The sequence below is a fragment of the Blennius ocellaris genome, assembly GCF_963422515.1.
Source record: "Blennius ocellaris genome assembly, chromosome: 17".
Taxonomy (NCBI): Eukaryota; Metazoa; Chordata; class Actinopteri; order Blenniiformes; family Blenniidae; genus Blennius; species Blennius ocellaris.
The window spans coordinates 16,285,253-16,357,341 of NC_137666.1; the positions used below are offsets into that span (position 1 = coordinate 16,285,253).

General features: G+C 42.0%; 3 protein-coding genes across 4 annotated transcripts; 1 reads left to right on the plus strand and 2 right to left on the minus strand.

Annotated features, from left to right (window-relative positions):
• Window positions 1-1,935: 1,935 nt before the first annotated feature.
• dnajc17 (DnaJ (Hsp40) homolog, subfamily C, member 17) lies at window positions 1,936-38,417 on the plus strand. Its single transcript, XM_080513064.1, has 11 exons — window positions 1,936-2,076; window positions 10,669-10,738; window positions 12,559-12,617; window positions 12,859-12,946; window positions 13,993-14,069; window positions 14,683-14,800; window positions 15,589-15,638; window positions 18,201-18,278; window positions 20,609-20,689; window positions 21,264-21,383; window positions 38,194-38,417. Exons 1-11 carry the CDS (start codon window positions 1,996-1,998, stop codon window positions 38,320-38,322), a joined length of 951 nt encoding a protein of 316 aa, XP_080369190.1. The 5' UTR covers window positions 1,936-1,995; the 3' UTR covers window positions 38,323-38,417.
• LOC308142576 (cdc42 effector protein 3) lies at window positions 24,120-29,518 on the minus strand. 2 transcript variants are annotated; one of them, XM_080513065.1, is made up of 3 exons: window positions 29,302-29,518; window positions 29,037-29,181; window positions 24,120-27,709 (listed from the first exon to the last, which is right to left on the minus strand). In XM_080513065.1, exon 3 carries the CDS (start codon window positions 27,608-27,610, stop codon window positions 26,996-26,998), a length of 615 nt encoding a protein of 204 aa, XP_080369191.1. In that variant the 5' UTR covers window positions 27,611-27,709; window positions 29,037-29,181; window positions 29,302-29,518; the 3' UTR covers window positions 24,120-26,995. The 2 variants fall into 2 exon arrangements, with proteins under 2 accessions (XP_080369191.1, XP_080369192.1); XM_080513066.1 differs by lacking the exon at window positions 29,037-29,181.
• Window positions 38,418-42,482: 4,065 nt separating the features above from the next.
• On the minus strand, window positions 42,483-45,109 carry gchfr (GTP cyclohydrolase I feedback regulator). The gene is made up of 3 exons (XM_080512317.1): window positions 44,969-45,109; window positions 44,380-44,474; window positions 42,483-43,175 (listed from the first exon to the last, which is right to left on the minus strand). The coding sequence occupies exons 1-3, from the start codon at window positions 45,002-45,004 to the stop codon at window positions 43,046-43,048; spliced, it is 261 nt and encodes an 86-aa protein (XP_080368443.1). The 5' UTR covers window positions 45,005-45,109; the 3' UTR covers window positions 42,483-43,045.
• Between the last annotated feature and the right edge of the window lie 26,980 nt (window positions 45,110-72,089).

Sequence of the window (72,089 nt, forward strand, 5' to 3'; positions counted from 1 at the left end):
CCATTCACAGCACAACAACACATGCACATTGAGCACTGTATCATACTACCATCATACAATTGTATGTAAATTGGACACCAGCAGCCCAACTTCATCTTGAGTGTGCCACACTGCTAAAATAGTGATGTAATGACCTTTAAATCTAAACTTTAAAGTTTTTCTTTGTTGTGGCAGAGTATACATGATGGGAATGTTTGTAATTTTCAAACAACTACTACTGAAAATGACTCCAATCTCAACATTAAGTCAATTTTAACAAAACCTTTTGGCGTTAAATGCACTGAAATGTGACAAAAACTTTTCTCGAACTTACTGCTTTGTGCATGTTCGTACAAACTCAGCCTGACAGCATGGCTTTGAGGCGAGGTTGTTGTGAGCTTTCTTGGCAGCATCATTGCTATTTCAGCTGGGCCATGTTTGACATCTGTGATCGATTAAAAGTTTGAGAAAAAGGAGAGCTTGTCATGGACGTGGCTGGGCATGATCCTGATGCTGCACCAATAGGAAACCCTGTTTCCTGCCTACAGGAACTGCTGCAGTAATAAGTTATCTGGTCAAAAAAAAAGAAAGAAACTATCTTCAGGCAGCAGAAAAATCCATATTTGGAAAGCAAAACTGCCTGTTTATTTTTATTCTATACAGTTTATCACAATTGCTACCCATTGTTCCAAAAACTGTTGAGACCAAATGCATTGATCCAAATAATTTTCTCTAAGTGGCTGATAGATGCCAGGATCAAGATGTGCCAAAAGTACAGTCACCACCACAAAGCACTGCAGAAATGGCACAAGGTTAAAACTTCTATAGACAAAATACACTCATTCTATTTTTGGTGTTGCACTGGCACAAGGTGTCTATTATTTTAGGATTTGAAGCCGCATGAAATGTCAACAAAGGTGGAACCAGGATGACCAAAGTATAAACAAAAGAGGAAAAATGGTTGCAAACAAATTCTTTGGCAGGCTTCGTCTGGCTCTGGCTTGTTTCTGTGTCAGAGGCATAAAAACTGAAACAATTTCAGGACTGTCCTTTATGACAGACATGACGGCCACTGGGAGCCTTCAAAACAGTTTCGAAACATGAATAAAGCATTGTTTTCACAGGTAGTTAAAGGATGATGTTCATTTTAAGGTTAAAAAGAAATAACAACAACAACAACAATAATAATAATAATAATAATAATAATAATAATAATAACACATTTGCTCAACAGTAATGTCTCCACTTTACCTGTTGCAATTTTATGGTTGAAAATATTTTATAGTTTAATCTTCAGACAGTGTCACAAAAAGAAGGGAACTTTTCTCAAGTAGGATATTATTGCGCACACTTATCTGCATTAGGTTTATAACCAAATATATTTTATTTGGAGCCCTCGCCATAACATCTGTGACAAAACCTTTAATTGTGTCCCAACCCACACAATAATACTTCCTGTCCAAAAATGTATATTTTGAGGCTTCAAAATTAATATGAACATAAAAACAAACTTGTGGCCTCAAATGAATATTTTCTGACAACAAAAGAATTGTACATGGGCACAATTTTGTATTTGATGGCCACAAATGAATATTTCATGGCCACAAATTCGTTTTTATATTCACATTAATTCTTGCTAGTCACTGTCAGTATATTTGATCATGTCTCTGTCTTTAACTAAGATTTTTGAGGTAGGCTGTTTTTTTAAATGTTATTATTATTGTAAAAATTAAGTATTCATAAATAATTTGTGGATTTCGGAGCTTTGTTTGCGCTAAAATAATTCAGTTAAAATAATAAGATCTCAAAAATAGATATAGCACCGGAGGAAAAACAACTCGGAGACGGAGACGATAGTTAAAAAACTACAATTCCCAGAATACAATGTAGTTCCGGGTTCAAATAATATCTTCCGGCGTTTTGTAGCAACAGCAAGCTAACACTGAAGGGAATCTCTTGGAAAACACTCCTTGATTTGTTTTTTACTGGTTAGATTTGAGTGTCTCATTGAACGAGATGTCCGGAAAGGCGAAAGAAATCCTCCAGATGGATCTTTATGGTCTGCTCGGGATTGAAAGCACCGCTACAACGAAAGAGGTGTGTTTGTAGTGGCTTGCCGCTACAGCTAACTGCTGCTCATTTGAAGTAAATAATAAGATAAACATGGGTTGTTTTTGTTTACAGCTGCGAGTGCAACGTGGTGGTAAATTTATCAGGCTAAATTGTAAATTACTGATATTGTTGAGCATGAAGGACTAAAATAGAATGCTGTGAGATGCCAACTGTAATCTATTTCTGTTTCGTTTGTGTGTAAAATAACACATTGCAATTTGACTAACTTATTGTTTAGATATATATTAACGATTGACTTTAATACATTCATGTGTAGTAACTATATTGATGACAATAACACAAATAAAAGCCAAATTGTTAAATTCTTCAGCTGGCATATATTCAAATAGCCACTAGGTGGCGACATTGCACCACTCGATTCTTGTTCACGGTAACTACACAGTAGTGAGACGCAACCCGAGTCTGTGGCTGAGCAGCTGAATGCATCATTTAATGTAAAACCAAGTTACCGAGAAGGTGTAAGTGTCATAATTATATCAAATGCAGAACAGAAATAATTCATTCATGGCTCAAGAATCCAGTAATACTATAATATTACTGTGATGCGTGATATTTAATATAGTGGACATAGTGGACAGACTTTTCTCCAATGTTACATCTGCTCTGCTTACTTCTGCGTGCCACAGGCAGATTTTTGTGTCAACAGATGTTAGTTTCAACGTGGACTTTCACTCGTCTCCGAGCAGGACTCCGTATTTCCCAGCTCTGAGTACTGCACCTTGAATCCAGCCTGTTCTCTGGAACCGTTTCTCCATGCAGTTTTCCACCGTCCACAATCCACAGGCCCAACGGGAAATCACAGTCGCTGCCAAAATGAGGGAACAAGTTAATTTCTTAATTGGATTTCAAAGTTTTTTTTGTGTGTCCTGCCCAGAGGATTATCCTGGAGGAAGTTAGTGGTTGTGGCTTGGGCAGAATCGAGACTCCAAAAAAAAAAGGAAGCGAGGCTGGTCCTGTGAGGTCTGTTGATGGTCGAGAGAGATAGGCGGTTTTCTGTGGAAGTGCATCAAGTGTGGGTGGTGAAGGCCCCGAAATGAATCAAGCTTGTAAAGACAGATGTCATCAAATGGGGCTACTTATTCCAGCACCGCGATTGGGCCTGTTGTTTATCACGGAGAAAAGGGAAGATGCCTGTTTATGTGGGCTCTGCCACTGCTTGTAAACCATTGCCGGGGCATAGAAAAACACGCATTCTTTATATCCTTTATTTAGCATCTTGCGCTCTCTCTCTCTCTCTCTCTCTCTCTCTCTCTCTCTCTATTATCATTGCTGTCTACCTGCCTCTGTGCTTGGGTGGCGAATAAATGCTGGGTAAACAAGCACGCCTGAGCTTTGCCTTGTTTGTAATGCGAAGGGAGACGTTTACAGAAGGGCTGGCCACCAGTTAAAGAGCTGTACCTACCACAGATTGCTTTGGCGAAACAATGTCTACAGTCAAGACCACACAGAATTTCTTGTGGTTTATTCAGCTCCTTAAATTTTAATGCGCCTATTACCCAAAGTGTTGTAGTGTATGCAGTAACTACATGCCTTGATGATTTACTTTCTGTCAGAGATTAAAAAGATTGGGTGGTGGTGGGGAGTTGATTGCAAACCAATGAGCTACTTTTTCCTTAAGTGTTTGGTTGATTAAAGAAACGTAGCTTAGGAATATCATTGGAACAATCGGCAAAACAAAACCTGGCAATAATGAAAATCAGACAGCTTAGTGTAGTCATAAAATGATAAAATAACAGGAATAAACCGAGTAAATAAGTGAAGAACAGAGTATCAAATGGAAAATACTGAATTAACAGAGTAGCGTAGGATCAACTTATTGAGATCAAATAACACAATCCCGAGAATGATGTCATGTTTGTTAAAATCAACGCGAGGCCAAGCTGTTTACAATCTGGTTGGATGGTCTGAAAGAAATGCGTGTCTGTGTTATTCATCCAGGCCAGATTGAGTAACCACTGCACCTTAAGTCCTCTCAGTGAATGGATTTTACAAACGTATCACCTTATATTTAGTAAAACCTATACAGCTATAATTTTTCTTTTTCTTTATCTACCAGACATAAATAGACACAGATGGTCAATTACTGTTTTCCACTGATTCTCCTCACCACGTTCCTTTTTTTTTTTTTTTTTTTTGGCTACGACCTCTTCTTCTCTCTGTGTTCACATCCTCCTCTCCTGTTAATGTTGTCCTCCAGCTGATAACGTCCCGTAAATAACACTGCGTTGCAATTAAGGAGGATGGGCCCATGGCAGGTCAGGCAGTTAATCAGCAGCACAGGCTATAGGGGCCCCTGCCATGCCGTGCCGTGGTTACACCAGGACCAGGTTGTCAGCTATAATTGGCACCGAGGACCGTTGTAATGAAGACAAGATGTGGGCATGTAGTTTAAGACTGTGGGCAAGCAGGGATCAGGGGAGCACAGTCTGTTTTTCACCAGGCACTAACCATGAGGCTACTGTTGGCCTGCTGCCACAAGACTCTCTTTGCGAAAGTGTTGAAGATATTAAGGAGTTCATTTTTGAAGCGAATAGCATGCTTGACTTTTCAGACACAAAGAAAAGAAGAAGCAAATACTCGACCGTTGCTTCTTTGGGAGTTTTGCGTTTCTGGGATCAACGCGCATGGCTTCACGTGTCACGGCCTTGACGACGGCAGTCGTCACTTATTCAACCAAAACGGCGCCGACGGTCCAGTGGAGACCATGTGAAAAGATGTCGGAATAAAGGAGAACGAATGGGAAGCAGGACGAGAGCGGCACGTGTCAACTGGGCCGAAAAGTTAACCCGATGAGACGACGATGATGAAATCCAATATGGCTGCTCCCCAGGACAATCCCAGCGATGGCTGTTTGCCAAACCTCCATCCCGACCACTGCAAACGTCTGCGGATGTGAAGACGTGTTTATCTTGTCCGCTGCTTGCAGGTGACGGAGGACACGAGAAGCAGACTGATTTAGTGCCGCGTTCCACGAGGTTTAGCAACGTTTTTTTGGGGGCGTTTCATCTCACTGTGCAGTCGCATTATTCCAGTTGATCACAGCATCGGAGGCAGGGTCATAAAATTCAGGAATTTTCATAATTGGAAACCTTTGATGAGAATTTATTGGAATAAACCAGGACTTTACTGATTTGAAGTTTGGCCCTCAATAGGGAAGTTAAATATAATCGGGGGAAAATATAGTTCAGCATAATCCTCTACAACCAAAAAAAACCCCAGATTTTTTACAAGTACATGGGGTTTTTACCTCAACAATCATGTTTTTGTTGTTCAATGCAATAATTAACACTTCATAAAATTCTACTTACAAATAAATTGGTTTAATTGTGTTATTTTGGATAGATGTCTGCTTATAACAAAACACACATTTATGCTTGGGTATGATGCCTTACCATTAAATGACCTTAAATCCCCCTTAAAATTTTGAATATTTCCCAAACTCCTCTACTTATCTTCCCATTTAATCTGGAAACTTTCTGGAAATTTCCTCAGTAGAGTAAAGCAGTTTTTTTTTTGTTTTTTTTTACCTGCACCTTTAGCTCATATAGAAAAATGGAACGGCTGTGTGAGTGTGTTTTTAAAAATATATATTTTATTGGTCTCTTTTAAAATGTCTGTCTTTATATATTCATACTCTGGCACATGTAGGGTCTAATGTAGGGTTTTGATTCTGACAATAAAACACTGTTATTGTCCGCATGCCACAACGCAGGCAGCCGTGTTGAAAGCAAAAGCAAAGCAACATTTGGCAGGTCTTAAAGTGTATTTTTAATTTGTCTATGATTCAGTAATGATACGTCTCTGACCTTTGTCATACGTGATAGACCTGAACAAATACAATTTTGTTGTTCGGTCAAGCAAAACGGGCATCTTTGCAAAGCAGGTGAAGGAAACATAAAAACAGCACCTAAAAGCTGCTCATCCCACAAATGCATGTTCCTTACCAATGTGGCTGCAGTTTCAGAGATGAATAGGCTTTGTTTAAGATTTATTGAGAGGTAATGCTACAATAAAGGAATAATATTAACGCCAATTTCTTTAGTGTTGAGAAAATACACAGATCCACCATATATCAATCCCAATAATTCAGAAGCAATTGTATGCATTTTACTCAGCTATGTGCCCCATTTGAACTCTGACCATGTTTTCTCCAGCAATAGCAATAACAACTTCATTTATATGGCTTCAACTTCATTTATATTTCAAGTGCTTCGCATAAAAAAATTATATTTAAAACCGTACATTTATTTCAAGGATGAATAAAACAGAATATTATTAAGCGCATTTTAAAAGAAGTGATTTAATGAAGACAAAGGATGAAGCTTCAGCATGATTGGTTGTCTGGAGCCATGAGGTTCTTCCAGACCTGGTCTTTAGCATCATTAAGGGAGATCTTCCCGAGGACCTCGCGCTTCATTTAAGTGATGGAATTAAACATTTAATATAAGTGATGCAGTAATCCAAACAGGATGGAATAATTGCAGGGGTGACAGTCTCCAGGTTTCCTTGTGACGTTAGAGTGTGGAGCTTCGAAGATCTATGTGTAGCAGATATCAAAACAGGCTTGATGAAGAAGTCCCTTCATGAGCAGCATCTTTGCCCAACTCAGTCATTCATGTCTGAAGAGGCGGTCGTAGCGATTCCTTCAATTTCCTGAGGATTATTTGTCTTGCAGTCATAATAGAAGACCCAGTCCAAGATTTCAGAGGCTGAGGGAATGCAGACAACATTTTGGAGTCGCCAAGTATATACAGCTTAGGACGGAGAACAAATGTCCTTTTCCAAACATTGATAAGGCAACAGAAGACCTCCATCCAATATTGGTTCAGATTGAAGGACTTCATTTCTTCTGTTCAGATAGTTCTCTGTACAGTGAAGTAGTATAACATACAGTATATAGTATAAGTATAATATTCAGTGATTGTCCCTGGGCAGGCCTTGTCTACAAAAAAACCTGTGCAAAGTGCAAACTTTGAACAATGCACAATGCCAGATACAAACTGCAAAGCATAATTTGCAATATGTACTAAGAAGCAATTTCTTAAGATTCCACGATAGAGAATTCTGCATTTTAATCGACACACATAAGCAGGAGGATTTTCAAAGTGCGATTCCGTATAAAAGCTCCACTTGTTACTCAGCCTGAAGGTCAATGTGGAACAAAGGGTCACAAAGGTTATAGCATTATTTGCTTGGTGTGGAGCCTACCAATACAATCAAATGAGCTTAAACTGGACAACTCTGACTCTCAGATCCCTCAGCATCAACAGGGATTCAGAACAAACCTTTAACTTGTTATGTGGACTGGAATATGTGGACCTTGGCACAATTGAAATTATTTTGGCTCTGTACAACCCTCCATTAAGAAATCCATGGAAAACACCTCTCAATATGTACCGTTTTATATTTGTGTCTCATTTGTCATAAAAGTTATTACTGGGGTCGCCCCCTGCATGGCACTGCGTCACAAATGTGCTCCGACGTCAACCAATCAGGACTCGAAAAAGATCAACTCCTTGACCTATTGAATGCTCACGGCATCATGGAAGCCAGAAACTGGTAACATGCGCAGGGTGTGGAAAGATAGGCTGCCTTATTGCTGATTAAATAAGATATAAATCTGATTAAATGAGATTTAAAGACTTGGCTGTGTTGGTTTTGATCATAAATATGAACTCCAGAGTGTGAAAAGGCCATAATTCCTACACTCTTTACCTGATTTCAAAGAAAATACCCTCGAATTAAAGGTCAGACCCAATTTAGTTTCATGGGGGGAAAAAAATTATGCTTATTGTAACACTTAAATGTGGAACTTTTTGTTTAAATGATCAGTACATGAGAGTGGCCACATTTTGATCTGCTTGTAAAAAAAAAAAAGAAATGTCTGTTGATGATAATACATATGATCCCAACCTTGAGCTTTCACTTCTTTTTGACTTTGCAACAATTCCCAGTGATTTTGGACGACGTTGTGATGGGGGAAATCACGGGGAGAATAAAAGAGAAGGAGAAAATAAACAGAGGGAGGCTAAGAAGGGGATGTAGGTTTTGGCCACAGTGAGCATATGTGTTTGGCTCCGGTCCACGGCCCTGCGTGTCAGCCTCAATCTTTAGGAAGGCCTCTGTGTGCCAAGCTGCGAGACTGAATATCCCTTAATGATGTCTAGTCTCCCGGAGCCCTCTCAGTGAACCAGGCTCTCATTTGCTCTTTTAGCCCTAATGAAAGAAATCCAGTTGAGACCCGAAGAAAGGACTTGTGACATTTGGGAGCTGCCTGATCCACAGTAATCTCCAGGAGTGCACTGGATAGGCACGGTCGTGTGGAGATGCAGCTCTTTGTCCCTTAGACATTAGACACCTAGTCTAATGTGTCTTAAGTTGACCGCCATAGAGTCATAGAGTCGCTTGCGTCCCCCCCCCCCCCCCCCCCCCCCCCCCTCCTTTCTCCTGCGAAAAGTCAACGCAATAGGCCTTGGCGTGCATTCTAAAGATAAAATTGTGCAAAACAACTTACGGGGGAAACACTGCACATGGCCAAGAGACCAAAGCGTCCAACGCAAACGTTTCCCAGACACTGGGAAAAGGAGCTCCCAGCCTTTTGTGGCCCCGCATAACACACAGGCAAAGAGATTGATTTGCGCCGAGGGGGGGGGGGGGGGGGGGGGGGGGGGGGGTGCAGTGGGTGAAAACATGCAGAACGCTGGCATGGCTGATTGAGGCGGGGTGAGAAAGTGCATGTCACTGGATGTGTTTGGTCTCCGCACGTATGTAGAGGCTGCGTGTGCCAAATTCTTAGCATGCAATGTGTATACTGTGCAAGCATGTGTTTTTGAGGTTGTGTGCAAACGGCTGGAGCGCTGCGCTCCACAGCCCCCCTTTGGTCTCCATGGAAAGTTTTCGTGCTTCCTGTCTTTTGCCAAAGAAGCAGACGTCTAATGAAAACCACCTTGTCATTAACTTGTCCCGAGAAGGACAGATGAATGGTTGACATTCCACGTAGTGGCCCACTGTTCAGAAATCAGCTGTAACTAAAAGAGTGATGTGACATTATAGCACTACAAGGCATGCTTAGTGTGTCCGGTTGTGTGTTTCTGGCACATTTTTGTTTAAATCTTATCTCCCGACATTGAGTATAGATGAACCAATACGGTTCGTGCATTTTAGTTCGGTTCAGTAAATCGATGCCATGTAACTGTATTCTTTATTGATACGAACACATCTAAATCTGGACAGTTTTCTCTTGGTTTTGGTACAAAGACATATGATTCCATTGTACAAATACATTTAACGAAGTCTTCACGTCACAATTGCACATTTTCTGCGGCCTTTTCTTTTATATTTTCACAAACAAAAGATAATTATGTTCTTGTGGACTTCGTCCTACCATTACTTCACCAGTAATAAAGTAACTAGCTTTCACTGCATCACTACGGGTACTGATGCCTTCTGCTGTTCAGATCCGGGCGACATTGTTTCACTTCTACAGTTGCTCTTCTGTAGAGCTCATTCAGAGGGAGATTTTTATCAATCTTACACGATCGGTCATATTTACGGCTACACTATGTCAACCACTTCTGAATCAGAGATGACAGCATGCGTCACTGTGAACAGAAACGGGGCCTTGAGGCGATAAATTGATGGAGCTAATTAAGAATTAAGTCTCCTGAGTGGGAGGGGAGAATTTTTACCAGTGAACTACAATGGCTTCATATTTGATGAAGAAACTTAAAAGGCTTTTCGCGTTGTATATCATGAATGTAGTGACGTATTGACGTTTCATCTGGGACGTAAAGACGTGGCTCTCACTTGGCTCTATGTCGACGGTTCCTTAGGAGGTGACTTGAGCCAACCAAGCTTGGGCACCAGCACTGAACTAGCACCTGGTTCTCCTGGTGGGATATGATGTCAGGCCACAAAAAACAAACTATACTGTTAGACCTGCTTGTTTTTGGCCTGGGACAGACTATTAGGAAAAGCAGCTTTGTTTCTAAAAAGTACAGTTAATACCTCATTTGTATTCTTCTGCACTCTGAAAGGTCATTCTGTGAACCTTAATAAACCACCTGCGAGGCCAGTTTTGGCCCGTAGGCTCTTTGGTGGACATTATTGGAAAATCCCTGAGCTGCAGCATCGGCCACCCTCCTCTGGCAGACTGGCGTCCTGCCTGAGATCGTTTTGGATCCTTGTTGGAACAATTCACAGTGGCCCGTGTGCCACGGTGGTTGGCCACCATTACAGACTTGTCAGACGGACCCGAAGCAGAGTCCTTTCAGGTGCTGATTAGATCCAAACAAAACAACCTCAAACGTTGATTTAAATGCAGCCCACATGCCACCTCCAATGTTCCACTTTTCCTCGTATTGTCAGCAAGACCATCGGTTTGTATTCAGGCGAGGTTCTCCTGTCCAAAGATGGCAGGATAAAGATAATTGATATTGAAAGCAGGAATTATGCAAACACTGTCCTTAAGTGCATGATTTTTTTTTTTATCTCTTTTTCCTCCTCATCATTTTCAATTCTTGATTTGAATTTTTTTTTCTTTCTGCTCTTATCCAGATCAAGAAAGCTTATCGACAGAAAGCTTTGACGTGCCATCCAGACAAGAACCCAGACAACCCGAAAGCAGGTAAGCGAGCCAGTTGTCATTAATCATGTTATTTTTTGCACATTGTCCACAAGACTTTGGGGTTCTGGAGAGCTCTTTCAATCAACTATGAGATTGATCCTCAACCTGTGGTACAAGTACATCAGTCTGCAAACTTTTTCTGGCGTTACACAGATTAAGACGTGCCGCAGTTTGATAATATACATTTAACCGCTTGCTTTAATGCGACTGGTTGGTACAGAGTTCCCGAGGTGTGCAAAAATGATCGGGATCCTTCATATTAGGAGTAAAACTGTCTCTTTTGTGAACTGTCCATAGCTAATTGGGTGAATTTCCACGACCAGATGTTCAGGTTGCTCACAGTTGTGGTACTTGGAGAGCTGAGAAGTTTTCTCAGGTGTTGCTCAATGTAAACCGCTTGAGAATCGCTGAACTATGATGATCAGGCCTCCGCATCAAAACCGAATACTTTTGAGTCGCTCTCTACGGGGTAAAATGTCCCAGACAGCCAAGCCACAGTCCTCTCTCACAAGACTTTTCGTAACCAGACGAGACCAGCCAAACATCTCCGTGTACCGCTAACACCACCAGCGTTTCCACCCTCCGTCCTCCATGAGTTCATGAGTCCCCTTCGCAGTCTGCTGGGGGGGGGGGGGGGGGGGGAGCACCTCAGACAAAAGACTGGCCACGAGGTATGTTTCCAAGTGAGGTTTATGTGGTTGCTGGATGCTTCAGACAATTCTTGATTATGTCAAGAGAAAAAAAAACCTGGGAAGTTGGGAGGCTGAGAGGGATAATACAAAAGCAGGGGGTCGGTTTCCCAGAAATGGAAAAGACGTGGTTTGGAGGGCCTCAACACTTGAACCCGAACACGGACAGACTCGGCCTGTATCGCACGAGAGGCGAGCCAGTTCTGGGACGAGCCGCCCCGTAGGGGGAAGCTTGTATGCATGTAAGAGGGTGACTCAGGGGTCACGCTTCTTCACTGACTGGGGATATACCCCCCACCGTCCCTCATTTTCCTGATCCCCCCCCCCCCCACTATGTTGTGACACTCGGAGCTGCCTAGTGGCCATGGCAGGCCCAATCCCCCAGTTGGATCTCATTCCAGCCTATTATTTGCGTGTAGGTAACCTGAGCACCTCTGCTGGCAGCGCCATCTCCAGAGTCTTCTGTTGGTGTGCGCTGCCAGTCCCCACAGGGAGTAACAGTATCGCTCTGTTAGGCCTCCCATAAGTGAATGATTAAGCCTGGCCAGCATAGTGCAGCAGTGTGCCGGAGTAACAGTATCGCTCTGTTAGGCCTCCCATAAGTGAATGATTAAGCCTGGCCAGCATAGTGCAGCAGTGTGCCGTTTTGTAGGAGGAGCTGGAGGGGATTGTGGTCTCCCAGTGTGCATTTGTCCGTGTGCGTTTGGACGACAACTGGGGGGGAGTGATGATTGTGGCGGTGGCTCTTAATGGGAGATGGATGTCGGAGAGGCTGTGTCATTGGAGGAAACAGGTTTTTCGTGAGACCCGTGGCAAAAGTTAAAGCATGAAATGTCTCAGTTTTTCTCCCCCCCGCCCCCCCAAAGTCCCAGCGGCCGCTCGAAGAGTTCATGCACGTAATGCCCCGTTGGCCCAATTATTCTGGAGGTGTTCTTTTCGAGCTCCTCGTGTCAACATCGCCCTCTTATTTTTTTTTGTTTTTTTTTTAAACAAACTGAAGTGAGCTATTTCTATGTTTTAACACACATATATGACTCAAAATCTTAACGCAAAAGGAAATACTAGTTACAAACGTGTCTGTGTGTGCTCAAGCTGCCGAATCTTCATCCTCATCTCATTTGTTTTTCTTAGCGGAGGTTTTCCACCAGTTGTCGCAGGCTCTTGAGGTACTCACAGATGCTGCCGCGAAGGTAAGATACGCTGATTCCCCTCAATCTGCAATGAACATACAAGAGATTTTATTTATTTTTTTAATCATTATGATTTCTTCTTAAAAGTTAAAAGGAAAAGAAAAGGGTATTCCCCTGACCCCTTACATTTTCCCTTCTGCATACCCCTGCAGCTTTCTTGTGCTTTTCCAACCGTTTGAAAATGACTGAGGAAAAAGTGTTTGCCCTCGTTTGATGTCGTGATATTATTATGTTTTTTTAGGCTGCCTATGACAAGGTCCGTGCGGCCAAGAAACAAGCAGAGGAAAGAAACAGGAAGCTCGACGATAAAAGAAAGAAAATCAAGCTTGGTGAGTTTTTACTTTTGAAATTCTAGTTATTACTGAGCCAGACAACTGTGGACCATGATTCTTTTTTTTTTTTTTTTTTAAAGCTTTGCACCTGCATTACTAAAAATGGATGTCTTGTACTGTAATTTAAATCCATTTAAATCAGGACAACTATACTCGGCATTCAGTCTGAAAATTAATGCAGCACATCTGGAAAGTGTTCTACGACACTTAACTTTGATCACATTTTGTCACGATGCAGCTTTACTTCAAAATTAATTAAATACATTTACTTCCCTTAAAAGTCTTCACCCAGTACCCAACGATAACACAATGTGAGCCAAAACATTGTTCATGTATTTATAGCTCAATACTTCTTCAAAGCATTATCTGTAATTACAGCCTTTAATTGCTATGAGTATAAAGCTACTTGTTTTGAAGTACTTTGTCTTTGTAGTAGCTCTTAAGCGTCATCAGTTTGGATTAGGATCGTCAGTGCGCGGACATTTTCAGATCTCTTCAGAGATGTTCAAGTCTCTGGCCCCTGGCTGCGGCATTCAAACACATTCACAGTTGTTTTAAAGGCAATCATTTGCTGTGTTGTCTGAGTGTTTGGTGCTGTTGTCCTGCTGGAAGAAGAACTCTCATCTTTACGAGTGTTCTGGAGCAGGTCATCATCAATAATGTCTCAGTACATTAGTCTAGACTTTTTTTTTCTTTCCCCCCCTCGACCCTGATGAGTCCCTCAGTTCTTGCTGCCAGTAATCATCCCCTTTAGCAGGATGCTGACAAGTACGGTATTGAACAGGCGATGAGTGGTTCCTGATTCCCTATACAGTTTGGTCTTAGGCTTGTTGTTACTCTATTAAAATTTTTTTTACATGACTGATGCGTGTGTGTGTGTGTGTGTGTGTGTGTGTGTGTGTGTGTGTGTGTGTGTGTGTGTGTGTGTGTGTGTGTGTGTGTGTGTGTGTGTGTGTGTGTGTGTGTGTGTGTGTGTGTGTGTGTGTGTGTGTGTGTGTGTGTGTGTGTGTGTGTGTGTGTGTGTGTGTGTGTTATCGTCACAGACTTGGAGGCCAGAGAACGACAAGCGGAAGCACAGAGCCAGGAGGAGGTGCAAAGCACCAGAACACTTGAAGAACAGGTAGGACCCTTTTACAGAAACCATATGAGAGATGATGCACTTCCGCACCTTGCCGTCAGAGAATACAGGAGATTAAGAATATTGATTCCGCTACACGACAGCTGTGTATTGGGCACGTGGTATTCCAGAGCATCCAGGAAATGGGAAAGCACACCCAGGTGCTTTTCTTCTGTTTTTCGTCAAAGGCTTTCGTCCTGATTGTGTTGAAACCATCTAAAAACTTGGGCCAAGAACAAAGGCTGTGTCTGGGAGAACCTGCTCTCACAGACATGTCTTAATTATCAGTAAGCCCCATTAGGTGATATTGCATGCCTTGACGCACTTTGGTCAGTGCACCAGTGATAAATAAAAAACGCAGCGCATACTTCCGAGCTGAGTCACTGTATCTGCTGCGTGTGCGGAATGCACGTAAAGTCAGGGTGATAATAACCAATAGGTGGCACTGCTCCATTCTCTGTCCTCATTAAGGGTGTGATTATTGCCTCAAAACATGAGATCAGGTTTTTGCACACCCTCCTGCAAACAGATAACAGTACAGCCTATTGTTGTTTATGGTCAGATATTAAATGCGCATTTTGCTGTCACTCAGTGTATATAACTCTGTTTCTACAAGATCGCACGGCTAAGGGAGGAAGGATCCAGACAGCTTGAAGAGGAACAGAGGCTCATCCGAGAGCAGATCCAGAGGGAAAGGGAAGAACAGCAAGAAACAGGAAACTACAGTCAAACAAGTACGTCTGCATCCCAGCGTTCGCCCAGGCCCGTCTGCGTCCGTGCATCTGACTACACAACTCACTTTAACCCCAATATATTCAATGGAGGAGTCTTTTTTTTTTTTTTTTTTTTTATTCTACAATGAAACCTCAGCTGAGTGAACCCCCTTGTTTCCCAGCCTTCACACTGCCAACCCAACCACAGCAGCCACCAGGCACCCTGCGGTTCACCAAATATTATTACCATAATAGATAATAACAATAACTGAACTTATATTTGAAGAGGTCTATTTTAGTTCCCTGGCAGTAAAACGTCTGCCAAGGAACGTCTGGCAATATAGCAGAGGAATGCTGAATGTGCACACACACACACACACACACACACACACACACACACACACACACACACACACACACACACACACACACACACACACACACACACACATTTGTCTAACAAGCGTCCCCCCCGATGCTATTTTTTACATTGAAAAGGATGGAAGCGTGTGTTTTTAAGTGAAGCGCTGAGCCTTGGCTTTAAAGTCGACTCCTTTCTGCGGCCGGACAATTACTCATGCATAGTCAGCACGTCTTCCATTTGCACGCACTCAGCCCTCCCCTGGATCAGCTCGCTGTCTGCAAGCGCCATACATCCAACATGTGACAGCCATTTTAAAATTGCTGTCTATCTCCCCAAGTCCCCCGGCTGCCGTCTCCAATACCATATTTCAACAAAACAGTCGTTTCTTTGTCGTTTCACTTCTGTCTCATCTCTCCTCAATGATTTCATTTTTTTTTTTTTTCAGTCTCAGGAGTGAAGATATGTTCCAAGAGCAGCGTAACCCCCAAATTGAAGGTAAACTTTTCACATTTGAGGTTTTAATCAGCGGACGAGAGGTCAAAACCAGGGGGGGGGGCATTTGTTTGAGAATAATGTAGGAACATGGAAAACAGAAGGAGGGGAGGTCATCCAACTGTGTACAGAAAGAACTGCTTTGTCTGATCGAAAGTGCAGACACAGTCTCATTTTGGAATAATTTTTAAGCTATTTTTAATTCGGTGTTTGGAGAACACATGTTTTTTCATACCCCTCCTCCAGAGTTGGCATGATGTTGTCAGAAGACCAGCGTCTGTGCCAGGACAGGGCTTATTATATTTCCTCCTATGAACGGACACTGGGGATGATGTGTAATGCGTTTGGACTTTAAGTCTGCTTTTAGAATTTGATTGCCATCTTGTGCAGCAGTTATTCCCTCATGTTGGTTTGTCCATTAAAAGTCACAATCATGCACGTGGGAATGACACTGCGAAGGCGAGGTTCAACATTTTTAAATACCCGTTTTCCGATTTAACTTAATTGCAGATGTATATAGCGTGGCTTCACCTGCATTTTCAGGTTGTATCAAGTCTCTCTGACTAAATATCTTGTTGACACAGATGACACATACAAACATTACAGCAGTGACAAATTGAAATAAAAAAAAAAAGGTAAAAGGCTCAAACTGAGTTTGTAGAGGATTATAGAATAGCAACTTCACTGTGCGTCTTCTCACCATTTCAATAGGAAAATTGCAACTCTAGCAATTTTGATAACTGGAACATTGTAACAGTTTTGAAACAAGCATATATTTTATTTGGTTTCCATATCACCAGCCAAATGTTTTGATTTATTTTCTATGAGGCTTCGTTGTTTTTCCACTTTCTCTAATGACTCACTTGTCTTTCCTCTCTGAGAGGCTGCTGTCTGCAATCAGAAATGTTGAACAGAACATACAACAAACTTGGTGTGAATAAAAATGTCTGGCATGTACAAGGATGATGACATCTTTTTTTTTTTTTTACTTTTTTAACTTTAACAGGAATAAAAGGCAAAATTCTCTAGACAAATCACGCAAAAAGAAAAATTACCAATTGTTTTCCTGTACGTTTATTATTTTCTTGGTAACAAATCTCTGAGAAGAAATGAATCGCTTCCCAGTATAATGTCTTTAACTTTTACAATCCACACAGGGATCTTAAGAGATTTATTCCTTTGCCTTATTCATAGTTGTTGTTTTTTGGGGTTTTTAACAACCAGCTAGTTGTATTGACAATAAAGAGCCATCCTTCTGAGCTCTGTGCTGATTTTTGATCTGCATCTGTGTTTAATTCTTTCTAATAGAGTGAAATATTAATATGCAAAAATGTAAAAATGATGAGCAGACACTTCACTCACTAAACAATGTTCAGGATTGTTCCTTTGATTGTTTGAATCTTAGTTACGAAAGCCCAGTGTTTTCTCTCTCGTAATTGTTTTTTGTTTTTGTTTTTTGCAAACGTCGTGAGTGTTCTGATTATGACAGCTCCTTCATATTCATTGGGTCTCTAAACACTGAATGTACAAAGAGCATTTGGTTTCAATAATGTCTTTCATGTCTTTATTTATTCAGACAATGATCAAACAGAAATGTGTCAGTACTCTGGGCTGAAACCACAGACATCACATCATGCAAATTGCTTTTACACCATATCCCATGTTGAATGAGTGGGGAGGTTATCAGTAGGTGGAGGAGGCGGTTCTTGGAAGCAGACGCCACATTATTGAGTGTAATTGTTGGTAAGAGATGCTATTAGGACTTTCTCAGAAATGCTGTTTTCTTTGACAGTGAACAGAATGCTGGATCTGAATCAACACTTTGTGCTTGCCATTTGTACTACTACTTTAAATGTCTGTGGTGGTATTGGCATGCGTTCTGTTCTTTGTACATGAATATGAGAAGTTGCACAATATAAGAATACCGGAACGCACGTCAAGTTAAAAAAATAAAGTAATAAATTATGTTGTTTTTTTTTCAAAGCGGCTGTTGTGCAGAAAATACATGTGCGGTAATTTCGGTAACACTGGGTGAGTATTGGATTTTCAGGAAAGACACACATGAACACAAACAAATAAGCTAAGCTGCAGTTCAAAGACACAACAGGAGACAAGGACTACCTCAGATATTCTGCCCATGACAGGGCACCTGAGGCAGTGACCTGCCTGGGATAACTTCACAATTACTCTTAACTAATGCTCTTTAGTCTGGCGAGGTGAGTCACCATGTATTCTCCGGTTCAGGAGGTCCACGTGTTGAATCTCACCCGTTTGTCCGGCACCCTGGGCACGGATGGAAATTGACTGCAGGTCTCGCAGGTGGTGCCATGGTGATGTTCCAAAAGCTTAACGAACGTCTTTCTCGTGCAGCTCCAAACCGGCCCCGATGGTTTCCCACCAATCTGTTGCTCATCATAGCCGAGCCAGCCTGGCATGCTCGGCCTCCTCGTCAGCTGAATTTAATCAATTGTGCTCTAATGATTAGAGATTATCATGCACTTCTCGCATGCCTGATGTCGGCTTTTTCTTTCTTTCCGCTCTCCGTGTCTTTTTTTTTTTTCCCAGTTGAAGTGGAAGTCTAAGAAAGAGGATGAGATGAATGGAGGCTACTCTCAAGACGTTATTTTGAAACTTCTACAAAAGGTGGGCAAAAAACACACAAATATAGCAACAATGGTTTAGAAACTCACAGGAAAATATGTATTCTTTATAAAACAGTGGGTTTATTTTTACTTTCGATATGTAGGACCTATTTGATGTGTGTTTTGATGTCGACAAGCAAATATTACAAATGTGTGACGTGCTGGTGAATCTTCTGGTGGGATAATCTTACTGCAGATGTCCCGGGGTGACTTTCATGACTAGTATATATGTAAATGTAGAAAATGCACATTTTCTATGTATTTACTAGATCTTATACCTGGTCAAAGAGTTCTGGCTATGAGAAAAACGCACTGCAGATCCTGTCAGCTGCAATAATTCCTATAATTTAAGGCTTAACTCACTTTGTGTATGCACTGTTCATTAAGGAAAAATAGATCCTGGGGATTTTTGATTAGGTGTGATGGAATAGTTTCAATATACGATCTATTTATTTAATTGGGTTATTTAAAAAGCAAAACTTTTGTCAAATGTTCCTAAATTCAATTTCCAGGAAATTTGCTATACCTGTTGCCACAGATGTATTATCATACCAAGATAAAATCACATTTTTAACGAGAGATTTTATCTGCATCCCAGCAGACAGCAGTCAGCACTCCATGGTAAAAAAACAAAAAAACCTGCCTGCAGAGACCAGCCATACTTGAGGTCTGCATGACATCAGTGCAGTAGATTGTTTTATTCATCCCCTTAAACAAGGCCCATTAAGTTTTGTTGCAGTGAAAGTGCTGAGGGCAATGTTGTAGTGCCCTTTTAAAGCCATGCACGCCATTGTTTGTGCCCCTCTCACCAGGTGATTAAGCGGTGCCAAGGGAGGCATTAGGAAATGTGCTCTTCTCATGCAACCCAGTCAAACCTTGTGCCGCGATCCGTGGAGGGGGCTTCTAGAGGGGGCATGGGGTGAAATAAGAACAGGGCAAGTGTCGGTGACATCATGGAGGTCTCTTAGGCATGGAACCAATATGGTCCAAGGCGGTGGGAGTAAGAACTGGAAAGGAGTGTTGTTGTTTTTGAATAGTTGAGCAAAAGGGAATGCATCTCAGGAAAAAAAAAAAAACTGGCTTGTTTGAGATGGCAAGCTCAACTGAGTGACACTTAATGGTTTGGCCAAGTAGAAATAGCTGTGTGGGAAAAGCAGGACGGTTATGTGTGTACGAGCATGCATACGTGTGGGGAGTTGTGTACTTTGGCTGCTCAAAATAATACGTCTTGTTTGAGGGCGAAAAATATGCTACGATATTTATACTTTATGAAACAGAAGCCTTTTGAGACTCTCCTTTGTCACTGTTGGCTTGCTCCAGAGTGTCCTTAGTAAGCATTAGAATTCTTGGACTTTCCTATTCCCAGAGAGCTACATTTTTCCAGAATGAGATTCTTAAAGGCCGTGTCCTTTCGACTCTTTGCTCCCCAACCCAGCTTTAGCAGAAACGAGGGTAAAGACAGGAAATTCACGTCGTGATTGAAACACCTACTCTTGAGGGAATTAAAAATAATAAAAAAAATCCCCTTGCACCTCTGATTGCTGCCAACAATAGGGATCAAGTTGTGGCCCTCCTGTTCATGTGTATTTATAGTCTTTCTCTTCTCACCACGGTTCCTCGAAAAGATATGACCTTTCCGGTCACTTTGGATTTTCTGCAGCGAGTCAGTTATGACAAACCTGTCATTCGGCTCTTCATGCTAATAGCGATGGTTATTATATTTAGCCTCGCTACAAAGATGGGCTGAAATAGCACCTTTCAGCTTTGCTTATCTTAAACTGCTGTCATCCGTGTTCTACACCGCTCTATCCCGCTTCAGGCTGCGGCGGCTGGAGGCAGCTCCAGCAGGCTATTGGCCAAAATCAGTCAGACACAGAGAGACAAACAGTGAAACACTGTCATTTTCCCACCTATGGGCGAGTTAGAGTCACAAATTGTCTTTAAACACTCATCCACACAGGGAGAACATGCAAACTCCCTACAGAAAGCCCCCCCCCCCCCCCCCCCCCCCCAAAAGCTCAGACTCGAACCCTGGATACTCCTGCTATGACACACGAGTGATAACTTTGAAATATTGCCGGTTCAGACTCAAACACATGAATCATATCATCAGGTCTGATAACCAAACACAGACTGCATGCTCACTGGAATTGCTGCTTTATTCACCATTGTTTTAAACGTTTCAGTCTGCATGTGCTTTCTGTTTTCATGGTTCTTGGTTGTGCCGTGTAAGGAACTCCTAATTTGAATGTTCTGCATCTCTCCTCTTCTTCCACTTGGCATTTTCTTTTCTCAATTTTTTTTTCTCTTCTCCCCCTCTCTCGCTTCCAGTACGGAGATGTTTTGAATGTGATACTATCGAGCAAGAAGAGAGGAAGCGCTGTGGTCGAATTTGCAACTGTGAGAGCAGCTGTAAGTACCTAAGCTTCCCCAGCCACTGTCCTCACCATGTCTGTTCAATACTGACCTTTTTCTCCAACGGAGGCATTTGCATGAAACCACTTTTGTTTACTTCTCCCTTGCCTCAGTTTTTTTTTTTTCCCCCCCACCTGCCTAGTTTGATTATTACAGAAAGTGACACTTCTCATAGCCTTAAAACCTCTGGACAGTTTCAGTCATTCTGTCCTATTTTTGATGAGAACCACTGGACGGAAGGACTTGAGCCGCCTCATTGTTCTCCACTGTCTGGTTCCTCAGGCTCTTTTGTCAGGATGCTGAGCTGTTTTTTTTTTTTTTTTTTTTTTTTGTGGTTTCCTTTTCATGACATGTGGTTTCCCATCTAGAAAACATGTCTGCCAGTCCACGGGGCTTTGGGCACAGGTTGTGCGGTCTCTCCATACCCGTCTCATGGCCAAAGCCTTTCCCTTATACAGTTCACCTTGTGTTTTTCATAAGTGTTCTGCATTGCCTGCACGGATACCCAACCGTTAATGGAGACCTCAGTTTGTCTGACCTAAAGAAACAAAGATTACTTTTGTCTGTTTAGGAGCTGGCTGTTAAGAATGAAAGTGGCCTGAGTGGGAACCCCTTGAAGATTTCGTGGCTCGAAGGACAGCCTGAGGTTTTTCCCACAGCGTCTCAATCTGGCCCGTTCATGCCGACACAGGTACCGTATAACATAAAATGCATTGTTGTAATTCCTCTGCCGTCTTTCATAAAACTTGTCAGCTCTGCGCTCCCATTCATTCTGCCTCCCAACATAAATACTCTTGCCTAAACAGCACCCCACGACGAGAGGTATGTAACTGCTCTGAGCCTTTTTTTTTATAGTAGCAGTGGAGCAAATACTAACCCGGTGCTCACACTCTTTTCGTCTCGTCTCGAACAATGTGCTCGGTTAAATGGACCTCAATTTATTTGTTTTGGGGGGGCTGCGGTGCTGCCCTCACTCTGGCCCGTAGTCACTGGTTGGCCTCTCATTATTAAAAAGGACCCGGAGACCACAGAAATGCTCCACATCACGAATATCTAATACAGACTAAATGTAAGTTTATTTATCTTACATTTAGAGTTCATTTCTTCTATCTTTTCATTTTATACACACACATATATATATATATATATATATGTCTCTTTTTATTCTTCAATAACTTTTAAACATCACTAATCCAAACATAGTTTTTGCTTCAACCTCCCAATAATTATTTTAAATCTTCATACATTTTGACTGTTATGCAGATGTTGGATTCTTTTCCCTGATTTGACCATCTGCAGGCCGGTGTTCAATGGACAACACTTTAATGCTTTATTAAGAAGGGGAAAAAAACCCTGAATGTTAAGCTATTTTTCTTCTGGTGTGTTGCTTCCTGTGATTTTTGAACTCACAGTAGTCAGTTTTGCAATCTTTCCATCTTGAAAAACTGTTTCACATGCCTGAGGACCCCGATAGCCCATAACCTCCTTTCCTGTCCAAGGATAATCTCATTTAATCCTTTTCCACCAATGTCTTTTTAATTTGTTTTTCCATCTGCATTTTACATGTTTTACCTGTACTGTAAGAAGGCCATCAGTGGAGTGTCTCCTCGTTTCCAAAGCCGCCACTGAACTGGGTTTCACCCCACATCCCGGTGTGGGGTCTCAGACCCCCTACTCGGGGCGAGCATCTGTGACCTGCACACTGGGACTTGTCACACTAATCTCTGTAAATGTTATTATGATAACCCAGTTAGCATTACCGATATCCAGGGATCCATCTTCTTTTTTTTTTTTTTAGTTTTGCAGCTGAGAAAGAAAACATTGCGGCGGCCAGGTTATTTTCTAATTAGCCCTCAGTGAGAAAACCTCTTGCTTAAGAGCCTCGCATGACATAATAAGTGAACCAGTGGAGATATTAACTGTGTTAATCCACAGATGGCCTCGGGTCACCGGACATGGGCGTTATTTCTGATGAAGAGAGATGGAAGTAATGAGAAGCCATACGGGGGAGGGAGCGGGCCTCCTTCTCGGCCCGATGTAGAATCTAATAATCAGGTCTCTCCTGAGTCGTCGTGCCTCGACATCGGCCATCTGCAATCACAGACGAGCTGCTTCTTTAACCCCAACAATCCAAACACAGCCCTCAGTGTCAGAGTCTCACTATGGGCAGCTCGGGGACATGGATGACTTCAACCGCAGCGTCAGTTCCTGCACTGCTCAGCTTAATCAATTAATCTGGAGCAAATGACAGGGGACTACTAGAGTGAGGAGTAGTTTTTTTTTTTTTTTTTTTTAAATAAGACCTATTAAACTCTTAGCTTTGTTTGTGTTCTGACTGTACAGAAATCAAATACGTCATTATTTGTTACTCGCCGTACTGCATCTACCTGTTTTTTGTTGTTGTTGTCATGGCTGTATATTTTACTTTTGAATGGTTCAGACGCCATTTATGAGAAATGATTTAATCCCATCTCCAGATGGCTATTTGTTGTGTCTTCACTTCTAAGCACAATAAGCTCTCCCAGTGAGGGATTTTAGGAGTTGAGAGAATTGTGAGAGAAAGAAACTTTTAAGCTTTTCTCACAAGTGCAAACATTGTTAAATCTCTGTCAATCTTTAGAAAACGACTGCATGTTGTATATAAAGTAATAAACAGTTGTTTTATTATAATTGAGGCCTGTGTGGGAATGGATTTCACAGATATTGCACATGTCGGCTCCAGCCTTCCCTGATAGCTTTGATTGGTTGCTACGTCAAAAAGAAGCTTTCAGCGGCACGTACTCCACAAGGTCTGGCTAATAATTCATCTGATTTTACAGACCGTCTTAGATATAGACGCACCGTCTGCAGGCTGTGTCCCTTTGGAGACGTGATGCAATCATTAATCACCAAGTCTTCTTTCATGGTTTATTGGACATTTTAGCGTACCATATTTCTGAACGTAAGTTATTGTACAGGATTTAAACTTGAGCTTTTCATACTTGCCTCTTCTATCTGAAGCTGGAGAATCGTTGGAGAGGGGGGGTTGTCACGAGAAAAACCAGATGCAGCAGATCAGCTATTCTGGGATTGTTTTTGCAGCCTGATGGTGTGGTGGTGCTACAAGAGTAAACTCTCACCTATAATAGCCCTCGTGTTTGGAAGAGATGCACTCGTTGTGGGCATGCTGTTGGCACCCTGACACAAACCTTAATGGAGAGGAATCATTTCTTGAAAGAATATAAGAAACTTGTATTTTTGCAATTACACACCCAACAAGAGGATTTTTGTTAATATGCAATATCTTATTAATATGGATGCGTAGAAATAGAACGTTGGTGAAGTTGGACTCGCTGTCAAGACCGGGAAAAGAAAAGGATGAGAACAGTTCATAGTTTATTTTCAGAGATACTCTTGTTTACAAAAGTCTGAAATACATAGACATGTTTGCATTTTCTCTTCAGACACAGAGAGATTTGCCTGCTATGATTGTGGTGTGGTCATAATTTCAAATTTATTGTGTTATTCTGAAATACACCCAGTTCATCATGCATATCATGAGAAGGGACGCCTGTTGTGGATTTGCTCCAGCATAAACATTTACAGCTCGATAATATATTATGACATGATACATATATATGTTACAGACGACATAAACAATATCAATATCAGTTTCCCAAAATCCCCTTTTGTGTTTAAATCCTTGTAGAACCAGGCAGCATTTTCTTGACTGTGAGACAGTTTTTACGGTAGGACACAGCTTTTTTTTTTTTTTTTTTTTTTTTTTTAGCCAAAACAATATTTTATGTCTTTTAATTAGCAACTGACAGAGCATAGCTCACAAGAGCTTCTCTTCCGTGAGATGACAGGTTTTTTTGTTATTCTGTATGACAGCAAGTTTGGATTTTTGTTGAGAGAGAAGTGATACCAGATGTGACTGTGATACCTCACAGTTCGGCCAGTGTTCACAGTGCAGACAAGATAATTTGTCTTCAATTACTGGCTCTTTCTTCTCGCATCAGTCATGTGGCTGAACAGTTGTTGAGCCTCGGTTTATTTGATTCTTCACCGAGAGCTTTTGTGCGGATGAGTCAGCCGTAGAGGTCAAGGATTCTCATCTGCAGGAAAAAAAGTTTTGCACGAAAAAGCAGACGGCAGTTGATGGAGTGTCATTATATTTTGGACAGTTGGCGGCTTGATCAGTTCTAAATGGTAAATGTACTCCTAAAGTACATTTTTCCCGACTTCTGCAGTCTCCACACGCCTTACACGATCCGTCACGTTCACCCATTTCCACACAATCACATCCCACTGGTGACGGCTGCTAATGCAAGGCTATTGCACACCATTGGAAGAATCGTGGGATTCATCCGGCACATGCACAAGGTGAGACCTGGTAGTCGACATGCCAACCATGAGATTGGACGAGGAACTGAACCACATGCTTCTTGTGAACCAAGAGAACTGTGCTTGAGGGCTCCCATTTGTCAGTGCATTTTCAGTGACTCCGAGCACCGTTGTTATGTAAACGGAGGCCCAAAACACAACCAAAGTGTTGTGTTTTCACTTGAAAACATTGTGTAAACAGGGCCTTAGTCTCACCTCTTCAGGTGTGCTGCAGGACATACACCTATTAACCCAGCAAATGCCACTTTTCCATAGAAAAGGGAAGATTTATGTATTTATTATTACCCCTTTTATCTATAAAAGTTAGATTTATGACTCTACATGACTTCATGATGGCAGGCCTGTCTAATTTAGGCTGGTGCATGTCTTCCCACCTTGAAATAATGTTTGTGTTCTAGAGTCCAATGCTACAATTCCAATGGAAAAACTGATAGAAAAGACCCATTGCTTCCACATTGGAGCTTGACACTCCGACAGCCAAGTAAATGCCAGCACATCAGGAAGTGTAAACAGCCTTCTCCAAGTTCTTGTAAAATATTGACACGAACGCTTCTATCCACAAAACCACCAATCTTGGAATTTTAATAAAACATTTTTTTTTTTAAACTTAACCCAAAGTACATAACGCTCCTGTTTTGGAGTGTTTCTGTCATAACATATACAATAAACAGCAGCAGTGATATTTAGTTCAAAGTGGCTGATTCCAAAAACAGATATATCGCGCAGATGTAGCCACAAACATTGCTGTCAATGTTCGACGTGCATAGAATTTCCAAATCCAGTGCTTGAAGCAGGACATTTGTGGTTTGTGTATTTTTCAGCGTGACCCACTGGGCACTTAGGAATTCGACTGGGACTGGGTTTTGCCTACAGCTTAAGCTGGCAACCCTCACTAAAGCACAAACTGAAGCTCTGTCCTGGCTCTTCCTCCAACGGGGGTGGAAATTGGACCTCAGTTTGGCCTCGTATGCCGAGGGTCATACGCATTTTCTTTTCTTGTGTGCCAGTGTGTGTGAGATGCTGCATAACTGTTTCACGTGTGAGGGGTTTGTTTGGTCAGAAGGTTGTGATTAAACCCTCATCAGGACTTTTGCTGAAGTAATGGATGTCTCTGGTCCTCCTCCCTTGACACCCCCCGCGTATATGGAAGTATCATATTACCCTTTACCACTTTCCTTCTCGTGCGCCACTCACCAGAGCATCAGACTCTGATTTGCAGCTAAGAAAACAGCCTGCTCTGGGATTTTTTTTTTCTTCCCTCTTCTTTCTGAGGTCTTGGACCTGTGGCCTAGCTTGGTCTGCAGCCCAATCTGCCACCGCTGGCTGTCTTTTATTGGAAGCAGAGTTAAGTGTTTGTTTTCACTGCATTGTTGGGAATGGGAGATGGGGGGTACCTTGGACTACCTTTGACTGGGGCCTCTGGGATGCGTGCGGAGTAAAAATTGCCCTCTGCACACAATAGATTGGCGAGCATGCCAAGACATCACAGCTCGAGGACCTTGGATTCCAGCTGTGGCTTTTCTTTTCTTAAACACAACACTCTTAAGTCTTAACAGCCCTCTTCTGTGCTGTGCTGTGTGGTTTGAGGGAACGCAATAGCAAAGAAGAAATGCAAAAGACGGTGGAACTCTCTTGGACTTTAAAAACAGACAGAGGTCAATTATTAACTATAACATTCTTTCTATCCTTACAAGAGGTGAACAATAGGAAAACATTAACTTTTTCAATGATCTTTTCCTCTGTGCCACAGTGTGTCGTGAAAACAATATCACCCCGCACGTATACTTGAATCACGGAAAACATCGCCAGAGTCAGTTTTTGTCAGCATGATTTGGAGTGTATCCACAAGGGAAGTGATGACTTAGTACTTTCTCCATGTGCCAAACCTTCAGGAAAGTCACGTGACTGCCGTTGCACCTAATTGTGTTTGTCCATGACCTGGAGAACGTCGTCGAGAATCGAAGGGCCCAAGTCGAGGCTGAACGAAAAGCCACTGTCCTCGTCCTTTTTCTGCCCGGCTGTTTTCTCACAGGTCTCTGTAAAGTCTCCATCTCTGTCTGAGCTCACGCTGCCTCGTCCAGAACAGTGAACTTGGCTCGAAGTGACAATGTTGCCTCTTTGGTACTCGTCCATCATGTCGTCATCTCCGCCGGCGCTGTCGAGCAGTGGCATCGAGCTGCATTTCTTCCTCTTCTGGGAGTTTTGATGAGGGCGGTCCACGGGCCAGTCCGAGCTCTCCGTGACCTCCGTGTCCTCCAGGTTCAGGCGAGGGGGCTTCGGAGGCGGCGAGCAGGACAGGAAGATGTTCTGTTCACTTTGGGAACTTTGTAGAAGCAGATTGTGGCCCATCTTTAGAAAGGACAGATCTCCAAAACTGTCGTTGTGAGAATTGTTTCCAATGTGAGAGATGTGACGGAAGTCTGCCAGTGGGAGGCTGATCATGTTGACGGACAGGACCTCTTTCCGCTTTGAGTGCCTGCTGGACCAACGGCTCGAAGACGGCTTCCTGTGCAGCGATGCTCTGAGCGGCATCTTGACAGATCTCGTTATCGGTTTTATTTTTTGCTGTATTCCAATAGTTTTGTCTTCGTTTTCGTCTCCTCCTTAGAAACTGGTGAAGCACAGTCCCATCTAAATGAAAGCAGGAAAAAGAAACAAATTACATTTTAACAAATGAGTCTCGAAGTTTCCTGTGTTGTTGTTTTTATAATACTATAATATTATGGCTTTCCCATCATCTGGATGAAATATGGTGCACGTCTGTGCTTGTCATGTCATTCACTACCAGATGTAAGTATTGGACCACATGTGTGATTCGGCAGCCATTGTTTACACATTGCACCTTCTCTGCTTGGTCTTAAATCGATGAAGTTCAGCATTATTTGGCAGCACAATGATGTTCAATAATGCTTTGAAGCTTTCATTTCTAAATATTTACTTTTCTGATCCGCCTTTACCCGTAAATGCAGGTGTGGTCTGCTGCACATCCTCCAAAGGAAGTCTATTAGCCCACTTAAGACGTCCAGGAACAAAAGCTACAAAAATGCAAATCCCTTGTAATTGTTATCCTGGATCATAGCGTAGCCTACCAAATCCCATTTTTTTTTTTTTATATTCAATTTCCTCTCAACGCCTGTCAGAAATGATGATATTAACTTCACTTTCGATCACATATTTTTGATTTTTGTGCAGTCCGTGTATACCCATTAAATTATGACGTAAACGTTTATCCAGTAAAATTGTCACACTCTTCAACACTTCACACAAAAGAGTTCAGATGGTTATATAAAATATACATTTTCATTCTTTTTTTTTTTCCCCAGAACAAAAAACAAAGCACAAAACAACTTGAGTGAGAACACATTGGTTTTTGCGTTTCGTGACCAGTAATGATTTTATTGAGTAGAACAAACCTCAGTTCATCAACGCAGGCACGCCGATTAGATAATCCGCTCGGTGTCTGTGATTTTTACACTCGCCCGACAGCGTTGCCCACATCAGATCTGTGTTCGTGACTTGAAACACTCACTCTGTAAACTTGTACGCCACTTCAGCAAACAGGTTTTGTTGGCCCGTAAAGGTTTTATCGGCACTTTAGTAGCAGCGGGAGATTGGAGAGCGTGGACATAACAGCATTCCTTTCCAAACATGTCAGTTTGGCCAAGGAGGGGTCTTTAGGATTTCAGCCATGAGTATCATGTTCAGGAAACACTTCATGGCCAAGTAAAAACTAAAGAAGCCCATTAAAACAGATTGGCCACGAAACACGCTTTAAATTGTCTTTTTTTTTTTTTCCTTCTTCTTCTTGGTGCTATTGACAATAAATCTCAGTGACTGATAAGGAATCCAGCAAATATTTTAACCAAAAGCATCTGCAACGGGTTTTTTTTTTCATAATACGCAGGTAGTCCTGTAGGATTTCTAACAATAAAATGGAGATTGGTGAATGATTTCTTACCTATCGTCTTGAGACAATTGAATCCCACACACGCACACCCGTCTCTGTCAGGAAACTAAGCTGTGTGTACCTGCGCAACCTGACAGACTCTCCTTTGACATGACGGGGCTTGTTCAGTGCTGCACAGAGGACCTCATTGCTCAGCCTTGAGACAGAAAAACACAGTGTCTCTTCCACAGTCACAAAACCCCCATCAAGTTTAACATTGAGTTTTATTATTTCAAATACTCTTTGAGTAAGGATTTATGAAACACCAAATGCTTACCTGTATCTGTGCCGTTGTCTCGGCTTTTCAGTCCCGAGGTCCTTCAATTCTCGGCGTTTCTTCCTCTGACGTAAGTTCCCACTTGCGTTGTAGAAAAAAGGTTTATTGCTGGTGAAAGTCTTCCTGTCCTTGGTGATAAGCAGAGGATGGTCAGAGTGGAAACGTGCTACGACATCAAGGCTTTTCCTCGGTCTTTATCGAGCTTCTCGCCCCTATCCGAACGTTGACCCACTTTAAAACCTTTTCCCAATGTTGGATCTTCCCATGTCAGTTGGCCTCACAGTTGTAGGTGTTACAGTAAAAACTCCTGCTACTTGATTGGCTGCTGTAACCATCACCTGTGGGAAAGTGGGACCGGAGCAGGAGTGCCCGACCTAAAGGTTGTAACTCTGAGAAAGACGTGAGAAAAACAACCAACTTATTTCAACGGCTAAATGGTGCGTGAGTGTGTTGGCGAGAGGCGACGGCTGAGAGAGTTTGACTTGGTGTGTAACAGGTTGTGTTTGGGGAGAAAAAAAAAAAGGGAAGTCATAGTCAGTGAGCAAACAGGTCAGCCACTCACTGGAGGGGGGGGGTTAACTGATCTCTAATCTCCATGTCATTGTGTCTCTGCTCTGCCCATTTCCTGCTTCCCTCTCTGCTGTTGGCTTGTGCAAAGCCCCGCAGTCATGCCCACTTCACAGGCTCTTCTGCTTGACTGGAGGCCTATAGCTTATCTATGTAATCAACGCACAGTATCGCTCACAGACATGTATGAGCAGGCACCATGGGTTTCACAACGGCGATAACTTGTTGCATTTTCATTTCTCACGCCTCCAGCATGTTGTCTTTGCTCTGGAATGCAACGGGAATACAGAACTGGAAATCATGTCAGTGTCACTGAAGGTTTTTTGGAGTTTTTTTTTTTTCTGAAGAGTTGAAAGTTGTCATGATAGGGTTTTTAGTGCATTTTGTGAAATCTGCAACATACAAAGAGATTCCAGCAGAAAGAATATCTCTTTCTGGAGCTTAAATGTTTTGTATTGATAAAAAAAAAAAAAAAAGCTCAAACTTTCAGGTTGTGAAAGACAATTTGTAATTCTCAGTCCTCCTCAAATTGATCAAATAAACAACAGGCATTCCTCCTCTTCCTCTCTTCCTCCCCTCTGGACTGCAGTGCCAAAATACTCTGCAAGACCAGACACTATTACTCAATTACTCACGCAAATGAAATTATAAGAACAATTTCCAAGGAATTAAACTACTTTGTCAAACATTGCCCAAACCGAGGCTTTGCTGGATGTTCCTTTCCCTCTTTATTGTGTTTTCCAGCTTCCCCTTAGATGTCAAGCATTTAGAAAACACAGGACTTTTGATCAAATTAGAGACCATTGTATTTTCATCAATTACCTGTATTAGGAAAGACTCACATTTGTATAGGCAATTAAAGTTACACAATTTGTTGCTCCATCTGTTTGAACAGTTACTGGGAGCGCTCCTTTAATCAGGGCTTGTGAGAACCTCTTAACGTCGTCTTTCCCTTTGTCGTCACTGTTTGTCTCAAAGTTATGACTCAGTCAGGAGCTTTTTGAAGGCGCTCCAACAGAAACTTGGCAGCCTGGGTTGGACTACTGAGAGTAAATGACGCTTACTTGTATGACTCCAGTATGACAAAGATCTGACACCAAAATGCAGGTGTTGTGCTTCGCTGCCGAACACGCTGCAGACTCATCGCACACAAGAATGTGACAACACATAGGGCATACTATGGAGATTGCTTTATTAGATAACGCAGAGATCAGTCAGCTAAAACCCCTCCGGCCCATCAGTCTGTACCCGGGTATCTGTGTGTGACTCGACACATTGAACAATGTCAAACTGTGAACCAAAGATTGCAATCGCAAAGCATTGCGGTCATACCGGTGTGACGCGTTACCGTCAGGCGACGAATAGATGAAGGGAACCAGAAGGAAAGGAGATGTAGAATGTGGATGTGGTTCAGTGTGTGACCTTTATGAAAATCTAACTATCATATGGGTCTGGGTGGGTATCATTTGCATGAATATTGCATGACTCATTGTAATATTTTTTGCTGCGTTTCTAATGGTTGAAAGTAGCTGCAGCTCGTAGCGGCACAGCTGAACATATTGTCACTGTGGCTCATTTTTTTTTGTCTATGACAGACTGAAAACACACAGTTTCTACCCACGGCGGGAAGAATCCTAATCTCATCAACTGGCTCCCCTCACTGGATGAGTTTCACTGTTTGAGTTCCTCCCAGAGGGCATAGCGGCTCATCATTGTTAACGACAAGGCCCTCGCTCATTGAATCTTCCCTATTTGCGATAACAATGGAAACAGCCCAATAGTTTGCATGTTATTATTGTTGCTGTTTTGCCTTCTGGCTCACTCTCACCACTCAAGTCAATTGGTTTGCATAATTCTCGAATCGATTTAATGTAAGAAACTGTGTGTATTTATGCGCAATGTTGTTCTTTTTAGCTTCATGAGTGAAATCTGTTGAGTAACAGAAGTAGTTTTCACTCAATTTCTTTATTTCTTGTTATAAACTTGCTTACATCTTAGAACATTCTGTATTTTTCACCTCAGTTTTGCAGTATTTGGTTTAATAAGTTTAATGCACATATGTTTCACTCACACTTTATTTCTCGGTAATGTGGGTAGTCAGTGAAGGCTGGGGAATGTTTTGTCTCTTGGCATGGACTCCTACGTAATTATTAAATCATAGCTCTGATATTTAGATTACTGTGCAGACCGTGGAGTTGATATAAACAATACATAGCAAGATTCATCTCGCTAGATTTTATTTTATTCTCCACATTAAACACAGAAGATAAGGAACCACGTTGATATGAAAACACTTTCGGACAAATGAAGTGACCTGAAATTTCTCATTTTGTAGTTTGAACCTTGACAGGTCTTTTTTTTTTTTTTTTTTTTTAACATCTCCAAGGTTCAGACTGTATTCTTAACCAGTTCCATGGCCTCTTTTGTGTTAATGGCAAATCGGTTGCAATCAGAGGGCTTTTCCCGGAAGGCTTGGATGTGAAAGACATAATTTTGCTTTTACAACGATGTATTGTTGGATATTAAAGAGGCCAAACTCCCACATTTCCTTACTCTAGGTTCCCTGAGCTCATCCATCATAAAGAGAAATGCCAGGGCACCAGGAGTTCAGGTCTTTGCTGCCATTTCTCTTTTCACTGTTTATTTCCTTTACTTTAGCAGATTCCAACAGCCCTCCGAGTCTCCACCTAAAAGGCTTCTATTCTGTTGAATACCGTGACTACCTATGACCACATGCTTACACAACCACACGTACACACATGGACTGTCACCCTCCAAAAATGCACTTGAAATCAACTTTATTGCTTTCCTGGACTCGCCGGAACCAGAATTAAATTTGGAAAATATTGCATATTTGTGTCTCTTTTTAATTTTACTTTGGTTTTGTGGTTTATCCCTTTGTCTTTTCAGTGCCTTTAAATTCCAGACCTATTATCAGTGTGGATGCTGTACTCTGTGGTCTCTATATTTACTTACGGTACATTGAAGATTTTCTTTTCTTCTGCATACACACGCAGTTTTTTATTTTTATTTTATGTCCTAACTTTCCAATTTCGACACATCTGGTGCAAAATACAATGAAATGTCAAAAAGAAACTTGTATAAATGCTTTATAACCGCCTTGCTTGGTGGGACCAGATTGGAGCCTCTTGTGGGCCATCGTCAGTATTTCTCTGCTTTCTGAATTTTCTAGATATCACAGTTCATCTCAGAGTTCTGCTTATGCATGGCAGAAATGATAGGGTTCAACCAAAAGTGTGTTAGAGTCCCAGTCAGAAACCAGAGTGCTTGGACGACGCGTGCGTGCATTGGGTGAAAGGCAGGAAGTAGGTTTGGGCTGTAATCTCTATGAAGTGTTTGTTCTTCACTAACAAAAACAGTGTAATAAACCAAATCTTTGGGGTTTTGTGTCCGCAAGAGTAATGGACGATGATTAGTCTTCTACCATTTACAAAGCTTTACGTTTTGTCTGTGCGGGGAGTTCGACCTTGGGCTCCGGCGTTGCGTGTGCAGAACCCCGGCCTGTTTGTTTGAGTTAGCGGCGGTGCTCGGGCACCTCCACGCACACACAAATGATCTTGAAATAAGTATTTGCCTATCATAAATCACACAGTCCGTAGCTCAGTGACACACAAGCAGACATTCTGCTACCACACACACACACACACTGCAGATAAATAGCTCCTTGATTAACTTCACCACAGTGCATTAGAGGCAGAAATGTTAACCCGGACCACAGAGCAGGCTTGTTAAGAAAAACCCATTCTACTCCTTGCGAGTCTATAAAGTCAGTTCTTGGCACAGTGAGCATCTAGTTAGAGATATATAACGGCCGATGGTGCTAATGAGTAATCCATTCATACAAATTGGGTAACCTGTTGTGCTGCACTGTTGCAGATCCTAAAAGCGTGGAATGTAATTATGTTAGCAGGGGGGGAAAAAAAGAAGTCATTCCGCGCTGGTATAGTTGATTCCCATTTTCCTCAAGTCCAGACTCGCCTATCTATCTTTTCTTTTTTTTTTTTGCATTTACAGACACAAACTTTCTCACTCACTTGTGCTCGCATGCTCGCCGTTGAAGGAATGGCGTAATGTGCAGCTGATCTGACAACTCGTGCTCGGGGAGCGCAGTGGCCACCTGCACTCCGCTGTGCCTCCTGCTGCGTGTGGGAAGGAGTGCAAGAGTTTGTGTTGCGTGTGCTAAACGGCCTGACTCACAGCACTGGTGGTATTCATGATGTCACTCCTGGCCCGGGGTCAAACCGGGGTGTGCTGTTCGGCGGCCCGAGCCATGCGATGATGTCACACGCTAATCCTCCACTTGTTTGTATGTATGTATGTATGCATGCATGCGTGTGTGTGTGTGTGTGCTTTGCTACCATCCCACCTCTGCGGTGGCCCTGTGCCCTCCTCGCTCGGCTTTGTGCAGGGGCCCGTTGTTTGTGTTCCGTGGTTTTCCTACTCACCCTGGGCCCCAGTGTTCCGGTACCACACACACATGCACACACGCACATACACGCACATGCACACACGCCAAGTGTTTAGTTATAGAGTGATGCACTGGCTAAACATGTACATTGTAAGTTAACACCCCGGGCAAGGAAACATCCCTCATCCTGTGAAGAAATGCGTCACACTGACCATACAGCACCTGTTAATGCTCAGAATCCCCCCAGATCATTAGCATCGCGCTGTCTGCCTGTGACCGCCGTGGGTAGAGCGGAGGTCACACCATAGCTGACTCTTTACCAGATACGGTTCAGCGCAGTGACCAGTAGAGGGCACTAGAGAGGGCAGATTTATTTGCTGTTGAGCATTGAGCTATTTTGTACCATTGCTTTTAAACTTGTGTTTCGTGCGATATGAAGATGCAAGAGCCGTTTATTTACCTAATGGTGTTCGCGTGATATTTCATAGTTGCGTGTCAGACGAGGGCTTGAGCTCACATTATTGGAATGATAATAGCAACTTTCCTCAAACCAGGGGTGAGTAGGAGGAGAAGGGGAGTGCGGGGGTAACTTCCTCTCACAGACCCTCTCCTCTCTTCTTCCTCCACGCTTCACCCTCTTTCTCTCAGCACATGGATGCTGGAGTCCCCGTGATGTTTTCCAGATGCCTTAGCTCAGCGAGTGCATTGAGAAAAACCTCCCTCTCCTCCTCAAATTGCTCTCGCTTTGCTCTCTCCCTGTGCCTAATGCAGACTCTCGCTCTCTCCTGCAGCTTACTGTCTTGTTAAAGAGACACTTCCTTGGCCGAGTGGACTTCCTCAATATAATCCTTTAAAAACAATAGCTTGCTCTGTGGCCACATGGTCTTGCTTTTCCCCCTCATGAGTATGTACACCATATTGTACACACGTAAAATCAGCTGAAGGTTGTCAAACGTTTCGACAAATTTCAACAGAAACAAAATCTACATGATTAAAAAAGTTTACTGTAACATTCAACATACAAAATTAAATTTTTTTTTGATAAATCTTTTAACCCAAGGCTGCATGAATTAAGAAAATCAGTAGCAGACCGTTCGTTATTCTATTCTATGGGGGCACAAACTGTTTCTCAGTATCATTTGGGCCTTTTGCTCTTTTCATTGACAAAAGTCTGATAGAGGTTTTGCAATTAGCTGAAGGTGTCTGAACTTTTGATATTTTGATAAACATTGTCAAGTGAAAACAGAAAACTTTCCATGCGTTTTGAGTGTCCGCTTGGAGCTGCTGAAAATTTAACTTTGAAAACGGTTTCCAAGGTGGAACTTGTAGAAAATGCTCCGTCTTCTTGGGAACAGCGTAAAACGCTGTTACTGCTCATGCGCACCACGGCTGTAGCAAATAGTTGTTCTCGACATTCGCATGCAGATGGGCAATAACAACAATGGCGGCGTCCAGAGCGTCATGACTCCCAGTCCATCCTCTCCTGGGAGGTGATTAAGCTCCGGATGGGAATCAGGTGTGCTGCCTCACCTCTCTGTCCATAAAGGAGGAGCCCATGGACACACAGGTGTGACAGGCGGGCATGGACAGTCAGACTAACAGAGGAGCCTGCAAGAGGCAGTAGTGTCTGTGAGTTTGTGTTTGATTTGTTGATTTACTTTATTAAAAGTATGGAAATTGGATAATCGGTCTCTGCACTTCAGTGGAGGAACCCGGTGGTGGCATGCTCAATGAGTCAGGAGTCACCTGTAATAACGATCCAACTCGTCTGTCTATACAAATGTCTATGTTGATGTTTATAGCGGTGTGTGTGTGTGTGTGCGCGCCCGTCCATCCGTGTCCTTGTCCCCCAAATAACAGTTACATCATTTTCAGTGTTTCTGGCAATTCCATGTAACCACACATCATTTTTTTTTAAATGTCACCATGTAAACGCCAAACTTCTCTGAAATGAAAACCAAAAAAAATACCATGCGTTTTCACTCCAAACGTCATGTAAACGCAGCCTAAAAGCGACATATTCTAAAGGTAAACCTGCTTCGTCTGTAGGTTTGGAGTAGCCACTCAGCAATGGAACGCTGGTAAGTTGTTTCAGGAAAACTGTTTAGGTTATAGTTATCACGTGGACAATGAAAGCCATATTGTTTTATATTTGTATAAGAAATAGACCAACTTATAGATATTTTTTACTGCTCAGTCTGCTGTCTGCTTGAGAGCAGACTGAACGTGCACCATAGTGTTCGTCATTAGTCATGTTCACCTTTTCAGCCACACGCACACACACACACACGTCGGGGTTCAGTATCTTGCTCAAGAACACTTTGACATGAGTCAAACGGCGGATAACAGGATGTGAATGCAACCTGCTTTTTATTACCCAATAATGACAACATGTTAAGCAGCTCAAGCTGGAAGTTCAAAATAGCGGATTGAATTAAAAGCATTAAGGTAGTGTGTTTGTTGAGCTCTTAGAGAGTCTATACATCCTGCACTGAGAGCCAGCGATGTCCAGAATGTGTGGGCTTCTTTAAAGTCCAGCGAGCCATTGCGAGTTTCTCTGAGGGGAGGTAGCGGTTTGTTTGTGATGTGCACTGCCACCCTCAGCACCTGCTGCGGGTCACTCTCGCTCCCACTGCACAGCTGGAGAGTCACGTAGTGCAGCAGTAGGTCAGGAGGCTCTCCAGGGCTCACCGAAATAATGGGAACACTAACAGAAGCACATGTCTTTGGTTTGCACTGGTTTGTTGCTGCCTGTTCGTCCTGGAGTTGACGATGCTTCGTGTCGTCATCCTGATCTTTGCTGCGAAACGCTTGGTTGGTCTGTACCTCATCTTCGCCTGGAGGGTCCCGTGACCGCTTATCCCAACAGTGAGGAATACGTTTGATGCTGCTTGATTAGCCATTGGCTGCCCTCTCCTGTCCCCTTCATAGTTTGAGAAATCTGTTGCCCTCATCGTCCAAGCCAAAGCTCCGCCAGCGGAGAACAGGCCTCATTCCAGGACACATTTTGGGATGTAATGACCTCAGGCAGCGGAATTACCCCGTCACAGTCTCTGTGGGACGCAGTCGTATACATGTAGCATCTATGTGAACGGGCCGCTCCGCTCTGCTCCACACCCACAGGCCTGGTTGTGAAAGCAAACAGACATTGGACCGAATTAATTTTTGCTGTGTCTGCCATTAGTTGCATTTGGCGCGTTATGGAATGCAGAGAAGTTTGGATTTTGTGCGATTCTGCCAGTGTTATGGATCAGTTGACATCATGACTAAACACTGAGCGAACAAGACCACCGCAGCAGGGTTCCACACCAAGATATGTTTCACTTTTGGGAAGTATTACACCAGCATCTGCATGGTTTCAGTAGAAAAACCAAGGCGCTGTTCACACTTGTGATGCAGTACCCTGTTTAAGACCAAAGTTTAAAAAAAGAGAGAAAAGCTCACGGTTGGTTCCAGGTTTCTGTCACTGTCCGACCAAAAGACATGCTGATGAGATGATGTGACTTGGATCCCGCGACATATTGTCATGGGAGTCGTGGGAGACTCAAATCAAAATCCTCATTCAAATACTGTAAAACTAAATTTTAGGGAAGAAATGCTGAGACGATCAAATCGAAAACACCCGGTCAACACTAAGAGATGGACAGTAAGACACACATCCACCACTATGATCAGTATGTATTCCTAATAAGCATGTTTTTGGAACGTGGGAGGAAGCTGGCGTACGCACAGGGAAAATACACAAACCAGAAAGACCCCCAAGCCTGGAATCAAACCGGAGATTTCTCGCTGTGAAGCAAGATCACTAACCACTGCATCGCTTCGTCTTTTTATAACACGAAAAATATGTTTACTTGTTTGTCTGACTTGACATTGCGTGCGTGTCTCCTGCCCAGGGCTCCCTCTCCAACGAGCGGGACTACGAGAGCATCGTGATGATGAGGATGAGGCAGGCCGCCGAGCGTCAGAAACTCATCGAGCAGATGCAGAGAGAAGACGACGACGACGAAGCCAACGGCTCGTAGCACGGCCCGTTCCCCCGCCACCGACATTTACACCGAAACATACTTCAGGCTTTAGTTTCATAAAGCCCACATGTGTTTTGTTTTTCATTTTTCTTTGTGTGATATGCCAATAAAATGAACGTTTTTTAATAATGAAACCATTACAATATTTTCTTCACTGACAGTTGGGGATGACTAAGGAAGATGCAGTGAGGTCGGAGTTGAAATGCACAGTTTCCTGTCGCGTTGTATTCCATCAATACCTGTTAATCGCAATAAAGGTATTTCAGCTAGTATATTTCATTAGAATGTAAAAAAGTAGTGGAAAAGTTTGATAAAACCCAACAATTCCTCATGTATGGTGTGTAAGAAAAACTTAACACATATAATTAGTTTCTCTGGCATAGAAATCTGAAGTTTGACTAATGTTTTTTATGTATTTTCTTTTTAAATGAAGTGAATCACAGGGTCAGATCATGACAAAACAATATAATGCATTCAGCTTTGCACTTTCAAAGATAGTTTGTTTGCTAATTATGCAAAATCCTTAAGCGTGAGTAAACATAATCCCTACACAAATACAACAACTTGTATATTGTACTGTACAACAAGTACACGTACAGTTGTACTCAAGTTAAAGTACAAATCTCATCAAAATCACTTGTCTCCGTGGTGCACTTAAGATGGCACAATACAAAATATTTAATTACTTTTCCCAAACACTTCCCACTATTATTTACTTCTACATACAGCTACATCTGTATTTAATGGCATTTTTAATAACAGGCTTTCAATTAAATGCATTTATAAACACATTTCTTTGATAAAGTAATTTTTTCTTTAGATTAGATTAGAAAATGAGATAAAAGTTTATGTATGACATTGATTTCAAGCCAGGGACTTTAAAGATTTAAACAACAGATACATGGGGCTCAACTATAATAGATAGATGGAAAAACAAAGTGAAAATCAAAAATTTTTCTAAATTAAGGAGAGACTATAAAGTGGATTTATATGTGTAGATACAAGTCAGACATGACTTTGACAAAAGAAATGCAGAACGACTAAATGAAGTGACCGCAATTTATTATAAACATACAAGAAGAGGAAGAATAATCATGAGCAAACTGAATCATATCAGGGTCTGATCACAAAAATCTTGTTCAAGCAATAAGTGAGGAAAACAAGCCACAGGAAGGAATAATTAAAGATGTGTGGTTAAAAATACTATATGTAATACACAGCAAACAACCAGCAGCTCCGAGAATTTTGTTGCACCAAAAATGAAAAAGAAATGATCACCTGTTCAGTGGAGAACAAAATGTGGAACACACATTTCTTTGTATGTATTCAAATCACAAAATACTGTGATGCTGCGTGGAAAGAGAAGATCATTGATGAGTTATGGAGAGACTCACTCGTGTCCTAAAACTACAACAAACAATGTGTGAAAACATCCGGGCGGAAAAAAAATAGACAATCTACAAAGATCATCGTAACTCTACTCAATACACTGTTTATTTACAGCAGTGTTTGTATTTGATCTCTGGTTCTATTCCAGGTAAATAATCACAAGGCATTTAGAAATGTTACCTACATCCAGACGAGATTCGCTGAAAAAGAAGCCGTGGTCCTGAAACACCACACTGCGTCATTATAGTAGTATAATGATGCAATTTGCATCAGTCAAACGCTCTGGTTGTATCTGACGACTCATTACCTCATGGTAGCCAAACGAGTGTGCTGTGAAAACCACGGGGAACTGTGGGAAAGGAGTGGCGTGTCCGTAATAATCCGAACCGCAGGTTCTGTGATGAGAAGACATGGAAATAATTTTCCTTCCTCATGCTAAACCAGTAATCAGTATGCGATTGGACCGCGAGGTAGATCTGTGGGGAAATTCTTGTGGCCTCATGTGATGAAAAGTGAACATAGTGTGGAGGCCGGCCATTATGGATCTGCTGGTTCAGAGGTTTCTTCTCTCGACTTTGCATGCATATATGCAAAGCTTTTCTCCAGATTCAAGTATATTTGGAGGCGACTCGTTAATTGACGTTCATCTTTGTCAGCTCTCTGGTAAATGCGGAATACTTTCAGTCATCAGGGGATTTGACCTGTGTGCTAAGAACGCTTCACAGGGATACATTTATATCATCACATCCACAATTTTCACTGAAGTCTGTCGACTTGCAGTGGGCCAGACCAGCAAAATAATGCTATCATAACCTTTAATGCTAAAATGTTCCTTTGTTGTGGCGCAGACGATACCTTCACAAGATCAAACTGAAAATGACTACAATCTCAACATAGATAAAATTTTACTGAAACCTTCTGGAGCAAAATACAGTGAAATGTCCAGAAAACTTCTCTCTCTTTTTTTTTTTAAAAACTCACCTAATCCTAAACAATGTTACTGGGAAAATTAGATTGCAAACTAGGCTGGGGTCGCAATTCCACTCAAATTAAGATAAATAAAACAACAAAAAACGGCTTCAGTATTTGAAAAGTTTTAAGTGGAAAAAAAAGCGCGTGCAGACGATGGATGCGTTGGACTACACCTTTCCATCTCTGACTTTATTTCAACTTTTGCTCCTGAGGAACTTGAACTGAAGAACGCTCCACTTTAAAAATCTGTCTTCTATCTCCCGATGCCTACCTCAGGAGTTTTTATGCTGTTGTTGTTCTAAGTTGTTTCACAATAGGCTTATGCAACAGATATCTGGAAGATTCTGTTGACTCTACGTTGCTTATTTATGCTCTCCGAAGTGACACGCTACCGCTCCGTGACCCACATTAAGTCAAACCTGTGCCAGACGGCTGCGGTCACCATACGTTCCGAACGCCGTCCTCAGCCCGTTGGAACGTCCATGTTTTCCTCGTCTCTCGGGAGGACTAAGACGTAATGGTTGGTCTGTATTTACAGGCCAGTGTGGCAGCGCTTTCTCTCATCATTGTGCTATTTAGGAGCCACATGGCAGCTCCGCGGCATCCGATCCAGCCATCCATCCATCTCCCCGCCACTTCTGCGCTGCCTCGCCGCTGCGGCTACGTTACTCAACGTCCAGCTGTGGAGCGGAGCAGTGTGGCGGGAGACATCTGCTCCTCTCCTCCTGCAAAATCCCCCCATCACATGGTTTTGTTTATGTGCAGTGCTTTTTTCAGTATCCCAGCAATGTTAAGGGGGGGGGGGGGGGGGGCAGAAACACACAAACTGAGTCCAAATGACAACAGAGGAAATACAATTACAGGAAACACATTCACCACCAGCCAGGCCCGAAGCCCACAGTGGCTTGTGCCGCATGCGAATCGTGATGAGGTGGAAAAAAAGCTGTTGTGTGCATCCTCTGAACAGTTCCACCTTGTTTTCTTCACACTGTATCGACTCTGTCACGGAGGTGTGTGTGCAAACACGGAGGAGCCTCTTCACTTTCAGGTGGACTCACGGTCCAGTTGTGAGGCAGCGGGGTCTGGGAAGAGTTTGGCGCTGAGCTGCCTGGCAGAGGTTCCACTTTTGCAGGTTTAGCGATCCGGGCCGGCCCCAGACATGCGCCGGCAGACCCGAGGCGACGCGGAAACCACCCAGCGCATTCTGGCTCCCCTGCGCTCCCGAGTGCGTCATCCTGAAGCGCGCAGCATCCCAGAAAGGTGCCGTCCGGCTCTGAAGACGCTCCAGCAGAGCCTGTTTATTATGGCTGAGGTGTGGTGGTTTTGGGTGCGTCTCAACAGATGGCTGTGTGCGTGTGATCGACTTTATCTGGTTTCTTTTATTGATAATTACACCAATAATATTACATCGTTGAATCATCCCCCCCCCCCCCCCCCCCCCAACAATATACAGTACACACATTTATGGCAGCATTTTGACCTTCGGGCCTGTCACAGACTGTATCTAGTTCAGTCACGTCGGAATATTTGGGCACAAAATGAAAGTATTTACATATAAACAGGCGAAAAGTACAATAATTTCATCCATCTTTCTTCTATAGTGAGTCACTCATTTACATAATTTGCCTGTTTTTGAGTTGTAGAAGTAAAGCCAACCCATGCAGGAGGATAGCGTGCAAACTCAAACCAGGGATTTCTTTGCTGTGAGGGGAGAGCACTCCACTGCCATGCTGCCTATAGGAATCGCAACACATTTACCAAGTGCCCGTCACTTTTTAAAGAACCAAAAGTCACAATTCACTGCACAGACGCTTTAATAGCAGACCCGTGTCCAGAAGGGGATCAATATATCACACTTTTTCACTCATCACTTATTCAAAACGTACAGTTTATTTGAAGAGGAGAATTTACATTTGGACTCCAGTGAGTTTCGCTCTCAATGGGAAGTTCAAACATCATTAGGGTGAAAAATCACATATTCGATTGTTTCGCTTGAAGAGCCAAGCTGCTTAAAATTGAACCAATGTCCAAATATTCAGTGACCTGATTACATATCACTCATACAGAGAGAGACACTACTTCACCAGCTACTTTAAGTCACTCGTAGTAAACCACAGTATTACTGGTGATTGGGTTTGTTAAATATCAGGGATATCTTTTGGCACTTGCAGGAATGTGGTGTGGTAATCTGAAAACCCCGTGAGAGGGATAATCTGAATGTTTAAACGTGACAAAAGGACTGACTTTGTGGTGGAATGTCTCGCGGGAAAATATGAAACGAAGCTCTGTTAAAACAGGTGATTCCTCCATACTTGTAAAGGCTGATCAAGGTCTAGCAACACCGTCCCTTTGTGATCCGTCACTCGGCTTCTTTATGGAGGCACCACACCAGCGTCTGTCCCACCCCCGTCATCGACAGCACGCGGAAGCCCAGCTTCTCCAGCTTGTCCAGGACCAGGCGGGGCGGGTCGTCCACATGGTACTCGGAGCTAAAATGAGCATAAACACAAAGTCGTCGTTTGCGTTGCCCAGATGTGGGGTTTCTCTCTTCTGGTAAACTTTGCTCGGAGAGTAGAATGCTGCTAATTGTTCTGGTGCTTGTTCACTTCCTTCCACACCTTGGTTCATTTCCCAGCAGCATTTGCATCAGATTGCCAATGACAACATTTCTCCTGATCTGTATTCCATCACCTTGAATGGTTTATTCTAAATCTGCAAAGCAGCAGCCTTTCCCTTTCCTCAACCACATATTGGAGGTACCCCCCCCCCCCCTTCCTCACCCGCGCTCTTCTACACGTGACTCCATCTCAGCTCTGCCGTCAATATGTACATGTTCACTGCCAAAATGAAACAAACACCAGAGCTAAGTACCAAAATATGGAAATGCGGCCCCAGTGTTGGCATATTTGCAGCCCACCTGGGGGCCGATCGCGCTGACGTGGGAAAAGCTCCCCTCATCTGATCAATGTGAGCACAACTCAGCCGCCCGTGTGTTTGCCAGATGATGGTGGAGAACGTCAACCACGGCAATATCAATGTCCTTCACATGACGGCAAAGGTTACACTCGAGTACAATTTCGTCAAAATGAACTGGGTAACAGTGTTGGTATATGGTATGAATGTGTTAAATAAAAAAGCTTATATAGTGATTTTCATTGTTAACATTCATTCATTCACCCATTCTGACATGCAAGGTGGCAGAGAGGGATGAGGAATCGAACCTGTAGCCTTCTGATGAGAGAGACAATCACACTCTCTTGCCGGCTATTACTTGAACTGTGTTCAATTTCAATTTTAGTTGGCAAATAATTTCATTGCCCACTTATTGGACCATTTTATTTGTGCAATAAGAAATAATGCAATAATATCTACCTTCTCGACTAGTAGATAAATTTAATCTGCAGCAAAAATGTGTAGTCAAATAAAGCTGCTTTCGCAATATATATTAATAACAATAGAAATGCTACATAAAGTAGCTGCATCTCATTGCATTGAGTACACTGATGCGCTAGAGTGGATAAAAGTACTTAGAATTAGCATCTTACTATTACATTGCTTATACTGTACTCAAATTAAAGTTTTTATTGTTATTATTATTGTTGTTATTATTATTCATGCATACAAAGGTTTACTTCTTCTCATTCAAACAGGTTTCTGCAACATTTCCTTTATATCACCAGGTCCAGTACTTACAAATTATTTCCCAGCATGGTTGTTTTCCTTGCTCCCAGGTAACTCATGACTGCTGGATCAGAGAATTCATCCCCCACATTTGTTGGACCAGTTTCCTGAAATACAGCATGTACATTACTTTCACAAATTACAGCATATTTATTGAGAAATGATTGCGGCTCCAAAAACAAATCCTTCCTGTTATTAGTGCAACTCTGGTTCTAAGTCCCTCTGGTACACCTGCAGCCGTCTGGCAGGTGCGGATCATAATCTCTCATATCTGCACAGACTAAAAATAGATGATCCAATACTCAGGGGCTATAGAATTAGGCCGCAGACTGCGAAATGAACATGCGCAACAAGGGAGTAAAACATGTGTTTTTCATTTAGTGACAGAAAAAAAGTAAAGGGGAGAAACACACACACACACAACTTGCTCCGATCCTGTTTGGATTTTTTTTTTTTTTTCAATCCAGCATGCAGAACATTATAGGTCATCATTGCATAGTTATATTTTTCAAGTGATGGATTCATTTCATGCTTAATGTTGTGCGGTTATATAAATAAATCCTCGCGCCTCCCTCCACGCACACATAACACTGATACACACCAGTCGGATCTGCGTGCTGATCATCATGTAAGGCATCCCTGCGTCTCGGCTCGGCTCCGTTATTCTCCACCCCCCCGGGGACTGTAGAGGATGTTTCTGTCTCCAAAGACGCGACGTGACGGCGCGTCCTCGTCTCCAAAGTTGCTCTCTCGCGCTGAATGCGGAAACACCCACCGCGACGCACCAATCACAGAGCGCCGCTCAGCATCTGTCCGCCGCGTGGCTCGACATCGATCACACCTCTGTTGACATGACAAACACTGGCCAACGCGAGGAAACGATTTTATTACAGACTTAATGGGCGTAATTTGTCATTTATTGCGTGTTTTTTTTCCTGTGTATAATTCAAAATTGAACGCAATCTCGTCATTCTGTGACTTTACTTTAATTAGGAAGACACAACTAATATTCGTATTGCAGCCAATGACAGTGGCAATCAATCATGAATCAGAAAAAAATATATTTTTTTAAAATATGTACATAAACATAAATAGCTCCACCCAAAAGTGTGGACAGACTTTAATATTGCACATTTTCACAAGATAGGATAAAGACACCTGATACAAGATACTGTCAGTCAGAATCACATATGACTTAACAAGACTCTTTGTCTTCATTAAATATTCATCAGATAAAGGCCTTAGTCATTCTGAGAAACAATTACCTGAGCTATGTGTCATGCCTGCCCGTTCCCAAATGAGCCTTTTTGCTGGACTGAAAATGTGTTTGAGCACAGCGTTAAAGCAGTTCTCTTGTTTTCCAGAGACACCCACACAGTACTAACAGAAAAAGTTTAAATACTTTCAGTTAAGTTTATCCAGTTCATTTCGAGCTAACAATAGATAAAGTGACATCACATCATTAACAATCACCAGTCAATCACATGGCAAATCAAAAGGGAATCTTGGGTCAACAATTGACCTCACGTGCATGTTTATGAACAAACTTCACACAAAAAAGCATGGCCAGGACTTAAACTAACAAACTTCTCACCAAGAGGCAAGAGTGCGAACGGCTGCATCACCATGGAGCAATATTTATACTTATTTGTACGCTCAAGTTGAAAAGTGTAACAAGTTCAATGACTGCAAGGTTTTATTTATAGATGTATCTGAATTTTCCCAGTAAAATGTTAGGTTTATTACAGTCCTTTATAGTTTCTACAGATCCCAACAGCAGTTAAAAATTATTATTAAGAGTTTAAGAATGAGGCGAGCAGCAAAAGTGGGCAATAACTCAATAAGTCATGGTGCTAGAAAGTGTTTTTAATAGTATTTGTTGATGTTCTGCAGACTACACCTAATCCTAGAGGGCAGTAGGTACATTATTTGCTGTCAATAGTAAAACTAGAAAATACTTGATCTATTCTCTTGTCCTCCTGAGGGAAGTTCAAAGCATCCAGCAGCTCAGGTCACATAAGAATGATAGAAAATACACAGTCTCAATAATCAACATATGAACAGAAGTTATTTATGTTAGTTAAGACTAACCCCAACAATACTTTTGAACAGATGTACAGTAAAAGACAAATAAGACAGAACTCACTTATATTGCACGTGTTTTACATGGACCTTCACTTATTCAGGCACCAACTGTGATGGTTGTCATGTAGGGAGCTCGCATGTTATTGGCAGGAATTTGGGGTTCAGTGTCTTCCTCAGAGATACTTTCAGAAATCGAGAGATGAGCAATCAAACCACCTACTTTGGGTTTAGCAACTGAGCCACAGCCCCCGCCAGATCTCTGCCTGAGAGGACATTTGATCAAGATTTACTTTCCTTTGTTCCTGGACCAAGTGGCAAAATAGCTTTAATTCCTACTGGGGAAATAAATGTAACCCTTGACACCAGAAAGGAATACTTCTCCAAATATAGGCTGCGATCAATGATTCTCACCCTGCATATATGATGATTTTCATGCATTTCCTCAGTTTGAATTGATTCATATACTTAGTAGAGGCACAGTGCATACATGAAACCAGCAGTGTCTGGAACTTTGTCTTTCCTTCGAGATAGAGTAATTTCCTCCTCTGCAGTAATAATTATGGATCAGTCTTGTGACAGAGGGGGGAAATGAAAGACACAGTCTGAAAACAAACCACAATGGTGGGAACGCTGATAAAATCAGCAATATGATTGTGATGTCCCGATGCCCGCGGTGCCCATTGGACATTCAGTTCCTCCTCGTACGTGCTCCTCAGTGGGAAAGCTCATTTCAAGCTTGATCACTACTTGATCACTACTTGATCACTACTCACATCTGGCAGACATGTATCCAGCTTCTTTTAATCAGGGATGAGTTGAAAATATTCAATTTAGATGATCAGGAATTAAATGTATCTGAAACCTTCAGTGTCAGTATTGTTTACTGTCTCTGCCACGACAGTGTTCTTCACGCTGGTGACATTATCAAGAGCCTATAATCTACAGTAGGAGGAACACAGGGTGCTCAGGGTCGTCGGTGAGGTTTTCTCAGATGATTGCCACCTATACCGGTTTGCAGGATAACTAGCATTTGCTTTGTGTTGCCTGAATATATATCACAGTCACTATGTGAATTTATATAATAAAGCTCTGACCAATGTGTGCTCTTAGCTTCAGTTGTCATGCAGATGAGAGGGCCAAGAGCTCGAAACACACATTCCCCGAGACAATGATGTCTTTTTCATTACAAGATAATATTGTTGGAATATAGGCAATGAAAAGTCTTCATACTTGTCACAACTTTTGTAACACATCATTTTTCCCTGAAGAAGATTTTTGATTACCAGATATACATATATATATATATATTTATTTACTACTCCTCACCACAAGAGCACTCAGGGAAATCTCACCCCTCCGTTTGACAACCACTGATCCAAATCATCAGTTGGAGAGAAGAGAGACACAAGTCTTCCTCTGGAATGTGTCTTCACTCATGTATTAGCGGGGTCGTCAAGGCCTCCAAAACAAAGCGTTGACCCCCTGCTTTAAAAAAAACAAAAAAGAATCCGATCGGCGAGTGTGGTCCTACCAGATCCACTTCATGTGTTCCCGCAGTGTCATCCCAAGCTGGCTCATCTGCTGCTGGTTATTAGAGTCTGGGGTCACCACGTCTGTGACCTGCAGGGACAACGAGCACATCCCTGGTGGGCCCACAGGAAGCCGACTGAGGCTTTGATCAGACGTTTTGCTTTCACCCAATCAGCAGGAGTGTGGCTGCTTGTTGGGAAAACACTGAGCAGAAGCATCCGCAACAATATATATAAAAAAACCAAAACAACCTGGTGTAGTGTTTAGCACTTCCATCTTACAGGTGACTTGCTGTCAGGGTGAGTTTGTAAAAAAATAATGCAACAGCTATTGGAGAAGTTTTTTTTGGGACATTTCACTGTATTTTGTACCAGGAAGTGTCATTAAAATTGTCTTTCTGTTGAGATTGTTGTCAATTTTGATAGTAATTGTTTGGTTTTTTGAAGGTATTGACACTTCCATCACTGTGCTCTGTGCCACAACAAAGAAAAACTTTAAAGTGTAAACTTTACTTTTATTATGGCACTATTTTACTGGTCAGGCCCACTCACAAGAAAATCATTATGTATGAGGCTCCTGAACTAACAAGTGTTTGACACTCTCAGTATAGAAGATAGATGCATAAATGGAGGAATGGAAGGAGGTTGTACAGGGTGTCAGTTTTTCAAAAACCAATGAAAAATTGAAGGTCTGAGCACGTAAAAAGCTACTGCATACATACATACTTGAGCTCTTATTGTAGTATTGCATGGCATTGCATTGCATTGTATTGTATTGCGTTTCCTCTGCTGGATCCCCACAGCTTTTTACTACAGGTTATATTCTGTGGCGTACCACTTCAGATATCTTGCTTATGAATCTCTTCTGTTGTTCTTGTTTTCCCCACAGCTTGGACTTTTTGACACACCATCTCCCTTATTGTTTTTTTCCCCCCTAAAGTCAGATTTATTTGCTATTTGCTCGCCAACACTTCCAACTCCATGATATCACGTTTCATCTTGTGCTTGTGGGAACTCCGTGCGCGATCCAATCACTCCATGAAGAACTCCTGCAAACAAACATGAAAACAATACCAGTTCCAGCAGATTGTTTTTGTGTAAACGGGGTCTAATGCACGCAAAACCCTCAATCAGATACTCCTCTTTGCGCATGATGTCACTCCTCTTCGTTGATCGCCTCCAAAAATCCGTGCAAGCTGAAAGCACAACCAAATTGCATGAGCGTGCAATTTGTCACGCTTTGTAAATCAGACCAGGAGTTAAGCTCCATGAAGTTGGACTGTTTGTATCCAGGTGAAAGCCTTCACTCATTGTTAGCTGGGCTTCGCTCCAATGATGGGGAGATGGATGAATGAGTGGGATTTCACTTCGGTTTCTAGTGAAATGCCTGACCATTCAGACAATGGTGAAGTTGTGTTACAGTCAATACACTTTGCAAGAGCAGCACGGCTTGTTCTTCTTTCCGTGTCCCGTCTGCCCCTTATTCCCTACTCACTGTGGTGTGGCACTTCCCTCTCTGCCTGACAATAGGAGATATCACCTCATAAAACTTGATCGACGAGTATCCAGGGAGGGCTGCTGATGGTCACAGTAACACGCACGGAACACTCGAGGGAAAACAAAACAATCCATTCGTTTGTTTTGTCAACATGTGTTATCTGCTTTCCAGACAATCATCCTGAAATACGTCTATTTCCAGGTGTGTCGGACACCTCACACGCAACAGCAGGCTCCCTATGATGAATGACAGATTTGGCTGCTGTGAATATGTGTGGGACTGGAAGGTTGCGCTGCTAAAGCTATTGCTCTAAATCACAGAGTGGGAACAGCAGGGAAATGAACTGTATAGCGGGCGAAGTGCGTTTCCCATGATTTACTGTAGGTGTATGCTGGAGTGATATTCCATTATTCAGTGGAGAGATTTAAACTGTGGGAGAGCACAGGCAGCTGGCAGCTCAGTGATATATGGCGTGTTGGGGTTACACACCATATAGGTTTACATGTACTTAATTGTGACGAATCGCTGTTTTGTAAGGCAACGTATTTCTCCGTCTGACTTTTGTACTTGTGAGTTTATACTCGTCTGTGTCTGCACTAGCCTGTGCAGTCTCATCTGCAAGGAGATACATCATTGACCTCCTTTCCTCTGCAGGTTTCCAGATTACACCCTGCAGCTTATATAAAGTGTCTCCAAGCTGCAGAGATAATACAGCCTGAGCGAGGCTCACTTCTCTTTCCCTCCTCCTCCTTTTCACCTTAGCTCACCTTGCCTCCTACTCTGTCACTGATAGATGATCCCGCTGGCTTTAGGAATTACACAACTGCATCGGAGCCGTGCACATTGCTGTGAAACATTTGGAGCGCTGTCACCAGGTTAACATTTGGTTGAGAAACACCAGGATGCGGTTTCAGTGCTTCATCGTGCCGGAGCGGAGGTTTGTTTAGGGAGACTTTCTCTCCATGATTAAGAGTAATGTCATCGCATATCTGGTATGACACTTTCTTACACACTGTGTCTTTTCTCTCGTCGCATCCATTTAAACCCCGACTTTGTACCACGACACGACCCCATGGTAGGGGTATCAAACAAAAGGGTCAATGTAGCCCGTGGGGGTCACATGTCAAAGTGTAAAAGCATATCCAAGCATGCTTTAGAAAAAAAAAAAAAAAAAAGGAAATTAATAAATTACAGAAATATGCCGGTTGTTAGCATCAGCAAACTTTTGCATAAAGAGTTACTTTTCTTAAAGCTCCTGTTTACTGGAGGAGCTGCACCTAAGCAATCATGAGGGCCATTTGCATGACAACGGTGTTCAGAGCCACTCAAAACACAACCTATTTAGAACAATTCCCAAAGTCAAACTTTTCAAAAATGCTCTGATGATGTTGCCATGTAAATGGACGAAAATGCAACTTTCTGGAAATCCGTGGGTTCCATCTCTTTACAGATGGCAGAAGCAGAAACCTATCCACGATGCGATAAATTATGCGTTGGCACTTGAAATGTTGTTTTAAATGGAGCCAAGAACTAACTCAACTCCTCCTGTCAGGAAATTTACAGTTGTTAGCCCATATCCACAGTAGTAGCAATATATTCGTGGCCTAAAATAAACATGAGCGTAGCATCATCAGAGCTGTCAGTTTTCACATTATCACAAAAAAAACCCATTACCATCAAAGTTATACGGTTATCATGAGTTTATAGAAACATGCTTGCTCAAGGCTGCAGAAATCTGATTGCACTTTTCTTCTTCTGATATTTGAGATTGCAATAGGTTTTGTAAAAAACACATTTTCCATGACTATTGTTTTAGTCAACTTTCCGGTTGTCTTTATTGATTATCACTTCGCCAGTCTGGTCCTATTGACATCAGAGTCGCCGATGTGTGTGTGTGTGTGTGTGTGTGTGTGTGTGTGTGTGTGTGTGTGTGTGTGTGTGTGTGTGTGTGTGTGTGTGTGTGTGAGTGTGTGTGTGTGTGTGTGTGTGTGTGTGTGTGTGTGACCTCTACACATATTGGGGAATGGTTGGACTTTTGGTGTTTCATGAGTTTGGCTGCCGCGACGATAAGGACTAATTATCACTTCTTCATGAAGCAACCTGTCAACACTCTAACAAGAAAGATCAATTTTTCATGTTGTTGGATATGGGAGTTGTACTGAGCCCAGATCTCTTCCAGGAACAGCTGTTTGAAACTGAAATCCTTTGTAATTCATCAGCAAATGGCCATGCATCATTCGCTTTCCCAACAAAGTAATTATTTAAATCACATTGTGAACTTTTTGAAAGCACAGCCTCAGTTGCTGACACAGTGATCCAAGGTCCACTGGTGGAGTCAATTCTTTCTTTCTGGAAATAGTTGGGTTATTTTACTGACAGCTTTCTTATCAGGCTCTATTGAAGATGAATTGCTTGTCTTGGAATAGCAGTACACTTGCGTAGATGGATGCTTAGATGTTGCACAAGCCTTAAAACTGGATTTTCAACAGTGTGTATGAGACTGAGAAACCGATTACAATTAACAGTTTACAGGTGTGGAGTTACTTTACTAATTACTGCAAATACAAGAAGGTCGTGACACATACTGAAAATGTTGTGTTGCTTTAAATACTTTCCCTTAATTAATGGCATATTCTATTATTGGTGAGATTACTCTTGGTATTTTTCGGGCCAGGCACATGTACTTGTTGAATGAGTTGCGTCAGTGAGTTGGAAGGAAGATGCTCTGTATAGTGTTGTAGTCAAGACCACCTAACCAGAGATCAAGTCAAGACAAAGACTGAGTCTGGAGTTTTACATTCTGGTTAATACTCCTTGAAACACACAGATTAAGGAATAATTATTTACCAGTTCAGCAGTTGAGTTAAATGGGGGGGACTGATTCAGCAGTTCAGTGACATATTGACAGTATCTGTTATATTCAATAGAGCTAAGAGCTAATGTGAATGTCGGGACAAAGAGAAAGACAGCAGTTCTGAAGCACTTTACACTTTTGGAAAACATTATTAACACCCCCCCCCCCCCCCCCCCCCCCCCCCAGCAATCAATAAATTGAATGAATCACCAGCAAGTTATTGCTTAAAGTAATGTTATTTACCATGTTTACACACCATGTTTTTAGCAATGTCTCGCTCACATCTGGTGAAAGTAGCACATGACAAGCTGAACAAAAAGTCAAAGACGAGGGAAAAGTGAAGAGAAAGAGGGAAGTGACAGCATGGATACATACCGCGAAGACTGAGTCAAATCATGATTCTCATCAGGCCTGTGGTTATTGTCATGTTTTTTATTACATGTGGTTGTTGTTTATGAATGAGTCCGGCAGAGGTAATCTGCTCAGTGTATCACTGCAGCTCTGGTGCACAAGAAATGGCTTCTCTTAGAAAAACAGTGATGACAATAAGCCTGGCAAGAGCGGAGGGACAGCTTGACTTGGTTTAACGCAGAACAACAACAACAGGAACACAGCACAATGGCTGTCCTGGTGGCTGCTCATCACTGCACAGGAAGCTCTCCGGTTTAGTAGGAAATCTGTGAGGTGGTGTGATGTGCTATCACGAAATATTTGGAAGCGGCAGCTTCAAAACAGGAGGACGTCACCGGGGTTAGGAGTACTGTGTTTCTGATGAGTATTCTTTCTAGGAATGGTTTGCTCAGATTGTCGATATTTACAGGTGAGCTACAGGAAACAAGATACATTATGATTAAACCCTCCAGAGTTCTCTCTGCCTTACAGTGTTAGTTGGGACCTACTCCAGAAGTCATGACTCTAGTCTGGATGAAGAATGTAAAGAGGACGGTTGGATGGATGATCCACTGAAAGGAAGAACTGCAGCATGCAGTTGACTGCGTGGGACTTTCTACACGTAGAACAGTCACCATTTCCTCAAAGCCCAAAGGCCACAAGGCTCTGTTCCACCACACAACCACTGTTTTGTGTCTGTTTTAGGTTGTATATTAAAGTCTTATTAAGCTGACAGCACGTCACGGCTTATTACTGACACGACTCATCTCACTACTCAGTTCTGCGGCGAGGTCGCGTGAGCAGTGAAGTCGTTCTCTGCCGTAACACTAGGGGGCATAGGAGGATCTGTGCAGAAACTGCATGAAACTCGGCAGTGTTTATTTTCCAACGTGTGCTACAAAAATTGGCAGAATACATTTTTGCCAATTTTAACTTTTGGTGCAAGCCAGCAGGCTACAGTTGCAAGCTACAAGCCAGCTTCCTGTATGGTGTTGGCCATATTACTGGAGCTGTGCAAAGCATTGTGAACGATACTGCAACCAGGATTTTTTTTAGCCCTGCCCCAATGCTGCAGATGATAACAGTCGATTATGTGACAATGATGTCACGGTACTACTGACTTTCATCAAAACCACGTGTCCAGTAGGATTGCCTGCATCCTTCATATTATAGGACGTATAGGTATTTTAACACAAGCGCTTGTCATGTCATTGAAAACAATACAAGCAACAAGGAAAATACAGTCTCAGTGCAGGACGGGAATAAATAACCATCTGGCAGTTTGATTTTATTTTCTTGTTGTGACAGATAACAAGAAAATTACTATCTTGGGTTTGAGTCCGTCAAGAGAACGCATCCGGAACCTGACCATTTAATACGATTTCTGGGTTTCTGGGGTGCATAAAAACTGGACGGCTATCGTGAGTAACTCAGTGGAAATTGTTTGACACGCACATATGCACTCGCACACAGCGGCTGTTATAGTTTTACAAGAAGATAGATGACGCTGAGGGCAAAAAGTCACATTCTTAAATGTAGTGTGGTCGAGATGGTTGCTGTGTTTCGAGACCAAAGGCTCACTCACACTTATCTAATTCCTAATTTGCTGCTTTATTACAAGTTTCATCTGCGGCACGAGGTCACAGTGGAGACTTGGACACCCACACCGCTGCACATAAACACACACACATGCACACACACACGCTTATATTCTGTGTGCGATTTATGCTTGCATGTTCCCTCCATTTCTCAGTGTGTGTGTGTGTGTGTGTGTGCATCTTTCACTTGATTAAACTGAGTGGGAGGTTGAGTAATGAGGCTTAACGTATAATCCAGACCTCTCTTATCTCTGGTCGTTCTTTTCTTCGTATGCACTCTCACTCCTTCAACCCACCTCTAACTGCTTCAAGGAGAAGTCTGGTTTGTCTTCAGCACTCCTCTGTTCAGTTAAAACCACACTGCATTCCACCTAAATCTCATTTTCCTTATCTCATCGCAGTATTCAAGTAGACGGGGTCACTTTAGGACGTTGGGATGTCCATATGTTTGAGTCTCCATGGAAGTATTTACTTGATATTCCATTAACATTGTTGCATACTAGAATTTACATTTGTGGAATGGAAGTTTCCTGAATACAAGGTTGCAGATTTTTATCAAGGAGACTATAAAGAAATGATACCTCAATCGGTCACAACATTAACAACAGATGAAAGCAAGGGGAATAACACATTATCTCTTTATCAAGTGGCAGAGGTAAAAACATTATAGGCTCCATTTACAAAACGCTTTGATTGAAAAGGCAACAATTTTGTGTTTTAGTTTACGCTATTTCTGTTTACACAGAACCACTGAAAACAATAGGATGAATTCTTTTTTGTTTGTTTGACGAAAGTCGAAATTATTGAAATGCAAAACAAATGCATTCTTCTGTCTGGTGAAGAAATCTCTTTGAATAAACTGCAGAGAAAAACGCTAATGTGCAGTTGAAGACTATGACTGAAGCCTCGGCAGATTTACATTAAAACATCTAACTAGCATGAGAAACGTTTTGCTTTTTATGGCCTCTGGGTCCCAGTGGCCATAAACAATATCATCTTATCACATGAAAAGATTAGGAAACCCTGTGTTCAACCATAAATTACTACTTGGTGTGAGAGAGAAAACATGCTGCATGACAGTAGGAGTGGCTGGGTGCATCGTGTCCTCAAGCTCCCACACTTTCAGACACTTCTTATCATATCAGTGAAGCACAGGAAGTTTGTCCATGTCGCTGCTGGTGTTTTTCTCTGGAAGTCAAACTGTACGCTCCCTGAACCCAGCGCCTGCTCCTTGCAGCTGACCTTCCCTCTCTGTGTGATAGAACCAACTGCAAGTGAACATTTTGTTTCTTCTTAACTGATGTGTTCGACGTTTGATGAGAGTCAGAATTGATGACTGGGTCCGAGCGTTTACCAACAGCAGCTCTTTGTATTGTGTTTCCAATCTGCAGTGGTCAGCATCTATCAAAAAGATCCAAAGAAGGAAAAGTGGTGAAGCAGGTTCATGAGCGGCCAAGACCCTTTACAGTGCATCGCAGATTGTAGCGTATAGGGGATTCTAAATGATTATCTATGTCATCATAATGTTATGGCTGATATGTGTATGTGGACTAGTGATGAAGTAAACAAGGGGGAGCCCCGGGACGGAAATGTCGTGACAATACATTATTGGCAGAGAGCACTTTCGATTGCAGTTGGTTGCATCAAACCTTTAAAGTGCATTGGTTCGGTAGATTTACGGTATAACAATAAAAAAAACTATGCACAATCGTCAGTGGGTTATCCATCAAACAGACAGTAACTTCGTTAGCAAGCACAGCTGCGTAGCATCACATGGGTGTTTCTTGTACGCCCGAACACGAGGGATCACAGAGGGAAGAGGTCAGAAATTTGAACATCAAACTCCCAATGTTTGACTAGAGATGGAATGTATTGCAGAGTTTTCCTTGGACAGGTCATCCCAGTTGCTGATTGGCCAAATCGACCGGTGAAAACCTTTAAGAAAAGAAAAGTGCACACCTGTGCAGCCCTTTTCTCTCTCTCTTTTTTTTCATTTTTCCTGAGATATCAAGTCGAGCAGGAGTTTCCACTGCATGTTGGAGGCGACTTCTGCTGCAGCGCCGAGACAGGAAGCTCAAACAATCGACAAAGATGTGTTCAAGATGACCTGAGAGGAATTAGTACATTGAGTTACTCTCTTTCGTGCTGAGCTGTGTTGCGTTCTTCCAGGAAAGAGGAGCTTGTCTGGGAGCTGTTGTAGTGTTGACTCGACGCCACAAAGGCCCCCCCCCCCCCTCCCCGTCTCCATCCCTCCCCCTTTCATTGTAGCTTCCCTTTTGCTGCCTCCCTCCCTCCCATAAGCTGGCTTCGCGGGCTGCTTCCCATCTTCCCCTTCGTCTCGGTGCACACTCTGAACGCACCAGCCCGGGGTGAGGAGCTGTTTCTTATTCCCTGTCACAGTGAGCCCAACTGGGCCACGGCCCTAATGAATCATTTCCTGCGAGATACGGTGAGAAAATCACTTTCAGAATTTGGGAGAGTGCAACGGAGGCTCTCACATGGCCTCCTCCTCGCTTCGCCCGACTCTGCGGTGGAGTCGGGCGCAGTTTGTATACACGTGTGCGTACAACCGGTCACACACGCACACAAACCAACACAGAGAGGTTGTGTGCCTCTTGTGCCTTGTATTTTACAGGCACACTTTACTTAGGGCTCTGAGAAGCCACAAACTTGATTAAAATGGTTTTTTAGCTAAATGAACATATGGAAATCAGATGTGGTGCCCTTTGTCTCACTCCACTGTCTTTTCTATCATTTCCTCTCCACAAAAACAAACTTGTTCACATATTGAACTGTCAAAACAAGCTGCCACTCATTGTGTGCATGTATACCTTCACGCAAGCTCACAGGCGTCTTACTCGAGCGTGCACACGATATCCACAACCTGACGCACACACGCACACATTTGCGCGGTCTGCTCTCTGTCACGTACCATCTCCCTCCGGGTCTCTGGACCTCCGTGCTTCGCAAGCTGTGTGACTTGGCAGTACATACCGCTGCACAGAAAACAGCACCCAAGAGGTTATTCAGTGTGTGTCTATATAAGAGAAAGTTGAGGCAGGCAGCGCTGCAGATACTCTATGCACTCTGCAGTGTGTTTGTACATGAGGGTGATTGTGTTTTCAAAGTGCTTTTTTCCCCTCTCTCCTGCATGTTAAGCACCATTAAACAGGTGGCTCCATATCCCAGTGCAACCAGACCCTGATACCCCCACCACCACCACTTTAGAGGAAACAGCCCTACAACTCCCAGGTGTCCTCCTGACTTCTCAGATTTTCATTTATACACAGCGATGGCATTTGTCATATACTTCATATGAACCCCCCCCCCCCCCCCCCCCCCCCCCCCCCCCCCCCCTTTTCCCTACTACAGCCTCCCCTTTGCCCCCTCAGGCTGTTTGGCTTGGCCGCTTGCCCAGATTAGTATACACTCTGTCCCTTGGCCATCGTGGTCGTTTGGGAGGACTATTTTCCTTCATGCGTGTTCAGTGTTCCCCCCCCTCAAAGTTTCACCCTTTACTCCCCCTTGTCCTCTTTGTACCACTCCATTAAACAGAGGTCTCTGGCAGTCGGGAAAAAGAATGAGCCAGAAAAGGAAACATGCCACATGGAAAGCTTTATCTGTTTCCTCCTAACACTTATCAGAAAGACATGTCACAAACTTATCCAGAAAGATTGGGTAAGAGTTGTTGCTTTGCTTCCCACATCACTCAGACTTCGAGAGACGTGAACTGGTTTTGTTTTGTTTTGTGAAAATGTCTCTTCCTGTGCAGAGTTTGCATGTTCTTCTGCATTTGTGTGTTTTGCAGTCTTGGAGGTGCGAATGTGATTGCCTGTCTATATTTGTTTGCTTTGAGCTGGATTCAACTCCAGCCCACTGCTAACCTGAATTACATCAAGTTTTAAAGAAGATGGATTTAAGTTTCCCTTTTGGAACAATAATGTCGGATGATCTCATGCAGATTTTCATTGTGAGTGTTTTGACCACATTGCATGACACAAAGTGCTTTTTCACGGATGTTCAATTTCACTCCAAGTGCAAAGGACATGCAAAGTCACAAAATGAGGATCTGCCAAAGTGGAATATATCTAATACTATTAAATATTTCTGTTCTCCAACGAAGAACTTCCTAATCCTAATCCTAATCCTGCTTCACCACCTCCTGCCTACTCAAACAGGCGCTATGAGCTGCTTGGATTCCTGGGCTGGCGTGTTTAGCCGTTCCTACATCCAGTGATGGATGTCCTCGGACCCCGTGGAACTCCATCAATTCATGCTGAGTGTACAGTTTCTCATGTGTGTTTTAGTTGGCAAACTGTGCAACAAGGTCTGCTTACATCCAATTATCACTCTGACAAATTAACACTCCTTGTGCTAAACAAATGTCTGCCTTATTTCCCGTCACATCATGAAAGAGAGCATTTCCCTGAAACCTCAATTTGGTCAGGATGCTGCTGGCTCCCTTTTCAAAGCTTCTTTCAGCTCTATCTTTTAATTTGCTTTGCACTGCTGAAGACGGTTTATCTGTGGTTCTTGAAAAAACAAGCAAAAATAGTGACAGCCGAGAGCTGTTTATGGTTTTCGATGAAAGTACAAGAGGAGAGATGTCCTATGAAATGTAAGATCATGATAAATGTTTCAGGTGAGATGGTTGCAGAGACTTAGTATAGTTTATCCATAAATTAAATCTTCTAACTGGATTCCCTTAATAGATGTATTTTATTGCAAGTGGATCTTCCATTGACAATCATGCTATATTTCAAAGAATCTTACCTAAATTGAAAATTGTAATTCAGTATTTGAATCGTTTCCTGAAAGACGTTCTGCCAATGTTCTTGCAATCCTAAAAAAAAGTAAATGAATTACCATGAGATTGCTTGAATTGTACTCCATTATAGGTAAAAGTAAAAAACAACAACAACAAAATAGGCAAAAAGTACAAAGTACATTCTTCAAAACGACTTTAAGTATTAGTGAGCTTCTCACAAAATTGAATTGCATCACCCACAGCAGGTGTTTCATTTAGGCCCACCTCAAGAGAAAATGGAAAACGATACACGGTGCCACTGAAAAAGCACCTTTTCGATGACGTGTATTGTTTTCTGTGCCGTGTGTGTGAATCCAGTTCAAAAACAACCAACAGCACCCACTAGTGGCCCAAAATGAAAACTATGTTGTTTTCAATGTTTCTGCCTTTTCCATGTAAACTGAAAAGGTTTTGAAGACTTCAATTGAAACTTTGTCTTGTTAATGAGGCCTCAGATAGTTAACAGTTTAGAATGTTCCATTTCCCTGTCAACATCTTTCACATATTATCATCATCACCATATTATCATTTCACAAAAACAAACAAAATAACATCTTGACACTTCCTTTATCCGTGCTGTCAGAGTCAAATCAAATGAAACTTAAGGTGTGTAAATTCTTGTTATTATTCAATCTATATTTATGTACATTTGCTGTATGGCTATTACTTTCTTTTCAGCTGCTAACTTATCAAAACAATCAATGATGAAGTTGTGGGGAGGAATCTTTTTGATTTATGTCTATTGGTACCAGCAGAAATAAGAATAAGATCATTTGACTTTGAGTGATCGCAGACCGCTCGTCCTCCTTCCCGGTGCAAAGCTCCCACTTCAACCACGATCTAAATGAACTCTCAGTTCCTTCATAATTGCACCCACTGCCGTAGAGTCGCTCAAAGCTTTGATTCACTTTTTTAATTCTCCTCAAATCTTGAAGTGAATGAGTCATCTTTGTCATTAACTAGCCTTTACATGCTAACCTTGCGAGATGATAGAGTGTTTCATAAAGGCTAAATCATCATCAGAATGAAACCTGGTTTTAATAAGTCCACTGTACAATGATTAGCACCGCTCTCGTGCTATTAAAACCACTTCGTGACCACACAGGCTTTATGAGTGGGGACATGGTCATCCACAAGTCACCACAGACGTTGGGAAAGCCATTGCTTCATGAAAGCTGGAGAATTTCTTTCTTCAGTTATTCACGAAGGCAGCTTTCTTAAGCTTCATTGTAATGTTTTTATTATATTTGGTTAAAAAAACAGAAAGAAAGCCATCACTGCAATATGTAGATTCTGATATATGAAGGTTGTGATTTGTGAGAAACGCACGATTCAGTTCAGTAAATCATCATAAAAAAAATGGATTCGCACAGATAAGGTGGAGATTTATGTCACAATTTGTGATGTTGTGGTTTTCCAAGACTCTGATTGGCTTATCATGGCTTCATGCTTCTCATTACACTGCCCCCTACAGGTTTGGCATGCCCATGGTAGCTCCGAACCAGGTGTATATGCCATCTGTGTAAATTACATTTAAAAAAAAATAAAAAATTTGTAAACGTAGAGTAGGAAATATCTCTTTTTGTAAAAACCTGGGTATAATGTAATGGCGGCCTCACGTTCCTTCACTTCTCCTCCTCATGTCTGATTGTTGCTCCCTGTTATGATGCGTTTCACCTGTCTGAGTGTGTGATTGTCTTCACCTGGTCACTGTGGTATATAATGGAGCTTTTCTTGTGTGTCTTGTTTGACAGTCGGTCTGCATTTAAGCACTGGTTGTATTCCTGTGTGCTCTCGGTTCCTTGTGCTCCAGGTTTTCCTCTGTGCTTCGATGATTAAACCTTTGGGGTTTTGGCCTCAGCAGCATGGCTTTGTTGGCTGCTTGTTCCACTTCCCCTTTCAAAGTGCTTCTTAAAAAGCAGAAGTCCGTGACGTAAACGATTGTGTCTGGACTAATGCTCTAATCAGCAATCCTTGACAAAATCTTTGTGAAGAGAAACTTTAATTTGAAAATAGCTTTTAATACAAAAATGTTGCAGATGTGATGTTGCAGGGTTGATCTTTTTTTTTCTCCAATATTGTTCATGTAAAAGCCTTCAAATGGTTTATTTACAACACATCTTTATCATGCTTTTTATTGAGTGTTGAAGCTGCTATAGTTATTTCTTAATGTAAAAATGAAGTGTGTCGTGTCCGATATCTATCCAAATGTGATGCAGTGTATTTAGTTTACATTTGCTTAAAGTGCAGCTTTACAGAGGCTTTAAAATACATTAATTTGATGTGTTTTGTTTATTCTGCTGGTGAAGTAACATAGATCACATAGATACATGTGTCCAGCGAAGAGCATTAATCCTGACAGTAACATTAAATGATGCTGTGTAGTTTATATATAATCCCACCAAGCACTTTAAAAGTGCACACTATGTCACTCCTGTACATTCCCCCATGGCTTTATGTATACATACCTCCTCTATAATAGAGGCTGATGATAGCATTGAGACTAAACTACGAAGTAGAAAGAACGAGGCTGAAATGTGTGTGGAGCTGAGAGGGACACCATGAATATACTGCAAATGACCTCTTTCACGTTAACACTGTCAGCCAAGTTTCATGTCAGCTCACAATATTTTGTTGCAAATAGTGATCATCATTGTTCAAATATGTTTGAAAGACTGAAGCCAAAACAGTGCGAAACGCGTGAACAATACGTAGATGCACTCGTGCAGCCAGGCAAAAGCCATTCATAATGTTGTGAGTGAAGACCAGCAGTTATTTATTCAGCACTAATAAAAGAAAGGGAGAAAGAAGAAGACCAAATAAGACCATATTTACACAATAACATTTTCCTTAAGTTTTGGGTGGCCTCTTTGCTCTCCAGACTACGACCCAATGCAGGGGAAAAAGATGGCTGGACAGAAGGATAATTTATGGTACCTTTTCCCATGTCGTCAATCTCCATGGTGGAACTGGATATGAACGAATTGCAGTGTTAAAGACACTTCGACCTGTGGAATCAGGATCTGCTTTTTCATAAATCATCCCATGATGTGCTGCATGTTCAGCTGTTCCCAGTACACACAGCAATATATTATGAAATGAGTAGTAGGTGTGATATTAGCTCTGGGCCGGACCAAATGGCTGCCATTGGAAGAGAGTGATGGATATTTTTTTATTTTTTTGTATTTTTCATGTCGCCGAGTGTGTACCGACGAGTGTTTTCTCAGCTGGTCCACTCAGGAGGAAGCAGTCAGCCATTCCTCGACCTAAAATACAGATGTATCCATTACGTCAGTCAGCATTCACGCTTCGATACTTTGAAGTTGGTCCGTCCAAATATCAGCGAGCTACCACAAGTACAAAGACAGATGTCATCTCCTCATGCACATGTCTCGGGGAGGATCGCATGGCTTTATAGTGTGTGTGCTGGCTGGGTGGAATTTGTCAGATATCAAAGCGCTTTAAGATGTTTTTACAGAAAACCTACTCATGGTAAAGTTTGCAGACATTAAAAGACATGATGCTGAACTAATTGTAGGTTTGTCCTGCTTGTTAAAGACTAAAGCAATGGAGCTGAAGGAAGGCCAGTGTTTCACTTACAGCAAATCCCCAGGACCATAATAACATTAATGTGCTTTTTTGTTCTATTTTGATCCTTCTAATCATTAAATGTCCTATAAAACAACAGTAAGCATTTTGTTTTTATTATATATTTTTGTGAAAGAGACTTCTCTTGGATGTGGAGGTTTGGAACAATGTTATAAATAGATTTGAGTTAATGTCATGGCAAGGATTATTCAAGATTATTTGTGAGTTACAGTCATGAATCATGCCTGGGATTACAGCATAAAATGTTACATTCAATTACAGCTGAATGTGTGAGTGTCACATTTTTACCCCTATTATTATTCCTATTATTTTCATTATTTCCCTTAAGCATGCAATTGTAAATGTCAAGTCTTGAAGTCGTCCAAAGTTAATGTTGAAGGGTCAACACATCGACTCATTTTGTTTTACATTTTGTTTTACGTTTTCCTGGCACAGTGAATTAATGTAGGCAGATCAACATCGATTCTCTTGAGAAATAGAGTTAACCTATATATATATATATATATATATATATATATATATATATATATATATATATGGTGAGCAGGTATCAATTTCCCATGGTTTTGTAGATTATTAGTTGAATCCAAACTTACTAATAAAAACTCATGATTCTAAAATTTAACTAAGCTAATTATGAGCATGTCCAATATGATTAAAATAAAGAAGTGACATTTCAAATTAATATTTGTTGAATCTAAATAGACTTTATTTGAAATGAACATACTAGGTTATGAAGACGAAAGGAAGTTAGGACTTGAACCTATTTGCTTTGATTAAATATTTATTTAAACAAGTTTAAAAAAAATAATCAGACAGTTAATCTTGTACTTTTTTTTACACACTTTCTTTGCACGCTAATTTCCTTTTTAGTTGCTGGCACACAGATCATTAACATGTGTATCAAACCACTAACCTGGAGTAGAAAATGGCCAAGAACAGTAGCATAGATGGGAAATAGATGGTTTGCCTGGTGGATGCCGAGTTTTCATTAAAAAAAAAAAAAGAATAACTGTTGGATGGAGGTGTGGACAAAAACAAGGCAGTGTAACACAGAACAAACATATCACAACTTTTAATCGTGAACTTCATCATAAGATATTTTTGATGTTGTATGACTTCTTCTGCTCTTTCCTTTTCCCCAAACTTTGATTTTTTTACGGAAGATCATCATCCAACTTGCATTTTTCTTTTTTTTCTTTTGCCATAACATCCAACTCCTCGGGATCACAGTTCATTTTGTGCCAGTCAAGCAAACAAACAAGGAAGTGATACTGTTTCCAGCAGAAAGTCCCACATGTAAACAGAGCCTGTGTGCAAAACCCTCATTAGGAAACTCCTGTTTGTGCATGCTGTCACTCCTGATGTTATTCTGAGTTTCACCTGCAAAACGCACGCAAAACTGAAAGTGTGATCTGTTTTTGTAAGCATGCAGCCTTAGCATGTTTTTACAGGCTGCTGGTGAATCGGGCTCATAGTGTCTTCATATGAAACTCCTTAAGTAGTGGCTCTAATCACTGTGAAAGTAGATTTTAAAACCACATAATTCATCAGAATTAGGACGCATCAACCAGAGAAGAGTGGTTAAATCTCCCTTATGCTACTGATGATACATGATGGTGATACATTCCTTTCTTAAAGTGTAATTTCTGACTGATTTTATTAGTAATTACAGGCAAGCCTGGACTCTCTCACCAGCCCATGTAATTCCCTATTTCAATCCAAACATCAATAAACGCAACAAGTGGTGCGCTCCATTGTGTACATAGTAACCCATCCCCGACAGCACACGCTACCTCTCCAACTGGCCGCCTCGTATCTGCATGAATTGTGTCTTGTGCAAAGTAAACTTCTCCGTGGAGCAGAGGAGGAAAAAAATGGGGCCAAAGCAGAGTGTAGCTGTTGGCTGCAGCTCCTGGCAGCTCTCTGAGCACTGTGATGTGGAGGGACTGTTGTTGAGACGTGACGGGGGGGAGGGAGGAGGTGGGAGGGAGAGCACAATGTCTTATTTTTGCTGGCAGTTGCGAGAGGTGCTACCTTGGAGGCGGTTCTCTGCAGAGGCCCATACATCTTAGTTCCTGGCAGCGGAGCTGGGGGGTTGGTGCGTGGGAGGAGTAAAAGGAAGAGATCTGGGGGTGAGGAGGCTGTTACGAGGGGTGGGGGGGGGTTCTGCCGGGGAGTCATCCAAAGTCCAGATTGGACTAATGGATTCTTCTCTGCTATGCGATCCTACTTTGGAGAAGTGGAGCAGACACCCTGACTCTCGGTGACGAGGCTCTGCGTGGTGATGTTAAGGTGTGAGCGTCTCTTCCTCGTGTTCACAGGAAGACTGACTGTCGACCAAACTGAATCCACCTGTTTGTGACAATCTGAGTCACTGACGGCCATCCATAGCAAAGTGCAGGCTTCCTCTGAGTCACTGGCACTTTACAAACTTCTGAGGTGAGAATGCACTTGCAGCTGGGATGAGGGTGCTTTCCTTCAGATCCAACCAACCATTTGTTGGTGAACTCATAACAAGAAGCTGTTTGTTGCTTTTGTCGGAATGTATAATTTGCTGCATGGGTTCTCACCATATGTTCATAAGCAGTTGCATACATTTTTTTTTTTTTTCCAAACTCCAACTCTTTCCTGACTGGAGAGGAAACTCATAATTAAGTTTCCCGATCCTGTCGTTTATCATGGTTTAAATGGTCAGTATCAAATATTGCTTAAGTGGTTTCACCAAGTGAAAGTTTGGGAAAGTGGGTACAATTTGCATGAATACGTAATTGCATGTGAAAGCTGAACTGCAGCGCTGTGTGAAGGACCCCACAGCCACCATGGTTCACGCAGAGGTAGCCCACTGCAGATGTGTTAACTCCTTCCTTGCCTGAGCTGACTTACGTAATCGGCCTGAGCTTCTGTCGTGCTGCAGGAGAGTTTTAGTGGGTTATCGTGTTGGAAATGCGAAAGCTGTAATCATTTAAAAAAAAAAAAAAAAAAAAGTATTTTTCGCCTGACCTCTTTAAGAGTCTTGGCTTCGCGTTGTTATTGGCGTGATCAAGTGGAGCGAGCTCAAGCAGCTATTTCCAAGTATGGCAGGCAGAGAGGAGAGCTGCGTGCTGAGCTGCATGCACCTGAATGTCTCTCCTGCACTCTGTCTCAGAGTCTGGCACGGGCACCATCGTCTTACATAATGCTATGAGATCACTCTGCAAAGATTTAATGCTGGATCTCATATTTGTTGTCATTGTTTCATAGCTTCACACTCCACTGCTCTTATCGTTCTCATTTATCCGTATACAATGTCTGAGATCTAAAGATAATGCTCTGAAAAAACCTCCAATTTCAATTGAAGTCGTGCCGGTATGACCTATTCTTTGTTATATTTTGGAAAAATCACAATGAGCAGAATTTAAAACAGAGTTCTATTTCATGAAAACTTACATCTGAGAACTGAGTGTTACACTGAAATCAGATAATAATCCAAAGTCACAGATGTACCTGGTCGAGTGACTCATAGATCTCAATGAATTCTTTCCGAATGAGAGATCAGATTGTCACTGAATGAAGTGATCACAATCATGTACAGTGGTGTCTGCAGCAAAGATATCATTCAGTTAGTTAATCAATCCCATGATGCTTCGCATACTTGATCACACATCCAGGTTTACCTTGAGACTTATCAGGTAGCACCACAGAAATATTCTGTGTTTTCAGGAATGGATGAGCATGTACTATTGTTTGTGTGATGTGGCAGCATTGTCTTGATTACTACCATTTATTTTTCCAAGTGTTGCATGGTCAATTAGGTAACAGACGTACGAACAAGGCACCATTGTGAAGGCCAAGTTCATGTGTCTGATGGGATCGTAACCATGGTAACACCTACTTTTGATGTGTTCACAACTTCATTCAGATATAGTCAATATAATCAGACAGGAGTCTTTACATGAAGTAATTCTAATTAGACCAGGATTTAATCTGCCTGTAGGATCCTACTGTGTGTGGATCCTGTTTGCAATATCATCAAAGTCCAAGTCTTCTTTTTATCCATTGACTGGTGAACTAGCTTTAATTGCAATGTCGTGGAGATAGATTTGATTCCTCCCAGTGAAACTAATCTATCAGAAAAAGAGATGTATAAACCAGAGTAGTCGTCTAACTGATGGACTCCTTTGTCCTCCTCATGGGTCCTCATGCTGGGCGAAGAGCGGTACATCGAGCCAAGTCCTTTAATGCTGCCAGGCTGAGTAAACGGTGTCTCCGGATCTGGGTATTAGCCCGAGCATTTCTATAAGCACCCTTCATCCCCACTGTGTTTGTCTTTATGATCTGCACCTCCACACCAGCTCAAGCCGTCTTTCCTGACCTTTGACTCCACAACGAGTGGCTCTTTGCACACGATCAAATGCCTCTTCACATCCTGCAGACATCTAGTTTGTAGGAACAGTTGGACATCTATATTGGTGGTGCCCGAGTGTGTTCCCAAAAAATAGGATGGAGATGGTCGATTAGATTATTGGAATCTATTTACCCGTGATGAAAATGTTTTGGGTGATTACCAGTTTTGGCTGTGGTTTGCAAAAACAAATGTTTATATAATATTTGGCACATCAACAGTCTGGGAAAGAGAGAGAGAGAGAGAGAGACAGAGAGAGAGAGAGAGAGAGAGAGAGAGAGAGAGAGAGAGAGAGAGAGAGAGAGAGAAAGAGAGAGAGAGAATTGGGATTTCCCCTCTGGGTTTATCACAGGGCTGCATCCAGAGAACCTTTCGTCGAGGAGGACAGGGTACACCAGGGGTGTCCAATATATTTTAGTTCAGGGGCCACAAAAATTCCCACAATTTCATCTTGAGTGGGCCAGACCAGTAAAATAGTCCCATAATGACCTTTAAATTTAAACTTTGAGGTTTTTCTTTGTTTTTGTTCTGAGTATTCAACATGGAAATGTCTATGATTTCACCAAAACCAAACAATTACAATGGAAATGGACAACAATCTCAACATAAAGCCATTTTAATGAAACCCTCTGGTGCAAAATACAGTGAAATGTCTGGAAAACGTCTGATACAGCTGTCACATCATGCATGTTTTTATGGACGGCTTTGAGGATAGCTTGGTTACAATGAAGTTGCTTTCTTTCATAGCAGCATCACGATATATCAGCTCGGCTATGTCGTTTGTGTTGTGTTGTCTTTTGTTCCGTCCACTTCTATTAATACATTTGTTTAAAAAAAAATCAGTGTTTACTTCTAAACTTTCACCATTTGTTTATTGGTTAGGAGGCGTGATTGGAGACCAACGTTGACTAATGGGACTTATGTTTGACATCCCTGAGGTATGTGAAGAGTTAAATCCACAAGTGATAAATTTATCGTCTTTATAATTAAGCCGATAAGGGGACAAATATTTTTTTTGTTTTACTGTTCAGTTGGCATAGATATTTATTCATCTTGTTTTTTGTTGGCTGAGCAAATTATCTCTCCTTGTAAAGAAGGTGCGTATGACTTCTACATTTTTCACTGTCAACAATAATATTAAGTTTCACATGTCCCCTCGGATACACTCTTCCCTTCAACATCTGTGTTTTTGTGCTGTTAGTAAGCTGTTCAACAGACTTCTGAGAAGGTTCAGAGTTGCAAAACAAAAGCAAAATTAGTTATTTTATCACACAGTGTAACTTTTTTTTTTAACAGCAAAAAAACAAAAAACAAACAAGCAAAAACATCCTCAAGTAAAATCAAAGACATAATAAGTCTGGCCGCACACTTCATTAAATTATTCACAGCTTTGAGTTGGAGGCCGTCTTCATCAGGGGTGTCCAACATAAGGCCACTGGCCACAAGAGGCTCCGATCTGGAAAGCAAACATGAAAATAGTAAAACTTTAAAAGAAAACATTGATTCATAATTTCACACACAAGATGAAACTGAGACCTGAGTTGAGATGTCAGTGATGCTGCCATGAAGGCAGGCTTGCTCATTGCTATCAAACGTGCTTCAAGGCCATGCTGTCAGGGTGGGTTTGTAAAATCATACATAATGCAACAGATATAGAAGGGATTTTTTTGTATTTTGCGCCATAAGATTTTAATAAAATTGGCTTCATGTTGAGATTGTAGTCATTGTCACTAAACTTTTTCAATACTTATGACAAACTCTTACAACCAAAATCTTTGACTTGTATTAAAAATAAAAACAGTCACAAGTTAAAAATATTCTCTTTCGTGTTTGTGTTGTGCTCATTTCCCTCTTTTGAACCCCTTTAAAGCTGGCAAAACACACTGGCCATCCAGATCTGTCATTTAGAATAACAGGAACTGAAAAATAACATTGCACACTGTCAACAAGGCTGCATGTTCCAAGTGGAGACGCTTCCAAGTCTTATTAGAGCAGCTTTTTTTTTTTTTTTTTTTTTTTGTCTTTTTGTCAGCAGAGTGGTCAGCTCCAGAAAAACCTTATTCTCTGTGTGAGGGGGGGAAATGTTGACAGGCAATCACAGCCCACTACAAAAGGACAACGTTAAAAACAAAAGAAAATGAATCTCTACGAATGCAAATCGCGCATTGTTAAATTGTTTTGCTCTGGCGTGAAGCGTTGCCAAGTCCGGGGCTTGAAGTGGGATGGCGTGAAAGGAGAAGAGTTCTGCAACAGTGGAGAGTGGAATTATAGGCGACTTTGGAGGATGTGACAATTTTAATTTTTTTTTTTTTTTTGTCATGGAGATGGCTACAATATTATTATAAACCACAGTTCAACAGTCAAAACTGCAGATGCATGAAGAGTTTTGATATTGACAGATGTGTTAGTCTTTCCCCTTGGATCATACAAATTCTATAAAGACAATTCAGCCCGTCTGATTCATCCCAGTGTATATCTTACATGATTAGAAGATCATACATGGTCGTGGTGGATTCAGTGGATGTGCTGTGGCAAGGCCACAGTTTCACACCACAGGATCGGACCCTCAGCTCCGAATCAACCTGTCCATCTTGACCAACCTTATCTGCTTGGTTTTTGATTTGCTGGACCTCGTCTATCAAATCAATGGAAATAACATTATTTCACATGAGTCCTAAAACCAGTACTTTTCAGCATCTGATGAGTATGAATTTGACTTGCCGTCGCTGACCTCAACCCCATCACCAAAGATTTCCCGTTTCTTATTGCTTCGTGTCAGTGGCCAGGTTTCCTCAATCCTGTGGAAACCCTCATGGTTGGTGTCCACATCAAAAGCTGGCCTCCCGATTTGTAACAGATGCTTTCTTGCAGTTGTGGTTTCCTGTCACAATCATCTTGTCAGTCTGGATTTTGAAAAAAAAATATTTGAGGAAGCATTTTCAGTTTTCATAAGTTCAATCAATACTAAAAGTTTGATTTATTTTGAAATTTGTTGATCCGCTTTGTGGTGAAAAAGTTTGCGTACTTGATTCTGGAGCCATGGTTGGTTAGTTCCTATCTGCATTGCCTTAGTTTTGTTTTTCCCAGAAAGTGGAAGTAATGGATTACAGAGATTGATAGGCTTGGAAAACTTTCAGATATTTGTTTCTTGTTTTTACATCAGAGTAAAAAAAGAATGTGCTAAGACTAATTTTAACACGATATATCAAACTAATTTCTAACACTGAGGGGATCAAACTTATTGCTTTTGAAACTGCTTGAAGCAGTGCTTCTCTGCACGTCCTCCGTTCATCCCCTCCAAGTCGTGCATGGGATATCGCTGCGCTGACCACTTCCAAAGTTATTATGTTACATGAAAAAACACACAGAGGAATAATCTGATTTATTCCCTCCCTTTTCAAAACAAATAAGATTCGTCTGCTCCTTGGAGACGGGTTTCCAGTCTGCCTTGCGCTGCTGCGGTGCCAGTTGGTTTGTTATCGTCGGAGCTCATGCCGCTATCTCTGACACTGCAGAGGATTGATGGCCTCTTGGAGGTGGTGGACCTACAGGGAAGTACTTACTCTCAGGTCCACTAGAACTGATTTATTGGGGGTTAAATGAGCTCATGAGCTATTTGTAGGAGATGGACGGCAGGGATCTAATTTTACTGTCCAGGTTTAGAGACTAAAGAGAGTCTTGTTGACTTCAATAGTGAAAAATTACAACTGTTTACATGGTGAAGAATCTGAAGAGTGAAAATGGGCCCCGTTTAACCTTTTTGAAGCCTGAAGTTGAAAGGCTGTTGTAGTTGTTCGTCATTCCCACAGATTTGTAGTGGGTGGTTTTAACAGTAAGTCACAAGGTAGATTTATAGCGACCACTTGTGGTTCTTGTGATTATGATGCAAGCAAAGTCAAAGCAGACAAAACATAAACACAGAGAGAAATGATTATGAGGAGACCGGTGTTTGAATCCCATGTCAAACTAACGTAAACGGAAGGCAAAGCAATGCAAGGCAAGGCAAATTTATTTATGGAGCACCCTTCAGACACAAGGCAACCCGCAGTGCTTTGCAAAGAACTACATTAAAGCAAGCAATTAATAGTCTTAATATTAAGATATGAAATACTTTAAAACTTCTCACATCCTCTCTCACTCTCATTCTTTACACTGGATCAACTTTACTTTGTGCCTCTCAGATATTGGTATTTGGTGTCACAAGTCACCCACAGAGATCTCCACACATCACGCTGTTCCAGGTACCTTCTCAAACAAGCTACTCGCACTACGCATCCAACAAAGAAATAATAAGTGCTTTACGGCATCGCTTCAAAAATTCATCTGTGATTAATTTCAAGGAGCAATTTTCAACTCAATCACAATCGGAAAGCTTGGTTTTTTTTTAGGTTATGGATCAATGTACAGGGAACCTGAGTCTGGTCACCAAAGGCACACGTACATCTAATCTATAAAGTTCTTTTAGTTGCCTCAGAGAATTCTTAACTCCAATGGTAGCGTCCCATTTGAACACAAGATACAAAATGTCCACAGATGGATGCCCTATTAAAAAAGGTATGATTAGTTTTCGTTGTAGTTTAGACAAAGATGCATTCAGTGGAAGCGGTTCAGTGTCTGTCGTGGTTTCAACTCACTTTGTGGAGATTGCATGTGCATGTTTCCTCTGGGTACTGTGGTTTACTCCTACAGTCCAAAAACACGCTTCTGGTTATTTGCTGTCTCTAAATTGTCCTGTGATGGGCCGCCAGCCTGTCCAGAGTGTGGGATTGGTGTTACTTAAAGCAGGTAAAATAAGGCCCCACTCACACTACAATGTTTAAGGTGAAAACGCATGTTTTTGTGCTTTCATTTTGAAAAAGTTTCTTATTTACACAGCAGCGTTCTAAAAAACAATGTCCTTTTCCACGGAAACAGTAGAAGTGCTGAAAAAGTATGTAGTTTTCATGTTGGACCACTAGTGGGTGCTGT

Bases quoted from the DNA above. Each gene is read 5' to 3' on its own strand.
- LOC308142576 (XM_080513066.1), bottom strand. From the start codon at position 27,610: ATGCCGCTCAGAGCATCGCTGCACAGGAAGCCGTCTTCGAGCCGTTGG.
- dnajc17 (XM_080513064.1), top strand. From the start codon at position 1,996: ATGTCCGGAAAGGCGAAAGAAATCCTCCAGATGGATCTTTATGGTCTG. The intron at 20,690-21,263 runs GTAAGTACCTAA...TTGTCTGTTTAG, and splicing joins TTGCAACTGTGAGAGCAGCT to GAGCTGGCTGTTAAGAATGA. The intron at 21,384-38,193 runs GTACCGTATAAC...TCTCCTGCCCAG, and splicing joins GCCCGTTCATGCCGACACAG to GGCTCCCTCTCCAACGAGCG.
- gchfr (XM_080512317.1), bottom strand. From the start codon at position 45,004: ATGCCTTACATGATGATCAGCACGCAGATCCGACTG. The intron at 44,475-44,968 runs GTGTGTATCAGT...GCTGTATTTCAG, and splicing joins TCAGCACGCAGATCCGACTG to GAAACTGGTCCAACAAATGT. The intron at 43,176-44,379 runs GTAAGTACTGGA...TGCTCATTTTAG, and splicing joins ACCATGCTGGGAAATAATTT to CTCCGAGTACCATGTGGACG.